The sequence below is a fragment of the Chamaea fasciata genome, unplaced genomic scaffold, assembly GCF_029207755.1.
Source record: "Chamaea fasciata isolate MVZ Bird 193981 ecotype frontalis unplaced genomic scaffold, bChaFas1.0.hap1 SCAF_14, whole genome shotgun sequence".
NCBI classification, from domain to species: Eukaryota; Metazoa; Chordata; class Aves; order Passeriformes; family Sylviidae; genus Chamaea; species Chamaea fasciata.
The window spans coordinates 12303442-12375184 of record NW_027094099.1 but is presented as its reverse complement, the minus strand read 5'-3'; the positions used below and the strand labels follow the sequence as shown (position 1 = coordinate 12375184).

Below are 71743 nucleotides of genomic sequence, written 5' to 3'. Positions count from 1 at the left end.
GCATTACAATTCAATGCATTGTGAATTCCAAAGTCTGTCAAGAGCTGCAGTCAGTGGTGTGTTGGGGACTGCCTGTGAAGAAGGTAATGAATGCTCAAAGTCCTTGTCCCTGTCTCTCTGGTGAGGCAAGGTGAGGTCCTGATGTGACTACAACAAAGGGCATTTGACCATATTAAGTAACAAAACTTAAAGACAAATTCTGGGGTGTAATTAGTACTCTCTTGTGAAAGTGTCTTCACTGCTCCCCATAGGTCAAAAAAGTCCCTTTTTTCCCCAGAGTGACACAAACAGACAAACTAAAGAACCCGGAGCTTGGGACAGCAATTTTTCCTCTCTAATTCTTCTCCTATGCTGAAAATATACAGAAGTGAAAGTAAATTGAAAAGTACAGTTTCTGGGTATGGAAAATCCAGTCCTGTCCTGGTGCTCTCCAGTTGTGTCACCACTGGCCAGCGAACCCAGCTGTTCTGAAGGAAGTGAAGCTGTGGCATCTTCTCCACAGGGATTTTCTCTTTGATGGAAAACTTCCCTTGGACTCCACCTGTCTTTGGGTCAGACCTTCCTGGAGTTCCAAAGGCTCTCGGAGGTTTGGAAAGGAGACAAGAGGAATGAGCCTTTCCCACTTCACAAGTGACAGAAGAATCCTTTGCTGATGGCAGGTTAATGACAAGCAGGACAGCTCAGATTAGAAGCTCACAGATCTCCTCACTGACACAACTCAGGCCAGCAGAGATAGATAATGAACGTTATTTCAAATAACAGCCCTTATTTTACAAGTTAATGCTCGTCTTCATCTCCTTTAAGTTCTTTCTGTGGAAACTATAAATGCTCCATCCTTCCCAGAGCCTTTCCATGCCTGCTGCATGGAGTGTATAATATGCTGATATTTAAGACTTTTTTTCAATTTTATACTTGAAAGGCTGAGTCCTCAACTCTAATCAGCTAATGCCTGATACTTCTGGAGGAGAGGCTGTGCAATGAGCACTGAGGTGAGATAATTTCTGAAAAGTTTTCTGAATGTTTGGGTACTGGACTACTGGCACTGATTGCCCAGAGAGGTTTTTTAGGACATAGATTGAGAAATTTTTGTTGGAGTAGTTTTGCTGGAGTTGCCTCTGCTGTGGGCAGCTGCTAGACTAAGGAACCTCTGAGGAGGTCCAACCTCCTTTCCATCATTCACCTTTACTTTCTTGCCTTGATCATGGTGGTTTAGTGTTTTCTGCTTCCAATTTATGCCAGTTTTTAGAAAAAAATAGCTAATCCCTCAGTGCCTTTGGGACACCCCCTTGCTTCACACATGGTCCTGCAGCCCTTTGGACAGGGCAGGCACATGGATCATCCTTCCCTGTAGGAGAACCTGTCCTCTTCACCACTAAGAGGGAACAGTGTAAACTGAGGGGCTGAAGCAAATCACATGCTTCTCTCTATTTAAACACTGTACAGGAATTCCCATACTATTTTATTAACAGATAAAACCTGAAATTATCGCTTGTCATGGGAAAAGAGGAGGAGGACTGGAACCTGATCTCCCGGGAAACACAAAATGAGAACCTGCACCATGTGAGCTGTTAGGTGGATCCAACAGACTAAGTTTATTTCCTTTTCTATGAATTTCAAGGGATAGATAAATAAGCCCTCTAATGAGATCCCTGCTGAAGGGCAGCTGTTTTCAGATCTTTAAGAGTTACTGATTTTAGCCTTAAGTTGTATTGAAGCTTCTCTTAAAGCAGAGATTGCTGCTTCTGCAAGTGCTACAGAAACTTGCCTCAGGCAGGTGCTCTCTCTTCAGTCCTCAGCAACTGCCATAGCTGGCTGCAGCACCCTCACCTGAAGTGTGAAAGGACAAAATTTGTCTGGCTGCAGAACATCCATCCACAAGAAAGGGAGTTTAATATTCACTGAGTGCCATCCATCAACTCAGAAGTTCCCACTTTCAGATACGAATTGATTTATTTCTTTCATTGCCCAGGACAGGCAGACACTTTTCTCTTTCTAGTCTGCACAGCCCAGAGACAGGGGACACTGACAAGTTAACAAGGTTTATTTATCACCTTCCCTTATTAGATAAGCTTCAGCCAGTTGGGAAGGTGTCCTGGGAATGGAGTGAGGGTGGGAGCCCACCACAACCATGTGCCCTTGACTTGAGACACAGCTGCAGGGATGAGGAAGGCAGAAGCTTCCCATGGACATGCTGGTACAGCAGAAATGTGGAGATTTTTGTATCACCAGCACAAGTGAAAAGGTTTCATTTCCTATTCCATTCCTGCCTATATTCAGGTGAAAGAAGAGGACAAACCCCAAATGTCCACAGCAAAATGGTCAAGGATGAGATCACTTTTTAAGAAGGTCAAGGAAAAGAACCCCAGTAATGACTTGGCCACTGCTGTTGTGCACAAGTGTTGGTTGGAATGGGTTTTTTTCCTCCACAAGCACCTGAGAGGTATTCATTTGCTGCAAATCATTTTCTTCTGAATGCTCAAGATACTTTGAACTGCTGTCAGGAATGCAGCCAATTCCCACCTCCAGCTCCCCCCTGCCCTGTCCTTTCCCTGTGGGCTGTCCTTCCAGCAAATAAATGCAAAGTGAGGGGAAGCTGCTCCTCTTGCTGCCTCTGAAGGTCACAGGCACGAGGGGATTCATGCTGGCCCCCTGGGACAGTCCCCTGGGTGCCAGCAGCATCTCCCGATTTCCGCACCTCCTGACAAAATAACACGTATGTCTGTCAGCACTTCTAGAGGATGATGTTAATATTTGCATGTTCTACCAGACTGATCAAGCATCAAACACTCAGCAGGTGGAAGAAAAATGGGTGCAGACAGAAAAAAATGACTTAGAGACCTGAAAACAGTGAATCTTTTCTTTGACGTTCTTTAGGACAGAGTGAGGCTTGTATTTGTGTCTCTCTGAGCCTGGACTGATATGGATGGGCTTTAAACCAGCAAAATGGAAGAAGCTTTAAACCAGCTTCAGAGCTTGTATGGTCAGCTTGTACATCACTCAGACAGCAGTTCTACTCCTGTTTTGGAGGAGGATGCACATGGTGATGAGAAAACCAAGGGTGTCATAAGTCTCTAGCAGCTTTTACAAAGCAAGGCCATTTAAAGCAGCCTGATGGTTGTTTCACTTTGTACTGGTGGCACATTTGGCCTTTGGCCCATGCCAGAATCAGGAGGAGTCAGAAATGTCTCTCTCTGTCTTTGCCTTCCTACAATAGCTGCACTGGATGCCTCTCTCCTCTTAAATCTGATTTCCTCAGTGCTATTTCTGGGATAAAAGCAGAGGGTCACTGAAGTTACACTGATTACAAAACCAATGTAAAAGCGAGGAAAACAAGGTCTGTTCTTCTGTTAGGCAGAGTGTAATTCTGAGCTGGAGTGAGCACGGTGCCACAAACCTGTCAGCGAGCAGAAATACCTGGGGGAGGGTGTGCTCACTGAGGCGTGAAATGCCTCGGCAGCCACTCCAGGGCTTCCTCTGGCTCCAAGGACAAACAAGCAGCACCTCTGTTAATGTCCTGTGCAGCACTCAGCACGAGGGGCTGCATTTCAGGAGGACAGTTGTGGAGTGAGCCCGTGCTGCTCTCACATCAGCTGTGTTTTTGTCTCTGTGCCTCCAGCACGGTTGTTTTTCCTCCTGCACCCAGCACTGCCTCAGCCCAAGTAAATCTCCGTCTGCAAGAGACATAATTTTGGTTGCTGTAAACTAAGGTTAGATGTTTCACGCTCTAATCAGAACTGGCAACTCCAGTGAGCTTCTTTACTACTTAAAAGCAGAATTGATTGTATAGTAGCAAGGCTGAGATCATGAAGGAGCAATTTCTCTTGCACAAACGCATCTGGGGTAGTTAGATGACCTGCTCTGTGAGCTGTAATTTAAAAACAGTGGGATAGACAGATAAACGTGCCACTAAACCTTAAAAGAATTTCTAGGATCCTCCCCAAGCCCCCCAGCACACATAAAAAGCCCCACTCCTTGTGGAATTCTGGATGTACAGTTCTGGCACTCGGAGCTTTCCCTGTGCAGTCAGCAGATGTTTTTTGTTGTTTGCAGTCTGCATTCATCTGTCTCTACTCCTTTCTGCTCATCTATAATCAAGTTCTGGAGCTACAAATGTGTTACTCGACAACCCACAGCCTTATGTTCATATCATAACCCATTAATCCTGGACATGCTGTGGAGGGGGGGGTTCTATTTCTAGAACAGTGGAGAGAGGGTTAATGGCTGCTGCAAACACAGATCTAACACAAACATCTTGTGTTAAAGCTGGGCAAAATCACATCACTCAAGGCGTTATTGGCAGCAATCAGCTATGGTCATAAGCAACATATTGACCTGCCAGACTGTACAGCAATCCATAACATTTGATTATCCATTTCTTAAAACAACTATGAATTGTTCATTAGCTCTTTATGAAGTATTTATATACTCATGTTTCATATAAAGCATGACTATAATGATAATATACTTGACCTTTAAGTACAATCAATCACAAAAATCAGTAAGAAACAAGTTTTTGGAGGATCCACACCACTTTGGCTGAAAGACCTGAAGATTTGCACCTAGTCCCAGATTCATTTGGATGGGGAACACTTTCTCTGTCTAAACACTGTGTCTTTCTAAGTTGTTCTGTGTTCCCTTCCCTGACAGAGGATGACACTATCAGAGCAAAACAGACTGAACCCCTCGATTTCAGAACCAGAATCAGGATGGGTTGAAGCACTCTCTTCCTCTGGGATGGGGAACCTGGAGAACTCCAGAGAGCTGGGGTGCAGTGGGAGCATCCCCACCTTTCCTGGTACTGAAGGCTGCTCTGATCCAGAAAAACACTTGAGGCTATCCCTAAAGTGAAGAGTTGGATGGAGCTATAGCATTTAGCTGGGACAGAGAGGGCACACAGCTCTGTGAGGGGAGAATTTTGGTTTGAAGAGCATCTAAGCACACAGAGATCCTGAGGATATTTTGATATCAACACATGGAGGGAGGGACTTAGATACCAGTGTAGGACACTTCTTTTCACATCAAGAGGTCAGAGAAACCTTGGAAATTTCAGCAGGACATTCAATTGTGAGGCGCATTTGTTAGAAAGCTCTTTTATCTTTGACTGCAGTAACTTTCTCTCCGGGTCTTAGGACTAATAACAGCAAAGCTAGATTATGCTTTTGAAGATACTTTATACAGCTTCCAAGCTGGGCACTGCACTCCCTCTGATGCATTTACACTCCTTCTTCATCTGCATGTCCTACCTCATCAGGCAGCAATGTGTCACAAGATTACACATCGTGAATTAAGCCTCATAACAAGCTGTTCTGAGAAGTACAGAAGTACAAGAAATATATTTTGGCAAATCATATGAGAGGCAGAGGAGAACAGCAGATGTTTCCAGCAGGCAAATATTTCCAGTTTGGCCATGAGTCTGTACTCTGGACCAGTCTCTAGATAACATCCTCCAGCATCGTGCCAAGGGGAACAATGGCTTTTTTGATCCCCGTGCTGTCCTGGTATCTGAAAACTCTGGAAGAGCTGACTCAGATTCCTTCCAACCTCATCTTCATCCAAAGACACCCAAGAATTTCTTTATTCTCTCTCCCTGGCTCTCCATGGCTATAATCCAACACCTGCATTTGAGCCACTGGCGGCGAAGATCCAAAATATTCAGGAGGGGAATGGAGTAGTGAGAAGGCAAAAGGCAATCTGCCGTGACATGAGGTGGGTAATTCCCTACCCACGCCTGAGCAAACACACAGACACTGTGGCAGGGAGCCTGACAGATGGTTAGAGCAGAGCAGTGGGCTTCTAGTCACCCAGATGTGGCTGCCTCCAATTTCATCTGGAAACAAAGACGTAACGTGGTTATCCCTTCTCTGCTCCTTCACTTAATGGGGCCCGAGGTGAGTGGGTGGAGGTTCACAGGGGGTGCTCTGAAACCAGGCAGGGTCCCCCTGGTTCTGTCTCTAATTCCAAAAAAGCCAGCCCATGTGTCCATCCTGAGTGAGCTGCTGTTTCCAGCCCACCATCCTTTTGGTGCTGGCACCATGAGCCCGCTGCTCAGGGCCAAGGACAGCTCAGGTGCCAAGGACGCAGCTGCTGTGCCTGGGCATGGCACCGCTGCCTGATTGTGGCCTGGCCTGGGCAGTAACAGAGCTTATGTTCCCTTCAGGGATGCCTCTGCTGTCCTTGGATGCTGTCCTGCTGTGAGGGGATGCCACAGCTCCTTTGTCCAAGGGGAAGAGAGCACCTGCCACCAGCCCAGCCTCTGAGCAGGGAGGCAGCACAGGGCATCCCCTGTGCTGGGGAAGAGGCCGGAATTTGTCCCGTTTTCTTCGTAAATCTACACATGTGCAGGCTCAGGCAGCCCCCTGGGGTAGATGCAGACAGCCCTGCAGCACTGCTCTGAGCCATGCTCCGCAGGCAGAAAATACTTTGAATGTTTTCCTTTTGCTCATTTGCTCTTTTGTTTCATCAAGCCATCAAGCAGGCAGCCGACCTATGATGGCGCCTTTCAAATGATTTCCCTCGCCACTTTCACAAACATGAGTTTATCCCTCCTAGAGAGGTGAAACGGGGATAAGTTTAATATAAAAAGAGAGAGGCGAGGTAATCAAACACCTGCTCCCACTAAAACAAAGCCTTTTCCTCTTCACAGGCTGTTGAGCACTGATGAGGGAAGGTGAAGGCGCACAACAGCCCTAACCCAGCACAAGGTCCAGCCTTCAGAGTGGGCAAATCTGGGCTGTAAAAGCAGAAACCTGAACCACACTGTACGCTCTTGTCTCAGCTGCTCTGCCCAGGTCAGAAAATGTTTTGCAAACATTTCCAGTTGAAAACTGCAGGTGCTTTCCCTGATGCCTGTTCCCATTGTCAGAGGGGAAGGCACAAGTGTTAAGTGGATAAATTTAAGAAAAATTGCCTTTGTTATTCTTGCTGGAGAGTCCCTGGGGCTAATTTACCCAGGCACTGAGCCTCCAAATCTCTCACTGGCTTGGCCAGACATATTGCCACCCTTCTTCTCCCCTCCCTTTCTCTCTTGCTACCCATCCATAACTCCCCAACTCTGCTCCAGCTGCAGCTGGGGGAGCCCAGCTTACAGACAAACCCACGGGATGGGCATTTCTCACTTCCCTGAAGGACTTGTCTCACACAGGTTTTCAGACCTGCAGAAGCAGCAAAACTGTGGCTTCGGGCAATTTGGATTTTCTTGGAGAACAATGTTCTGCAGCATGTTTTTTTTCCCCTCTGCTGAGGGGAAAAAAGGACAGGGGCAGAGGCAAAAAAATTTAAAAATAATAATAATAAAAAAATCTGCCATCAAAAGCCGTGAGGATTTCTATACCCCAACTTTGCCACCTTTCATGTAGCAATGGATATTACAGAAGCAGCTAAATAGTCTGGCTGACCCTAATACTTCATCAGGTGCCCTTTGCTTGTCTGGCAAAAGTCAGCAAAGTCCTCACAAGTGTCAGAATATCCTCAGTCATATTTCTGGTTGCCCAAAAATTTGAGATGGTTTCTCATTGCCTCTAACAGCTGATGTGCAGTACTGGGAGGGAGCTGCAAATGATGCCTATCAGCAGGCAATCAGGCATCTCAGATTTCTCTTCCAGCACAATTCTTCATGCAGGATGCTAATTTTCTCTGGCCGGGGCCACGAGTCCCCTGGTCCTTTGGCTATTGCCTTCATCAAGTGTGCAGCTTGAAAGAACTTTCTGCACACCAGACAACTGTTAGGACCCAGTGTCAGGGAAATAAGCCAGTCTGTATCATGTGGAGTCAGTGGCATCAGCCCTACAGAACTCTTTCCCAGAACAGATGCCTAAAAACCCCCATCTGATGCTGACTGCTCTGCAAGGCTCAGGATGCAGAGGTAGATATTTCAGACAAGCAGCCCAAAGCAAATGTGTGCAAGTCTCTGCAGACTGCACTAATGCTTGAGTTGTAACCAGAAGGAAACAGGCTGCCAGAACCTAGCAGGGCCCAGGGATGTTGCTCACAGTGCTGTTTTATGTACTCACCTGCACGGAGAGCACTGTGCACCACCCACTGCACTGCCCTGCTCCAAGCCCATATTTCATTACAGGGTTGCCATTTCCCGGTGTGTAAAAATAGGATGTGCTGGCACAGCTTACCCTGGTGCTAAGAGCACCGTGGAGAGGCAGAGCAATAGCTGCAAGGGAAACGAGGAAAGACAAGAGTTCTCCTGAGAAAAGGGTAATATCCAGCAAATGCTGAACTGACAACCTCTGCTGCTAAAACCAAAGTGCCCTGGCGAAAGCCACCACCACCCACATTCACACAGCAACCAGCAGCCCTGAAGAGGATGGCACATCTCAAATGCACTCAGCAAATAAAGCTTCGGCTGCATGTTGCACTGCAGACAGGATAATCCTGCTGTTTTACCCCTCTGAGAAAAGTTAGGTTAGGATTTGGAAGGCAGCTTTCCATGGGTTTCCACCTTGTTGATTCCAAGGTAAATGGCAGCACACTGGTGCAGGGTTCACGCCTCCCTAGAGGCCAGGATGGTTTGAGTTAACTGAGGGAGGTCTGCAGGGCTGGGTTCTGAATGCACTGTGGGTTGGCTCTGCTGCAGAGTGGTGCAGGATTCAGTGCTGCCCAGGACATCCAGCTTTCACCAGAGGTGTGTCCCACACAAGCTGTGCTCCTGGTGGCCTTTTGTTGACTTTGGGGTTGGTCTAACCAACCTCATGGTGGTGGTGTTCAGGGAGCAGAGACCTTCTGCTCTCTCCGGGTGCCCTGATGGAATAAAATTGTGTGTGGCTGGAGGAAAAGAAAATAAAGAGAAAAATTGATTGGAGGTGATTTTGGAGACTCATTTGCAAGTATTTAATATTTTTTGGATAACTGACAGCTGGCCTTCCATAGGCAGAATTTTGTCTCAATTCTCTTTATTTCCTCAAGTGATATTTACCTCTGCTTTTTAAACAAAATAAAGTCAGACCCAGCCTATCACAGTGCAGACTGATTGACTGCTTTCAGACAGCTCTCCAAGCCTCCTAAACATGTTAAGCCCCCCTCTTCCTGGTGAAGAGGGATACAATTCTGCCAGGAAGTGAAAACAGGAACATTCATAAAAGCTGCTCAGTATTTCTGGGCTGAAATTATCCACAGCAATTTTTTTACAGTTCTGTTTTTAATTTCTAGTAGTGGGCGCAAGAATCACTCTTCCAACTGCATAGATAGCTTTAGTTGCTACCTGACATGGTAACAGGTTTTCTTTCCAATAATATTTTGTCAATAATAAATATCAGCTTTGTACTGAAGAGGATCACATTCATCCTTCAGAGTAAAAGGCTGTGGGGTGTTTTGCATGTAAAGCTGAATCTCATGCACAAATAAAGAATAAAAGGACAGAGTTTAGTTACGATGTTTAAGCTAAGGGAGTAATGAAGTGGAGACGGATTTTTTGGCTGTAAAGAAATATCCGTGGAATATATAAAATTTCCCAAAACTAGTAAGTAGGAGATAATTTTCCTCCCTTTTTCTTCCAGAGTATTCAAATCACTGCAACTGGATAGGAAAGAGAACTTTGAGAGCCCAGTAAGCAACAAACCCCCAAAACCTGGACCTGCTAGGTCTGCTCTAAATGTGATGAACTCATAAACGAGAGATCCAGACATGAAGCACTTTGCTATCAGCCTGGGGAATTCAGTCAGACACAGTCCAGCAAGCTCATCCATAGTTGCTCTGCACTCCCCAGCACTATTCTCATTTCTCATCCAAAACACAGGAGATTGAGGCAGTAACAAAATCTCAGCATCACAAAAGCAAGTTGCCAGGGCTGGTACATGGTCAGTGATTCTCTGGTATAGAGATACTTACTGCTATATAGGCTTTTTTTTTCTACTGCCAAAAGTCCTCAGCAGCTGCACATGCTGGATTTATCAGACTTTATGAGATATGGCACCACAGAAATTGGTCTGAGACCGCCAGACTATTTACTACCACTCTACCAGAATAATTCATATGTTTATTCCCCATCCTGAATACACCCAAAACTAAACCTCCCAGTGAAGTTGCACTGATTTAAAGCTAACCATAAATCTGTTGACCCTCGGTAAACCATGCCTGTGCTTTTTTCTTTCTTTTTTTTTTTCAATATCTGTTTAGTGCTGAGAAAAAGAAAGCAATTTTCCAACCAAATGCCTCAAGCAAGTCTCCAGATCCTTTGCACTATGCCCTCCACTCTTTTTCCTGTTCCTCATTTGTTTTTATCGGAATTTTCTACAGTCTCTCCTGTTCTTCCTGAAATTTTCTCCCTCACAGCCTCTTGCACAGAGAAAGCCAAGGATGGAAACGTGCTGGGTTTACCGTTCCCCCCTAGGCAGGGAGAGCAAACAAAATAAAGTCCCGATGTGTGCTGTATATCAAAGTCTTTCACCACTGCCCTTGATCCAGAGCTCTGCAGGAGGAGGCAACTTGCACTCCTAGCAGATAACTGATGGTTTTATTATTGGGCTGATATTTTCCCCTTTGGCAAATTGGGTTAATTTTTTGGGAGGAGGGAGAGAGAATTTTTCCCTAACCCGATGATGGTTAGATCTTGGAAGCTTCCCTATTTGGGACAGCCTGAGTCATTTTAAAGCTTGTTTTCAGCTACCATTGTTTTCCCATTTAGATTTTATGTAGCTCATTTCCATGAATATGAGCCTTTATCATCCAGTGCTTCTTTGTCCCTTCCTCCCTTCCAGACTCTTAGCCACTATATTCACTTTGAACAAGAAAAGGAATAGGTCTTTGGTAAACAGAGTTCACAGAAATCTCTACATTCATTTTACTGGTTTATTGCAATGGAAAAGAGATGCATTAATATATTCTGATTAGCCTTGAACAGTGGTAGGAGGAGATAAGATAAGCTCTAAACATCTTTCAGGAGTAAACAGCAAAGTGTTAAATTGGTTTAGCAGCTTTTGGATGAGTTTAAATGAGGCGTCTTTATTTTTTTAAATTACATATTTAGAAAAAAAATTAGCCCTTTGGTTCTTTAATGACACATTCACTTATGTCACTTAATGTTGCATGCTCCTTCTTTTACAGCCTTTGCTGTGTGAAGTGCTGGCACCGTTGTGATCCAAAGGAAAGAACTACTTCCTTAGCTATTCTGATGATTAGCTGATTTTAAAAGTGCAGATTTTCTTCATGAAACTCTCAGCTGGATACGGCATCAACAGCAATCTTTTGTGCAGCTCCTCCAGGGTTAGTGATAATAATGAATTCGGGCGGGCCAGACCAAAGCAGTTTTTCTCAAACTGTAGCATTTCTGTATGGAAAATAGGTCTGATTAAAATACTTCATCCCACCCTGCACGTGTTTTCTCCTCAGCTTTGAGCATTCTCTGTAGACAGCAGATAAAAGGATTTTGTCCCTTTTGTCAACACCATGCAGTTATCAGTCTCCACTCTGCAGGAATGTCCCCTACACAGCAGAGCCAGGTGAGCAGCCCTGCACTGCTGGCAAACACGGGGAGGTGTTTGACAACGTCAGAGGAGCAGGTTGGAGGCAGGACTTGTTTTTCATCTTCCCTTGAGAGGATCCTGTGAGCCCGGCTGGGAACAGGGTGGTGGGTGGCAGCTCTGCCACTGACTCCGCTCCTGGCACGGCTGTGATCCCAGGAACTGACACTCTGGGTCCTGCAGTGTGCAATAAAACAAATAAAACCCCAAACCCCCCCGGCTAATTAGGTTAGAAATCTTGTCCCCTGCGTGAAGGAGTATTTGTTCCATGCTGAGAACTGCCAAGGTTACAAAACCCAGATATCCCATAGGGAGTTACACAGTCTGAACAAATTTCTTCTCCATTATATTTTTGACAAGAAAGTATCGGTTTGTATTTTTAAGGAATACTGAGTATACGAGAAAGTAATCCCTTTTTTATTTTTTATTTATTTTGGGGTTAGAGATTTATAAAAAAGCTATTGGATAAATTGGATGAATAACTGTATCATCTCTATTTTCCCCCGTCTTTTTTAAAATGTCACTAAGGAGATGGGAGCTTTTCCCACGCCTTTTAGGATATCATTTCACAGAGATTTTGTACTGTTTCTTAGCTCAGACTTTCCCTTCTGTCATTTTATCATGCTCTCCTTAGCATCACATTTTTGTACACACAAAATAATTCTTTTCTGCCTGCCTGAACACAGTAACCGTAACACAAGTCATTACGCAGTGGAGGTACATATATTTAGTTCATCATCTTTTCTCATAAATCAGTCTTTTCAACCCCAAAATCATTTTAGCTGCTCTTCAAATTGTCTGCAATTCGGTTTTTTCCTGGTAACGAGGTGTCCCAGAACTGAATGCTGTATTGAAGGCAGGCTGCCACCAAAGTAATCGGAACCTGGATGATTTCCATTATCTGCTGTTTGACACAAACCTTCGTGTGAATACAGTGCGAGCAAAAGTCTGTTCTTGCAAACATAATAATGCTGAAAACATACATAATTGTTATGGTCTGTATTTAATGCTGGTGCTCCCAGGCATCTGCATTTCTTGGATTGTCCTATTTTTCAATCCTGAAGGTTTGCTCATTAAGAAAAAAAAAGGGGGGGAGAGATTTGGCCTTTCAATCCCTATTCCAGATGTCATTGTCCAGGTAGTTGAGGACTGAAATATGGAAACTCTCATCAAAACTGTATACTTCTGGTACAGGTACAGCTGTAATTATTTCAGCAGCTTCTGAAATCCTTCCTCAGCTCCAGCTCATGTCAGGTCACTCTGCTCAAGCCAAGCTCTCGGCTTGAAGCATTCCCTGATCCATTTTTATGGCACAACCATCACATAAATACAGCACCACGTTCTCCTTATGGGCATCTGGGGACTCACTAGCCAGTCTAACAGCCCTGTTATTTTGATGTTTCACAGAGCAGTAAGAGCAGAGCAAAAACAAAAACCAAACCCCAAACAAAACAAGAAACCCCCACCAAACACAGGGTTGCTGAAGATGATTTCCTTCATCCACGTGCTGGCACAACAGTGGCCCCTCCCCGTTCATCCTCTCTTCAGTGATGGCAAAGAGCAAAAATCAATAGCAGGAAAGGAGGATCAATACAAACAGAAACGGCAAGTTTTGTTTTAAAAGATTTTGGCAGAGGGGTTTTAAAAAATTATGCCATCTGTGTTTTTTTCTCTCCATCGACAGCATGTGCTGTGGATAATGCCAGTCCCACATCAATAACATCTGCTAATGCCTCTTCCTGAACTGTGCAATCAATCCTGCCCAGCAGGCCCCGGGGCAGCAAAGGGAGCTCACAAACTGTGGCTGCCATCTGCAGCCCTCACCCAAAACCTGGCAGATCTCACCCAAAACCTGGCAGACCTCACCCAAAGCACCCAGCCAGACCCCTGCCCGAGGTGATGGGCAGGACCAGTCGGAGCAGGGTTACCCTGCAATGAGGCCAAACTCCACCATTTGCTTAATTTTGAGCTTGTCAGTCTTGGCGGTAAGCAGCAGTTTCCCACAAGCACCTTCGCACAGGGCAGAGTTGGGCTGTCACTGTCCTCTGGGGATGCAGATGGGCTGTTGTGGTTTGTTCATGAAGTATCTGTGGACCTGTTTTCAGCACTCCCAGGGAAGACAGAGAAGGAATGCAGGGAATACCCTAACACTGTTCAGGGCACACAGCCCTGAAATACCTCATAGCTGGTACTCCCAGAAGAAGTTTTGCCTATTCTTCCTATGTGAAATCTCCACCGAACTGTCAGCCTCACCCATCAGAAAATATCCATTTTCCGGCTGGAACATTTTGTTTGCACTGCTTGGGTCTGTGCTGGCCCCAGGCAGCACCAGAATTGCAGTGCCTGTCACACTGCACAGCAGTCCCTAAACCCAGGCTCTCCAAATACATTTATATAATGTTGCAATTATGGGTGATTCCTTTGAATTTGATAGCAAAAGTCCTTGGGCAGTAGCAGAAAGGAGATGGGACAGGAGCAGATGAATTTCTCCTGGGGCTGGCTGGGTTTGCAGCCTTCAGCATGCAGCCCTGAAAGCATCCATAAGGACTTGCAAAAGTAATGGGGATTAGAATAAGTCAAATTAAAGAAAAAGTGTCCATAGAACACATACTTGATACAAAATCCTAATTTATGGAGGAACTGGCTTCCTGCTAATCTCATTTATACCCTTTCCTGCAGAAACACTGGGCTGAGGTGCTGGGGGAGGATGAAACCATAAAGTCCTCAATTTGAATGGAACATTTCACCCAAATTAAAAGGAATTGCTTTTCCCCAGAGTCTGAATGTGTTTGACAAATAGCATAATTTCATAAAAAAGGTTTTAGTTTTTTTAGACCTGAAAATAGGGAGTTCACTTTGACATCTATTTTTAGCCAGATTGTGAGCATTTATTGCCTTCTCTCCACGTTCAGATAAAACAAATGCTCCCCTCAGAGTTGTTTGCTTTCAATAGCGCAGAGCCAAGCAGTTGTTTTAATTAGACGGTTTTCCATAGACAAGGACAATTCCCTGATACTTTTCCTGCATCAAGACTGAATAGAATGGGAAACTTGCTGCAAAAATTGCTGGGGACTATCCAGGACAACAAATACGGCCCAAAATAAAGGGAAACCTGACCAGTACCCGACCCAGAGCCCAAGCAACACCTGTCTTCATTGGCACTATCATAAATGGAACCCTCTGTCCATCCAGCATGAAATTCAGTGCTCACAATGTCACTGAGTCCCTCTGCCTATCTCTGGCAGCAGCACCACAGCAGTGGTGTCACTGCACAATCACCATTTTGGCACTTGCAGGAATCTGGAAAAATGGAGCAAAAAGGAGAAGGAGAATAACATGGTGAACATGGTTAGATAAAGTTTCATTTGACAAAGAACTGTTGGGGGAAAAGGCTGATGTATTCCAGGCTGTTGTATAGAGTATTACAGAAGCAATCTATTTTTGTTCTGCTATTATGCCATGGAGAATTCATCTCTGCAACAATGGAAGCGATAAAGGAAAAAAATTGGCCCTTTTCCTGTAAATCAACTCCAGTAGTTTAGTGCAGGTTCCTCTCCCTGCAGGTGAATGCAAGCCTGTGTATTCCCAAGGAAATAACTGAAGCCAAGGTGCTCTTGAAGATCAAGAGCAAAACTCAATGACCTGGGACAAGAGAACAAGCCTCGAAAGTAATCACCCTGAGATGACACCTGAACAGCAAAGTAAATCAAACACTCTGAGGTCTGAAAAGTTCAAAAGGCTTTAGGAAAGATAGACTCACTTGCCAACCCACTTCTTGTTTAGTCTTGATTTTCTTTTTCTTTGAGTGCAAAGAAAAATTTCTAGGAAAATTATATAAATTCCATGTCATCATTTAGAACAAAAGAAGGCAGAAATTCTCCATCAGAGAGCACAATTTAACCTCTAGATGCTGGAGGACATGATACCTTTGATGACAACCAAGAGAAGCATGTCTGGTGTGTGCCAAATCAGAGGCACTGCCACACACATTGAGGGGCAGCGCCTTCTGGTTGTGCCTTTCAAGAACGATCTTAAAATAGGAAAAGCAAGTACTTTGCATTGAAACCATTTGTACAGTCAAACCAGAATCCAACCTAGAGCCACAAATTAAAAAAACAGTTCGAAAAATGTAGGCTTTTAACCCTTTTCCCCTCTTTTCTATTCCTGGCATGGTCTCCAGCCATAGACACGGATCCTGTGGTACCAGGCAGTGACTCAGGGTGGCCAAGATGCTTTATCCTGAAAGGTTTGTATAGATGCACCTTGTATTGCCCAGCAGCTGCAAGATGCACACCCTGGACTTCAGAGAGACAAAGAACAGCTCTTCACCAAGAAATGCAAAGACAGGTCCTTTTGTCTCATCCTGAAGATGTTTTTTCTAGCCCTAAGTAGGAGAGGAAGACATCCTGGGAGGTCTGAGCTTCTTATGCCCACTGGAAGAGTCATTCCCAGCAGTGAAGGTCAGCAGCACCTGTGAGCCTGATGCTCTGGGGCTGTAGAGGATTAGATGGTTCCAGGAACCTCTGGGAAGCTTTAACAGCAAAAGCTCCAAAATCACAGGGAGGAAAAAAGAGTGCAGGAAATCAGAAGAAAGAAGACAGAAAATAGAGAGGGTGAAGATTATGAGAATAAAGCAGCACAGGCTCCTCTGTCCCTGCTCTCTCAGGTGGAGTAACAAAGAAGGGACAGGGGATAACCATATGGCAGCCAAGGGTGGTGAAGAGTGAGCTGTGGTCACACCTGTGGCTGTGGGGACCTGCCACGTGTGTGCCCTCGTTTCACTGCACAGAGGGGGAGAAGCAGGGAAAGGAGCACTGAACAGAGCAGGGAGAAGCAGGAAGGAGAGAGCAAAGCTCTGATGCAACAAGCAGGGAGAAAACCCACCCATCCCTGCCTGGCCTTGGCTCTTCCCCAGGCACCAGCAAAGCCTCAGTCACAGCAGGGTTACAGAGATGCATCATGTGGGGAACACCCCCTCTGGAAAAGGATGATGCTGTTTATATGATTTATAGTGAGATAAGGTGGTTTATAATAATGAATAATGAATTCCTCCACATGTTAACTGGAGCACAAACATGACAGCCCTTCAGAGTGCCCAGGGATGGCACAGCCTTGAGTCCTGGAGAGCTGTCTGGGAGCCCTGTGATGATGGTGATGATGGTGATGGGCAAAGCTCAGAAGCAAGTCCCTCATCCTGAGTCTGAAAACAGGAAGAAACCTCCCCAGAGAGTTGCAGCCCTTGGTCCCACATGGGCTGATTGTTCATTGAATGTTGTGGGAATGAAAGGGAAAGGTAACCAAAAAAATGAGGGGTTTTGGAAGAGACATTCTCATGTTCTGGCCCTCTTGCTAACACCCTGGGAGATGGTTTCAGTGAGAGCTGCTGGGGGCTGAGGCTGTTCCTTAAATCTCAGGAGATATTTTCAATTATTCTTCTGAGTTGACTAGGTTGTTGCATACCAATTTGCATTGCAGACATTTACACTTCTGCTCCATACTTTCCAGTTTCTGCTTACACACATTGTATGGAATGAAATCAAGCATTTTCAGCCACACTAATTTTAATCTAATTTCAGACAGGTTGGTAAGGTAAGGTCAGCATTCTGTCAATGACAAATTTAATGAAAATAAAGGTCCAGACACCAAAATGTTATGGAACTGGATAAGGCTTTTTGATTGCTGTCATTACAATTGATAGTTCTATTCAGTCACTTGAAATTTTATTGATTTTTTTTCCTCAAGCACTCCACCTTAAACTTATTTTTCATTTCAAGAAATCAATACTATGGATCCTTTGACACAAGGCATGCAGCATTCTGCCACAATATGTATTTCATGATGGAAGGAGCTGGATTTTTTTTTTTCTTTTCTGCTCGCTTCCTTCATCGTGCAAATAAACTGGGAAGTCTCAGTAACTTATAAAATACAAATCTTAGGGAAACTTCCTGCCCTTGATTCGCTGCACTAGATCACCTGTGCTGCTGTCTGCTGTGGAGATGTTTTTCCTGCAGCCCTGCTGCTGGCGGAAGGCACAGTTATGAATGTGTGATGAGGTTCACCGAACAGCTTTGGTAAGTGGAAATTTTTTCTTCTTCTGTCTGCTTTTTGTCCTGTTTTATTTCTCAGTTCTGTTTTCCTGGGCACAGGTGGAATTTTTTTTCTTTTTTTTTTTTTTCTTTTTTTTTTCTATTTCTTCAAAAGAGTGAAAAAAACAGGTTCTGCATGGACAAAGGCCCTGGGCTGGAAGTTCAGGTTATGTCACTGCTGTGAAGGCAGATAACTCTGGGGTGGTGCACATGATGGGTTAAAAACACGTGGGGTGGTGAAATGTTATCAGGGATCTGTCTGTGTGGGACTGGGGGTGGAGACTGGCCCACTGGGGACACCAGTTTGGTGACTGTAGGGGTGAATCTGCACCCACTGCCTCTCCAAACCCACATTTTGAAGCCCAAATTCAGCACTCCTGGGTGCCTTTCGACACCCAGGAGCATGCACAGGTGACATCATCTCAGCTCAGGTGGCTCAGAGCCAGCCAAGTCTAGGGCTTTGGGCAAAGTGTGAGCAGCAGAAGGTGCTGCCCAGCACCACCAGCCCTGAGGGGCTCTGATGATCACCTTCACTCTTTGCATTTGATGGATGAGGGACAGACATCCAGTTCCCAACTTTCACATCACGTCTCCATGCATTTTTCCTAGTTAATGTATAAATTTCAAGGTCTTATCCATGCTTGAATAATGCCCACTACCTCCCTCTGTTAGGAAATCTCTAGAGAGCAGAAAGAGCAAGGTCATACCCGAAGCAGATGACCCCTGTGGTCAGCTGAGGTCCTTAGAAATGTCCTGTACTGTGGATCCAGCCATCCTTCTGACTGATAAATAATTCAGATCTGGGTGTTTTGAATCCCTGGCTTTTTATGAATATAGAAATTTATTACAAGTACAGAAAGTCTCACCTTTATCAATAATGAAAGTTGTTTACACAAAATGACTTTAGCAAATGATCTGAAATTTAAGTGAAAAAATGGAGTATTTGTCCCTCGTTTTCAGCAAAAAAGGGAAGAGAGTGTTGAGGGACTGATAACAATGTAAGGGCACATAGGAGGGGTGAGTGGACTACATCTTTCTTCTAAGTATCTCTCTGACCTGATGGATTTGTGACTACAGCTCTGTAATTTTGAGGTAAATGAATTCAGAGAGAAGCAGGAGAGGAGGAGGGAAGTCTGCCTTCCACATTCTTATAGGTGCAACAGGTATAAAAAAACAATATCCAGCATCCATCTCTTATTACATCCACCACTAAACCAGAATGTTATTAGCAGTTGTGGCACAACAGAGAACAGGAGGGGAGATAAAGAAAGAAAAGAAATCAGGATTGATGTTCTCTTCCTGTATTTGTTATCTTACAGAACCAGCAGCAGAATACAAATTAACCCAACCCATGCACAAGAGGGTGTGATCCTTCAAGGCTCTTGTTTTATGGATGAAATGAATTCAGTTGTTGGGGGATGAAAGGCTCTATAAGTGTAAAGAAAACCTCACCTTTTGCATATCCTTTTCCTCTGGTCAAGAGCTTTCAGAGAGTGGTGTGAAGGGAAATGCCAACAGTGGCCCTGGATGGTCACAATTTTGCCCTTATCAGGAGAAATGCTCCCATGGACTTCTTCTACTCCTTTCATGGCAACTCCTTCCTTGGAGGAGTTGAAATGGCACTTGGAGATGACAGGGAAATGGCACTCAAGGTATTGTTACTCATTTGGACAAAAAAAAAGAAAAAAAAAAAGAAAAAAGGGAGGAAAATATTTTAAAAGGAAAATGAGCTGACAAGGGAAAAATATGTGAGCAAAAGTGGAAAAAATATGTTCTTCATGTTTCAGCAGAGACTGACAGTCTGTGTTTTTCCAGTTTGCAGTTTTCTACCTGAAAACACAAGTTAATATGTTTTACAGACCAAATCAGCAACTGTTACATTCTGAAGGAGCCTGTATCTCCCTGAGAACATGAAAATACAGCAAGCACCAGGCTGGCAAAGCCATCTCACCTCCTCACCACCATCTCCTGTTCTGCACTGGCAGCACTGCAGAGTTATTTATTTCCCACATTGTACCTTGGAATGCAAGACAGATTTCACAGCTATCTTTAGACTGGACACAGTAGCAAGAGATGAACTGAAAACCTACCCAATATAGTCCTTTATCCCTGCTTCTTGTAGATTAACATGGACACATCAATCTACAACTTTTCAGGCTTGAGCCCTTTGCTGGAATATACTGATCTACAAGGTGGAGTCAAGAAATTGCTTGTTATTACAATATCCCTCACAAGCACACATCTCTTAAATTTCCATCTTAGCAATTATCCTAGAGGCAGTGGGATTCTTGGGGTTCCAAATACATCATATCCAGAAGGTGATTTCTCTGTGAAACCAAACCACATTCAAAACCAAAGGGCACTTTTCAGATTGGTGATGAAATTCTTATTTATGCTGCATCAACCACAGCACTGCTATGGAGAGGCAAGTTCTCTTACCAATGATGCACACACATCAAAACCACCCTCTGTTTCAGAGACAAATGCCTAATCATTTCGATCTATTTTGCCGTCTACAGCAGACACTGCATCAGACTATTTGATAACTATAAATTTTAATATTTCTTTCCTCACTATAGTCAGTCAACTTTTCGTTATCCAGACTCAGGGAGGGAGCTGAATTAACCCAAATAAAGTGAAGCACAGTCGAACAAAACTGATGTAAATCAGACTGTGGAAATAAATGTTTTTTTTTTCTATAATAATCTTAGCAAAAACTGGAGTGACGATGTAGGAAAGGTCAATGAGGGGAATAAAAGTGTTTTATTTTTGGTGTAACAGGGTTCATTTGCAACTGGATAATCTGCCCACACATAATTAAAAGTTGACAGTGTCTGTATTGCAAGCTAGGCAAGAGAGTCAAGGAAAAAGCAAAGTTGATTTTGTTTCAGTCTTTGGAAGGATGCTGCTGCTTGGTCCAAGTGATGGATTAAGATGGAGCTGGGATACAATTTACAGCTCTGTCCCCTGGGCAGATTTTTCAGAGAAAAGAAAGCAGTGATGGAACAGCACAGTCCTGATCGCTTGGCAAAATGTAACGTGCTTCCAAAACACAAGGGGCAGGGCCACAGACAGGGGTTTAAATAAAACCAGCTTGTGAGAGAAAGATCTATAGCCCAGTGGGAGCTGCAGGCAGTGCCCAGCCGGGTGGGGAGGATGGACCAAAGGCAGCAGATTCACTGGGAGGAACAGATTAAAGTGACCATCACACAGCTCCTCTGGTGCTAAGACATAAAGGAGGGGTGCACATATAGGGGAGGCAGATAATGCTGAGAGGAAATTCTGTAGATTCAATAATCACACTTTTCTGTACACTCAATAATCTCCCTTACAGAGATTTGATTTGCTATTACATTATTCTGAATCGTATTAGAGGTCGCACACAGCATAAAGATTGGGCGCCCTCATTCTTTTATGCCTCTAACCCCAGATGGAATGCCAGAAAACAATAAATCTCCTTTTCCTTTTCTTTTCCATTTCCTCTTTACTTAGAGGTAAAGGTGCTTAATAGTAATTTTAAGATTAAGAAAGAAAATGGGTATTTAAAAAAGAAACATATTCCTCTTGGGTCACTCTGAAAAGCTGCTTCATTATTGCCTAGAACCAATGGAGATAAAGCCAGCATGTCATCAAATCCTGAATACAGCATTAGATCTAATTGAATCTTTTGCATCTATTTTTAATGAGCAGCTTGTTTGTTTAATGTGATGGCTACATAATTATGAGTATGAGTTTGTTCTCTACTTGGGACATATTGGTTCTAATGCAATGACATTTAATTACCACCTCTCAAGGAATTATAAGAAACAAGCTGCCAAGATTGAAAATGCAGTGAATTATTCCTTGATCATTGGACTGAAGAGCACACACCTTGTTATCCGTGAGGTGTCCCTGAGGGGGCCAAACCTTTCATCCTAGATTTCTCCATCCACATTTAGCACTGGAGCTCTGTACAGAAGCCAGCTCAACACCAACATATGCAGATGGGTGAGACTTGCCATAAAATGAATCAAACTCCCCATATTAAATGTGCAATAGCTCAGAGCAGTAATACTGAGAGATAGGAATGAGGATGAGATCCAGCTGTTGAGGCACAGACAAAAGCACACATTGGGAATGCACATCTGTTTTCTAAGAAACAGCATCATCTGCTTTCCTTGCACCCATCTGACCCTATTTCTGTTTACCCAAAAGCCCAGAAATGGCTTTAGAAAGCTACCAAGGCTCCTCCTGGGAGCTGTCTGTCCTGATTTCTGTCCCCCAGGCCTGAAATTCGACCTGCTGTCCCTGCCACTTGTCACTGCCCAGCATCTCCTCTGCTCTGCTCCAGCAGTTGGTTGTTACCGAGGGAGGTGACAGGAGTGGAATTATTGCTGGTAATAACATCCACAACAAATCTGGCCTTCCTGCCATGCTTTGTCTTAACCAAACCTGTGCCCTATGAAGGGATCAATCACTTGTAAATTCCCCCAGTGCCCAAAAGAGGAGTGGCTCCCAAGGCCCATGTGCCTGGTTGGTTTTGCCTCTTAGTGCCCCAATCACAGGCATCCATTCCACAATAATTAATAGAACTCCTTAAAGATGAAATAACAAATCATTACCCTCCATCCAACCCCACCTCAGAGGGAACAGCCTACATCCCTTAACCTGTTCTTTTTAACTCCTGTCAGTATTTCCATTTCCACTAAAAACGGCTTTTCCCCTATTTCCAGCGATCGGCTGCATTGCTGTGCCTTTGCCCTTCCAGCCAGCCCCGAGCTGCCAGGGCTCCACTCAGCAGGGCTGAGCACAGGTCATTTCTCAGCCATCCAATTTGCCATTCTCTCTCTTTATGCCATTACTCTTCCCTTCGTGTAAGCCTCCCTCACACACGACCCCATCAATAACGTGAGCTGAGCACAGAGCTTCACTCCAAAAAAACACTGCCAGTGCTCATCCAGCCCTGGCTTAAACAGAACAACTGTTTGGGGGCTGGTGGCCATTAGGGAACCCTTTTAAAATGCCTGGTGTCCTTAACAATGTGTCCTGCCTGCTCTATTCCTGGACTGCTGCAGTGGCACAAGTTAATTGGAGAGCAATCAGGGAATATCATAACTCCGCTGACATGAGTAACTGCAGAATTGCCATTATTTCCAGCAGAGTTACAGTGCAGTCCCCACAAATAACTGTACAATTAGATAAACCCTGCTGCTGTTCTTCAAATGTTTTCTAGATAACAGGAGCCATTGTTGTGAGGGATTTCATGGGTATACATTAACAAAATTAAAGATTCAGAGTTAGGGCAAAGTCAGAAACTTCATTGACACTATCAAATAAGACCTTGCTACATTCTTCACATAAGATGAAGCCCAGGTAACTCCTGCCACATTTGTTTCCCACTTTAAGAAGGATTTAGCCAATGAAACACCACTGGATGGACACAGCTTCAGCTTTCTATAGACTGTGCAAAAATGGTAACCCAAGGGAGATCCAGAGCAGCAGTTCTGCTGGAAAAGTGGTCCAGGAGATCACCCGCTGCTAGGAAAAATCTGTATGGGCTAAGGATGCAAATGTCTCGAGGAAAAGAGAGCTGACAAAAGCCACTTTTAGCATTACCACGATTTGTTACAGCTTAGAACACCACTGCAAGAGATTTTTTTAATTTTTGATTTTTTGAAGTTGCACATTTTGTCCTTCCAACTGGAAGAAAGGCAGAGAACAGGAGGAGGAGAAGGGACAGCACAGATTAAAACACCAGCTTGGGCTGGCAGCAAAATATCACACTCAAATGCCTGAATAACCCTCAGTGAAGCAAAAATTAGACAAATGAACAATAAAACTGATTGTTCCATCTTGTCCTCAACGGATGGCCAAGTAATGAAAACTCATTAAAGATATATGGTAAAGTTAGTTTAAAATGGATTTAATGAAAGTAAAAGAGGATGAGTACTCATTCTGGGCTACTGATTTATATTTTCTGTATTTTAGTCCTCATAACCAAGTTCTGTCTCATTAGCCATTAGGAGTTTAATACAGGGTTACACGTTCAGTCAAAATCCAAGCAGCTTTTAAGACTTAGAAGGAGCAAAATGCTGCATTTTGAAAGATTAGCCAAGGGCGTCCTTGGCTGGGTCCTTGCATATTAAAATGTGAAGTTCAAACCTGGGTTTTTCTTGTGGGATGGGGGGATGGGGAATAATTCAAACCATCATGTCTTTTTTTTTTTTCTTCCATTGAACTTGGTATAATGTAAAATTATACCAAACTTGCAACAAAAGGAAGAAAGGTTTACAAAGAATTATCTAGAAAATGAGTGGCTCTTGTGAAGATGAAACATGCTCCAAAATTAGCTGAGGGTTTGGGTTTTTTCTAAATTCTATATTCTTTGTCTTTCATCTGCTTGCAGATTTTAGAAAGAATGAGCTAATTTTTCCCACTTTGTCTCCTCAATAGTTTTCCATGGTATAAATAATACATCACAATAACAATATTTGGAAGAAGTGGGATCTGTCTTGGTGTCAGAGCCATGGTGGAGGCAGACACACTGTGGATGAGGGTTAAGCACCATGGTGAAACCCTCATGTTAAACAGTGAGGGCCACGAACAAGCAAACCCATCCTCTGCTTGGTGTGCTGGAGGAACATCTACAGAGGGATTGCTTAGGGGTGAGTGACCTTTTAAATCGGCAAAAATAAGCAAAAGTCCTTTATGAAGCAGGAGGATACAAACCACAGCCCCAGGCTGCCCACACTGCTCTGCCCGTGACTCAGCACTGAAACTGAGCCCGTCCTAGCCCCGAGCAGGGAGCGCAGCTCCTCTGACTCATTCCCGAAACAATGGCAAGGCTGCCAAAATGCCAGCGGGCTCTTGTGACAAAGGTGCCACACGCCAGGGCTCGGGCTGAGCCCAACCCACCCACTCGCTGTGTAGGAAAGGGCAGCAACTTCGGGAGGCCACGCCTGACCCGGGCTAGACACGGACCTGGGAGTGAGAGAGAGCACTGGCATCTCTGCAGGTGCACGGCTGAGATGGGCCTGCCACAAGGGCCAGCCAGGGGTTAGTTAGCTCATAGTAATAAGCTAATAATGAATAGAAAATGGCTAATTAGCCAGTAAGTAATTTAGAACGCTGAAGCCGCTGTCAGCTCCCTGGCTGCAATGGGAGTATGGATACAGATCTCTGCAGTTTGTCAGCAGTGTCCTTGATCTTTTTAGCTGTGTAAATAAGTGCATAAATAAACTACACAATGTGCTTTCCTTCAGAAACGAATGGGAATTTTCCACACACAGACAAGGAGCAACCCTGTACTCAAGGTTTCTTCCCATGCATGTCCCCAGGACTCCAGTGCAACACAAGACTCTGCTGCAGCCTCCCCTGGCATCTCTGAATCTCTGCTGCCATAAAGCAGCTGCTGGTGCTAAGTGACTTTCTGCACCAGTGGCCCTCTCATGAGCAACACTGATTTTTCTTTCCTTAGCAACTGAAGACGCAGGGTGGGACTTCAGTCAATTGATTTTGATGGGGATTGCATCCGCTGGCACGGGGAGGAATTGGATGTGCCACGAGTGCCTCAGTCCCGGAATGAACTATTGCACCAACAGCAAGGATGTAAAGGGAGCACATCCCAGGCTGTCACAGGCAGCAGTAACAGTCCAGCACCTGCAGGAATTGACTGTGATACACTAAATCCATCCACACCCTGGAGTGAAACCGTCCACTCCCAACCTCTCCCAAGGCAAAGAAGCAATTCCTTTCTTCATGAAACTCAGCTGGGCTTTATTTTCTCATGGGTTGCACGATAAGTTTGGAGTCCCTGACCAAAATGAAGGAATGCTACCTTGGCAGAGTGCTTTTAGATGTAGATTCCTCTGATGCCCGCTCACTGTTCTGAACTGTTATTCTGATGCATCAGTATTTGTAAGCCACAAGCTGCTTTTGCTGGGTGCTTTTGCTTTTTCCATCCTGGCTTGAACTCTCAGGCATCATTCTTGTTCCCAGAAAACAGCCCCACCATCACATTCCAGCCAGTGAAAGTGGCCGCTGTCCTGTGACAGTCTTCTGTGCTGTGAAGGGGCTGCCTGGGCACAGCCACATCCCAGCTGATCAACAGATGGGGAGAACTTGACCATGAGCCCTGTACTGCTCTGCATTTGCTTTCTGGATACTTCTAACCCTAAAAACAGTGTCTGCAACCAGGAGGCTTTCAAATATCACAAACAGGGCAGCCAGTTGTGTTTTCTCTTCTCCATCCACTACCAGCACTGTGGGTTTTCTTCTCTGGTGCAGGAGGAGCAAATACATTACTCACCACAGCAAATGCCAGACAGACAAACATATGCACTCCTCAAGCCCTGGTGAGTAGGGCACATCTCTCCCCAGAGAATAATCTCCCTGCGATCAACACATAATACTGAAAGACAAATGAGAATGAAAAGGCCTCTCAAATTTAATAGCCTCCATGAATTACACTGCCTTTCGTCTACATGGACTGTCACTCTTTTCATTAAAGAGTCACTGTCATCAGTAATCCATTTTAAGATTTATAGATGTGGAGATTTATAGACTTGCTGTTCTTATCTGCCTTTTCTCCCCCATGCATCTCCAAGGGCCCCCAAAAGGTGGGATTCTATCCAAAGCCTCTCTCCTGCATCTGAAAATATAAACCTGTGATGGGATGGAGGGCTTTTGAATTGGATGCCAACAAAACTAATAATGCTGATAAGGATAACAAGGATGATAACTATGAGGAGGAGAGGAGCAATGACAAGGACAGGAAAGAATAAGACATAGGCAGGAGAAATAAGAGGTGGATAATCCAGATTTTTATATATTTCCCAATTCTCACTCTATAATTCTATAATTGCAAAAGGGAAAGAGAGAAAGACAGAAAGAAAGAAATTAGGCTGGTTTGATTCTGGTCATTTTTTTACTTAAGAGGGAAAAAAAAAAAGCTTGCATCCTTGAAGTAAATGTATTCAGGTCCCATTTTTGCATCCAGGACGGCCACTTTACAATGCTCACAATAAAGAATATGCTCAGGTGGGAGTATGCTGACATTACAAAGTCTCTTCAAACAGCCAGAGGAACTTTAGTACAAATGAGCCTCAAGCTACCTGCTTTGCATATTTTTATCTGATTCTAGTGCAGTGGCACAGTTTGTTCTGATAGTAGTTGAATACCCAAATGTGGATTAATACCTCCAACACAAAAGCATTCGAGTATGCTCATGCTGCTTGAAACCAGTCTGTTTGCATGTGCAACTCCATCCTGGATAAAAATGCAAATACTTCGTGACTTAGAAATCAAAGTACCACTCAAAAGCTTCTCACTCATTCTGGGTCTGGTTTTGGGACATGTGTGTGAGAAACAGATCTAGTTATCCTGACTCTATTATTCCTCACATATTATTCTGACAGTAGAAGTGTTTGAAGCAACACTGAAGAAGAAGCATTAGACTAAATTCCTCTATTTTTAAGGTAACCTTAAAAATCTCTGTTCTATGTATTTCTTCATGTCTTCGTACCTGCTTGTCTGTAAGAACAACTAGTATAAATCTTTTCTGAGTTTTGTTACTGTGTGAAAGAAAGCTGTAATGCTTGGTGAGCTACCAAAGAAAATGCTCTGGTACAAATGGCTACGGTGTAAATCAGTGGAGGTCTGCAGGGAACACTATCCATGTACATCAAAAACAAGGCTCTCTTCCCAAATGCAAATTTACTTAAAGAGCAGTGAACTGTGGGGACTGAATGTGTAAAATATTCTAATTAGCTTCCTCTTAATCATAGCCATTACCACAGGCTATCACCATATTGGAAGCTGTGTCTGTGCTGATCCTTTACACCATGCATATGTGTCAGCTGCCAAAGTAATTATCAGCACAAATTTCACTTTCTGTTTGTATTTTCCAGTTCCAGACAGAGAGAAACTAGTGGTGGATTAATTTTGCTGTGCTCTTGGGGATAGGCTGTGCTAGGATTCATTTTACATTGATCCTTCTCAAGCTCTTCAGCAGACAGAGCTATAACCCCTGAAGTCAAGATCTGCTTTCCTGTGCTCCGAAGTGTTACACAGGAAGGAAGCCACGAAGCCAAAGCTGTTAAGAGTCTCCTCCTTGAACAAATAGTTGCCTTAATAAGTGCTCTGGGCTCATTGCCTTTAATAATGTTTTTCAGTGTTGCCTCAAACACTACCTGCTGTCAGAGTAATACTTAGAATAATGGAGTGAGGATAAGTAGATCTGTGTCTCACACACACAGCCCAAAACCAGACTCAAAATGAGTTACAAGATTTTGAGTATTATTTTGTTGTTTTGTTTTGGTGGTTTTTTTTGTTTTGTTTTGTTGTTGGGTTTTTTTTGGTCTGCATATGATTAATATGCTTGTATTTGTCTCCCAACAGCATTATTCTCTTGCAAAACAGTTCCTATACTGGGTCTTCTTTGTACACCACCTCTTGCATGGCACAACAGCTATTTGAGAAATAAAATTCATCAGGGCAGAAGGGTAAATGAGGGGATTTTAGTGTGCTTACACTGCTCTTGACCCATCTTCCAGGTGACATCAGAGGTCACTTCATGGAGCAACAGCATTGTGGATATCTTGAAAAGCAGAAAGGTGCTCAGCTGCAGGCAAATTTTTCCTCTCTGGGAAGTGCTTTACTGTGTTTGAAGCACCAAAGGGATGTTTGTGCTGTTTCATGGGCTGAGAAAATGGGAAAATTGTGTAGAACTTGGTCACCTTTCCAACTGTCCTCCTGCCCTGGGAGGCTGTCCATGGTGGCTGCCTCCTCTTCATCCTCCTCTGCCTGAAGACAGCAGTTTGAAAGTGCATAACCTGGCACTTGGCACCTTCCCAAACCCACAGAAATGCTCATTTGGCAAATGGCCTCTCTCCTTCCCCACCACCCTTGGTTCAAATGCCCTAAATCTCCAGGCAGGGCCAGTTGCACTTGAAACCAGAAGGTGAGTGATGACCCTAGGAGGCAGCACCTCCATGCCCACATGAGAGCTCGAAGAAGATGATGTTGATCAGCTATTAAATACACCCACAATCAAAGCAGAAGATTGAAAATGCCATTTTGCAGCCTCCTGGCAGCAGTCACCATCTTGACAGGGAGCAACACAGCATCAGACGGGGGCAGAGTCCAAACCTCTTTGTTTACACACACAGCCCACCTACTGTAGCTAGTGACTTAGAGATCAGAGAAAGGACTTGACAGTTTAATATTTAAACAACTTATTTCATGTCTAGGCAATCATGTTAATGATGTATGTGTTACAACAATAATCAAGAGGGGTAGAAGCTTGCTTGCAATTAGCCTCTTCTCCTGTCACACTCTACAGCATCTCAGGCCCATGGCTTCTAATTTTAGTCAAATGTTTGCTTTAAAATCCAACTTACATTTTGTAGAAAAAAAAAAAAAAAACAAACAAAAAAACCCCAAAAAACCCACAAACATTTGTGTTACCATGGCTCTGTATAAAAAGTCTTCAGATTGACAGGAGGTGAGTCTGTGACAGCCTCCAGTGAAGAGCTGCTCCCTTCCCTCCTCCTTGCCCATTCACCCTTTCTGCTCCTCTTCTCCCTCCTCCATGTTGCCCAGACAGCTGCAGCCTTCTCCCTGCTGTCCTCAGGGAGAAACATTTCATTTCTGGGTGCCACAATAAGCAAGACAGCTGCTGTGCCCCTTATGGCTTCTGTCCATGCACCATAGAGTGTCCTATAAATGTTGAAGGAGGACACTTATTCCAAAAATTTGTATGCCTGTCAGGGAAAATAGAGGCAAAGCCAGAAAGTTATACATCCAGACTGGATTTGAAGTATTCAAGTGGTGAGAAAATAGCTTGGCTGGTCCTGCTGCTGCTCCCCAGCCCTTATGCAAAACCAGATTTAAGCCTATTGCACTATAATCCCCTCCTCTTACCTCTTTATTCTTCCTCTTGAATAATCTGCATTGTGCTGGGACTAATCCCAGCCAGAGGCCTGTTGTGCTGGAGATTGTGTTTACAAAGCCAAGACCAGTGTCACACAGAGCTTTAAACCTCACTTTAATTTTGGCTCAAATTATTCAAAACAAAGTGTTCACAGCACTGTTCAATAAGCCGGGGAATTCCATCAGGAATTTGTCTTATGTTGAGAAATGGTGATAGACTTTTTTTCTTCCTTTAAATAAAAGTAAAAGAACCTCATCACCAAGAACAGCTCCTGCCAACAGTAACCTGGCTCGTTTTTAAGCCAGCAAAGAGTCTTTGACTGATAGCCCTGTGTGTACCAAATCTCAGCGGGGCTGTGGTGGAGCCCTGAGCAACAACTTCCACAGCAACACAGCGCCTGTGCCTCTTCAACATCTTTATTAATGATGTGCAGCCCAGCCCCTGCTGCTCGCCGGCGCTTCCCACCAGATTTATGGCCAACTTCCAGGCCTTTCCCAGGGCTCTTAATTTATGATAACAACGGTGTTCATACGCGAGTGTCCCGTGTTAGAGACACGGCAGCGTTACAGCACGGGAGGTCTGTCAAAGTCCTACCAACCAGCCCAGGCAGGAGCAGCCTCAGGGAAGCAAGTGTCTACCAGCTAACAAGCTGCCAAGTGGCTTTTCCAGTCTTTGTAAAGTGGAGGTTGCTTTTTTTCAGCCTTTGCAGAGCAGTTATCAGGGCTGCAAAGGGGCAGTTTGCACCTGGTCACTGACTCCTGCAAGGTGTCCCCAGGAGGGCGGCCGCAAAGCTGCTGAAGTCTGAGCTAAGCCCTTTCATCTCCCACCAAGTCATTGCAGTCCAGTTCTTAGAGGGTAATCTCCTTTTCCCTTTTTTCAGCATGACTTGATTGTATCTAAACCTCTCCCAAATTCCCACCTCAGCTCCAGATTTCTGTTAAATTTACCTATTTTTTCTTGCCAGTTTTCCACTTTTGACTGTAGTAAAGGGCTGGTAGGTTCCAATGGTGGTGTTCCCAGGGGACCACGTGTTTTTCCTGCATCAGGAATTATGAAAGTGGTGATGTGATGGGTTCAAAGCTTCCTTGGGCACAGTAATCAGAAAATTATCAATAGTTTTCTAGTTCTTGGGGAAGGAGAGGGGTCAGCAGAATGGCTGCCTTGGATTTGCCTTGCCTTTTTAGGAGTCTGGCTGACAGAGTCCCTTGGGAGGCAGCTCCTGAAGGGCAGAGGAGGCCAGGAAGGCTGGATATCCTTCAAGAAAGAAACCCTAAAGGTGCAGAACAGACCTCCGCCATGTGCCAAAAGATGAGCCAGTGGGGAAGACTGGCCTGGCTGAACTACAAGGATGTTGTGACGTTATAGAGGGAGAAAATTAGAGGGGCCAAAGCCCAACTGGAGCTTAACCCGGCTACTGCTGTGGAAGGTGCTATAAAATGTTTCTATAAATACATTACAAATAAAAGGAGGGCTAAGGAGAGTGTCCATCCTTTATTGGATGTGAGAAACTTGGTGACAGAGGATGAGGAAAAAGCTGAGGTACTTAATACCTTCTTTATCTTGGTGTCTAATAATGAGATCAGTTGCTCAGCAGGTACCCAGCTCCCTGAGCTGGGATAAGGAGCAGAATGAAGTCCCCATAATTCAAGGGGAAATGACCAGTGACCTGCTCCACCACTTGGACACTCATATACTGTGGAGGGAATGGTGAATCTAAACTATTTAATAGGAAATGATCTTTTCCAGTACTTTTTTTTAGCCATCTTAATAGAACTTTTTTGTTAGTAATATTTTATTAAATTTGACAAGGTGATAAAAAATGCTATAGAAAGGTATTCAGCTTTATTACAGCCTACAGTACTTTTCCATAAAGGTTAATATGGACTCACCACTCCTAATAATTAAATGGCAGTGCTTCTTCTCAGAGTATTCGAACCTTACAGTCCTGCCCTTTCAAGAAGAATCCTTTGGTTTACATTCTGTCCTACTCCACTATTCTTCTGCAGTTTTCCCTATCAAAAGGCTACATTTGCAGAAATTTAGGGATATCTTCTCTTTCCTCCCAAAGTACTACTGGATACACTAGAGTAAAATACAAAATAAAATCTACCGATCAAGACAATTCAAAAGCTGACAACATATTTTGTTCCCTAACTATATATCCAAATCATCTCCAAGTATTGTAGTCTTCTCTTGGAGCTGATAAGCCATTTAAAATGCATTATACTGGTGACAGACAAGCTGGCATTTGCTACAAGCATTTTTATGATTCAGTAGTTTGCAGAGAGACTAGGAAAACTAAGTAGCAGATTTACAGTATAACAAAATAAAAGCAGAGATCTCATCTGCCTGATGAACGACTAAAGCAGCTTTAATCTCCAGATTTGCAGATAGTTTGCCTGGAGGTGGAGAACTTACTGCTTAGGATGTGATAATGGTACCCCCAGGCTACAATCACATGGCAGCTGCTGAAGACTGTACACATGCAGGGGGTAGAGAGGTCCCTAACTCTGGGGCACTTTCCATCTAAGCAAGACATGTAAGTGCAATAAATTTGAAAGAAAAAGGAGACCCATGGTGAAGAGAAGTGCCCACATATGTATATGGGCCCCAGCAGCCGTGCCTGGCTGGCTGCTCTGTGCAGCCCTTGGCTCTGTGGTGAAGGTGCCACAGCAGACGTGGGGCTTTTCAGAAAGAAACAGACTCAAGGGCAACTGCAGCTCAAAGGCCATTACATACATAGAATCTGGCATCAACAGGCAGGCAGATAGAGTATTCCTGGCTGCCTTATGCCTTAGCAAACAGATATTAGATAATGCCTTCTTCTTGGCCAAGCAATGAGTCAGTGGTTGAGATGAAGGGGGAGCTTTCTTGACTTCCATGCTCCACATCTGACCAGAGATCACGGCAGCTGTCTACATCCACACATTTGAAAAGTGCCTGTCCCTCAGCACCAATGGACACACTCAGCCCACCTTCCACTAAGGGTTAACCAGCCTGTTTTGACTTAAAATGTCCTAGATGGTAAGAGAGTGATGGAAAATTCAGACTGTCCCAGAATCCTCTTACTCTGCCTCTCCATCACCTCTAATCTCTCATCTCCCTCTGTTAGGGCTTAAAATCATGGACTCATAGAATGGTTTAGGTTGGAAAAGACCTGTGAGATCATCAAGTCCAACCAGTTTCCTCTGTACCCTACGGAAAAGCCCACAGAAGTCAGTTCCCTTCCCACAAAAGAAATGGCCATGAGGCACTGTCAGATCTGGGCTCATACTAGGCCCTCTGAGGCCAATGGGAATACTGGACAAAACCAGCAATCGCATTTTCTGTGCACAGGCTTTTTGGTGCTTTCCGTGTGATTTTTAAACCATGAGTAATGTCAGCTTTCACAGATTTGTCCTATATTTGAACCTTGCTCACAGTCACCCACTTGCTCAGCTGTAAACATGATTTTAACAAAGCCATTTCAACATCTTAGTTAATTTGGTTCTGAGTCCTTTCTCTTCCAGAGTGTGTAATTAAACTAAAAGAGCCTGGAAAAACCCCTTACAGTAAATAATTTACAAGTTCCTCCCTGGGGACATTTTTTAATTATAACTCCACTGGTCAGATCTTACTGAATAGTCTGAGATAGCATTCCCCGCTGAGATCCTGAAATATAATTAACTTATTCCTTTGGTAATGGTGTTTTTCCTCAGCCTATCTATTTCTTATGCAGGGCAGGCAGATTTGTTTATAAACAAAGTGGAGATTGATAGACGCTTTGTCATGAGAATGGCAATAATGGCAATCGCTGCACCAGACGGGGGCACGTCCATTTGAGGAAAGATGATACTGTTTTGAAGCAATTTTTATAAATCCTACCCTGACAATCCAGCATGGAGAGATACAAGAGAGCAACCAGACAGCCCCGATTCCTCTCTGTCTTGGCAGCCTGCCTCGCTCCCCGAGTGCCACTTCATGCATAGCAAACGTAAATAATCCTGACGCGCTTCCCACCCCCCTAACCTTTGTGCTTCAGGAACACTGCTATATACCATCAAACTGACAGTGATTTCATGTTCTGTGGCAAAGAGAAAAACCCTGAGCGACAGCAGCAAGGCTGGGGATGCCAAATGAAAACTGTCACATTTATTTAGCTCCGTAGTTCTCAAGACAATATACATAAATATCGTTTTACTATCCCCACCAGCTAAATGTTAAGAGCTATCTGCATCAGCCAGGGTCCTGCAGCTCCCCTGTAGGAGAGCAGCCTGTAATGATCAACTCCTGACTCAGGAGAGGCTGGCAAGGAACAAAGCACCAGCTCCTCTTGTTCCCGATGATACAGTACATTAAATAGTCTCCTCATCCTTTTCCCACTGCAGCTGCAGCCAAAAGGGCAGTTTGGAGTAGAAGTGGAAGAGAATGGCTGCACGAGGTACTGAAAAGTGACCTGAGACATAAGAAGTCTGGGGACACTCATTGCCTCAAGTCGTGAAAACCTTCAAAGTTTGTTGCTTGCTTTTTCTACACCAATTAGTTCCAGTAACTCCAGTGAGCCCACAAGGACAAAGCTTGGTGCCTATCTAAGGCTGTGCTGGATGAGGGCCTGTATTTTACATCCAAATTCTTGTCTTTCATTTCCCCCCCTCCTACTGTGAACTCTCACACAACAAAACCAAGTCCTTGTCTCTCAGCCCTTTGTTTCTGTACAGCTGCTAGTGCTGGCTCTGAAGCCTCTTCTCCATATGCTGGCCTTTCTGTACACAGTTGTTCACCTGGTATCATCTGTAGTGAAATACCTACAAGCCAAGCAGCCCGTAATCTAGTGAATAAATCAAAGTTCAGACAGCAAGACCAAAAGCTAAGCCAAAGGGCTGCACAGTGTTGGACCTAATATATGCATTTAAAACATGTATCAGATGCAGGTTCCAGGTTTCTGCTGTGACAAGCACTGGCTTCAGCGTGGCTTTGTTGATGTTGGTGGCAGGCTGGTGCCATATGGCACAGTGCTGAGCCTAGTGTGGTAGGTGAACTCAAGCAGCTTAGCAAACCCAGGAACAGGCCTGCCACACACAGAACCTGCCCTATTGTTTCATTTTATTGCTCTTCATATGCTAACAGAAGTTCAGAAATGAAGAAGGGATCAAGATACTGACATGACAGAGATTGTAAAGAAAAATAAAAAGATCTGCTTTTTTCATCATTTTTATTCCCCAAAGGTATGGAATGGTAGGATTCTGTCCCCCTCGTGGGAGGCAGCACAGCTGGCAGTACCAGAGCTGAGAGGACCTGGGGGACACTCCAATGACTGCACCAGAGCCAATGCTGCCACCTCAATTTCTGCTTGCAGCACCCTTTGTGCACCCATGGACACACCTTTCATTTGCAGGGGTGACACGGTGTGAATAAGGCAGGGATGGAAGGCCAGCTCTGGCCACCACTGCTTTACTCAGCAGCCCATATTGCAAAGTGCTACCAGCTGCCCTGCCCAGGCTGCAGCTTCCCTGCACACACGGGTGGGATGCCTAGCAGGCCAACACCAGGGGGATCTTCAGCCCGGCCAGATGGACCTTGGTTAACACAGGATGGAGAAGCACCAGGGAGCACAGGCCAGCGGGAGCTCAGCTGCTAAGCTTATGTTCACCCCAGAGCCAGAGGGTTTAAACAGTTCCTGCATTAGTAGAATGGAAAGAGCACTGAATCCAAGCACTCAGAGAAGAAAAGGTTCACAGGTACTGCAGGCATGGTTCTGTTCACAAAACTGGTTGTTGTTGAGGAAGCCTTAAGGTCATTCCACCCTGGAGCTGGTCCTTGAGAATTTATGGATTTTTAAATGATGACACAGAGTAGTTTGGTGAAAATAAATGCACTGATTTATTGATTGAGGGAAGAGTTAAACGTGCATAGAAAAGATGAAGTTGCATTGAAGAAGGAACACAAAATTCTGACCGTTTGATTGATCCTGACTGGAAATACTGTGGCTTTATACTACAAGGACAGTGTGCAGAGGAAACTCACTATCTTCTTCTGGATTTCCATGACTGTCTGGAGAAGCAGAGAACAACCAGCCTTCCACACAAAAATTTATTCCATCCTTAAAATCTGCTCTCTGCAATTCTCAGCATCTCTCATTTTTTAACACAGCACCACACAGTATTTTGGGACATTATGAATGGCTTATATACAAAACTAGAGAACTTAAAGTAATTTTGAATATTATTTTACCAAAAAAGAGCTGGCTCAAGATAGAGAACTCCTTGACCACATTTTAGACCATATTACAGTCTTGTACTCAGATAAAGGAAAGAACACACCATTCTGAACATCAACCTTTTTTTTATTAACAGGTACTCCCTTTATTTTAAGACAACTGCAAGGAGCCAAGTAAACAGTGAAAAATTACTGCATACACTAAAATTAATAAGGCTTTTTTCCCATCACAATTTTTTCCCAGCTTACTCTGTCTCCAACAATTTCTTGTTTTGCTCATGAATGAACACAATATTTAAGTACTAAGAACTTTTACCATTACCAGTATCTAATTCCAGAATGGATCAAGAACTGTCATTACTAGACAGCTCACTTTTAAACCAGAATAATAAAACTGTTTAAGTATCAAGAAGCTTGAACATCAAAAATCTTATGAGAAGAAATGGTCCTCGCTGTAATAAACAGTCACTCATTCTTGTTTGTATTGATTCTAAAATAAGAATTCACACTAGACATTTGCTAATTAAGAGCAAATCAACATAATCTTCACTACTATTACCACAGTTACACTGTCTTTGAAGGTTTTTGTCCCCAAACATAAATTGTGTATTTTATTGGTCCCAAAGTCATATATGACAATTAGAAAAAAACATGATTGATGGATATGACACCTTTGGTTGCTTGCTCTGGTGGTGGGTTGGTATCAAAACACTTTCAGCAGTCTTCATAAAGGATTTCATCTATTGGAACATCACTTTCTGTCACAGGCACTGATTCACAAATCTGTTCTCTAAAAGCCAAAGCAATCGTGTAAGGCTTTCCACGGGGATGTTTCATACATCTTTCAAGATAGGTATCATAATATCCTTTCCCTCTTCCCAATCTGTTGCCTTTTCTGTCAAACCCAAGGCCTGGCATGAAGATAAGGTCAAGACCTCCTGCAGAAAAATGAAATAAGCATTAGTGGATGCCCTGTGGATTTCCTGATGGCTTGACTACAACCATGTAACTTCAGACATTTGCAAGAATGCAAGCTTTGTGTTTTGTAATATGCTTCCCTTTCTTTGATCAGATGAAAAATATTTTGAATACTAAACCTGTAAATTTACATTTTCATCTTATCAACTGCATACTAGTTCAGCTGAAAAATAATTAGATCTTGAAAAGCCGGATGGGAAAAAAATCCCCTACATTTTAACAGGGTTTTTTTTATCATTTTAACTCCACACTTCCAAATACAAATGATTATGACTAAATCCAGACAGAGACTGAACTCAGAGAAATTAAATGCAGCAGGAATCAGAAAATCAAATGAACTTCAACATCAGACACAAAAATGGAAAAGAAAAAAATAATGAAAGAAGGCGTGTAAGAGAGAGGGGAGACATCCTCTTGACACCACTGTAAGATGCCATGAACCTTCTCTTGATTTTCCAAACCCAAAAAGCCTTGAATACAACATATTCTGAAAGTGGTAATTTGCCCTCTCATATCAAGATGAAGATTTGAAGGCTTGTCCCTTTGTGATGTCAGGTTCCTTTTGTCCCAAAGGATTTTCCTTCTCAGCCTCCAGCAATTTTCACTGTTCTGGCAGCACACACAGGCTTTCTGCTTCCCTGCCCTAAATATCCCTCCTTTCAGGATTCTTGTGAGATTGCACTTGATTGGAACTCAAAACCAGTTAAAAAACTGAAAGAAGATGCATAAGTTGCTAATCACCTGGACTGGCTGGTGAAACTCCAAGAGAAGACCCCGCTAACCAGCTCCAGATAAAAAGGCAACATTTCTTGCTTTGCTCATGCTCTGTGTGGGGATGTGGATGGGCTCCATGCCAGGGAGCCAGCTCCAATTTACACATGGCTGCACACTTGTTTCAGGAGCTGATTCACATCACTGAAACGCCTGCCACTAGGAGTGCCCACCAGGCGGGAGGCTGCTGCACTTCACTTCTGCAAGGCTGGTATCTACAGTGTGAGCAGTCCTGCACGGACATCCTCTAAACAAATGAGCTGGCCTGGCCTGGTGCTGACTCCTGAACCCAGGAACATCCCACTTACTCCTTTCACAATGCAAAAAAGTCTTTTATTTCTTGCTGCTGCAGCAGACAGACACTTAAGGAAAGAAGGGCAGGGAGTGGAAAGGCAGCACAGACTAAAAGACAGCTGACACGAGTCTGGAAAAAAAGCAAATAGAGAGTCTCAGTCCACTGCTTCTGCCTTCTTAAGGCACAGTGCTTAGCCCCGAGCAGCTTTTCTGTGACCAGACTCTGCTCCTTCACCAGAGCTTGGACCTGGTCAGGTATTTTTCTGCTTTTTCCATGTCCACACCTACTCCTTCCTGCCATTTTAGGCTGAGCTGCTTTTACTACATCTGAGGGATGATGCCCACCATTGAAGGACATGTGTGGGAGCATGTACTTGGAAAAGCCAGAGCAAAGCAGAGTTTTTCAGTTTAGGGGGAATCCCATCTGAGATCACATATCAACTCCAAACTCTGCCTGGAAGAGCACGTTAACAGTTCACATAAGACCAACTCATTTGCACACACTTCCCAGCTCCTGGAGATCTCCTTCCACTCTTAATTGTTCAGAGAAGAGTCACTGACATGAACACTCATCCATTATGATCTGATGTCTTAATTAGAACATTGATATGAAATATGCAAGGCAACAAGTGCAAAATGCTTAGAGAACGTCAATCTTGCAAATCCAGCATTGCACAGTCAAGAAGCACAGATTTTCTAAGGAGGTCAGGGGAGTAAGGAGAGAGAATTAGCCAAAGGACAGACCACAGAATAATACTGGTTGGATTAAAAAGGAGTCGGGGTGTTTTACCACACTGCAGTCAACTTTTGACTCACAAGACAGTGAAATGAGTGAAATAACAAATGGCAAATAAAGAGAAAAAGAGGCCCAAAGGCAGAAGTGTGGTCTCCCTGAGAAGAGATGGCATTTTCAGGGTACCACCACGGACATCATATTGGACATACCATGTCACATCCCCTCAGTTTGCTCTCATCAATTGTCAGACCTATGGACTAGAACCTAGAAGCCAGCCCCACTGTTAGCAAGGTCAGGAATAGATTCTGCAGCTCAAATCCTCTCCAAGTTACCCCTACTTATCCTCTCCACATCCTGCATCACATCAGCCTCGTGCAGGTATTCAGGTGGCCCAGAAACCAGTAAGTACCAATCAGTCACGATGCTCAGAACTAAACACACTCTGCCTCACAGTCTGTTTCAGCCGTTTTCACTCCAGGTGCCTCTCAAGACAAAAAGCAGGAAACATTTGCAGTCTGCTGCTGGCAGGAAGAATGCACACAGGGGGCAAATCTGCAGAGCAAAAAGGTGCCATTTCTCCTTACATTTGTGTTAGAGACACGAAGAAGACAAGTCAGGAGAAACACTAAGGGAAGAGGGAAATAGCAAAAACAGTGAAGGGAAGAAATATATTTTCTGTGGAGTTTAACTGATAGCAGCAGGTACCTCAAGTGAATTTAGATGTATTACAGCACCGTTTTCCTCTGGGTTCTCTGGAGAAACAGGGATTCTTTTAACAAGTTGGCTCCACTGTAATCATGGGAGTTTTATGCTAAAGAACTCAAACAAGCTTATGCAAATCTCAGTATGAAAAATTATGCTGTAAATACTGTAATAGTTACCCTTGTATTTTTCTTCTATGAAGCACAGCAATACCGACTGCCTTGCTCTAACTCATATGTTCTCTGATATCCACGCAACTCACACTGCACAAAAGTTAAGTAAATGTCTTTCAAGACTTTCAGTAGAAAAAATGACACAACTAAACCTGCAAGAAGCCCCAAGGGCAGCTCGAGCAGCTCAAGTCCCAAATCCTGTATCAGCATCTAGAATGGATGGCAGAGAGCTGCATGGAGTAAACGTCTCCCTGACATGTAACTTGGGGAGCAACAAAACCTCTTGTGGTGTCTGTGGCAGTGTGGGGGAAGAGGTGTCACAGGAAGAGAGGTGACACACAGATGAGACCAAGATTACAGGCACTTAAGATTACTATCAGCACTGAGGGTACATCAACAGGATGACAGCTGAGGATAAGAACATGCCCCTTGTGGCACGGGGTCCTTATGCTCCCCAGCTCTCCCAGCCCTGCAGGACTACTGTCTGCCACCCAGGACTGTGGCTTGCTCTGTCCTCACATCCTACTGCCCTTGCTCTTACGGCCCACCGTGTGAAATGGCATCCTTGTCCCTCAGAAGACAGAGCAGGTACTTGAAAATCAAACACCACATCAGGTGTTTTAGTGCCTCATAAAACACGTTAAGGGAAGTCTCACGTTCGACACCTGCCCATCTCCTTGTAAAGTCCACTGTCTCCAATGTGTCTGTAGACATTACCTGGTGGTTCTTGGATCCCCAAGGGCCCTCTTGTGGTCACATGCCAGCAGCCCAGGAAAGCACGCCCACAGCGAAGAAAGTTTTATCACAGGTAAGCTGTGCTTCTCCTGGAAAACTCGCATGCGGTCTGCAAAATGCTGACGGCTGAAAACTGAAAACACTGTCTCATGCAACAGCATTTTGCTCCAGTTTCTACGCAGAGAATATCCATGGTTCTTGCACACTTTAAGCTACTGAGTGTCCCAGTAAGGTAAGTAATTATGATGACAGTCACCTAATACTTAATGTATCTATGGCATAAGCCCTTGTGGTGCACTTCCTTCCACTGTGTAGCACCATGTGTGAAATAATATACCCAGAGTTATCTATCAGTGTGGGCATACAGCCACGCTGACACGGCCACACAGGTTTCATTTATACTGCTAAATTCAGCACAGCCAGAAAACCAATTGATTTACATGATCACAGGTGGTCAATACCTTAACTGTCAGCACAGTGTCTGGCACTGCTGGACCAGGTGACACCCATGACTGCTCCAGGGGACAAGATTGCCATGTGCAGTAAAGACGGAAGGGTACAGGTCTGGCTCCTCCAGACAAAAGAGGAGAGGCCAAGTTCTGTGTAGTGTGGACAGGACTTCTCTCTGCACTTAGCCCTGTGTTATTTGGCAGAGTAGATGAAGTCACAGCTTCTGAACCTGTCCTGTGGGTGTACAGACACACTCTGTTTGCACTGACTCCCTTACAATGATGTAGACACACCTTATGTCACAGAGAAGCGAAATTACTGGCCCAAGGACTCAAGAAATGTGTGGCAAAACTATACTCAAGAGGTGGGCAAGCTGCACATGCCCTGACTTAGGCAGCAGACCAAAGCATTAGCATCCCCTCTCAGTGTTTTAAATAAGAATACACGGTTTCGTTTCCTCTAGGCAGCTGCAGTGAACCTCAGTTTGGCAGTGCATTTCTCATTACCTTTCATGATGGTATCAGGTTTGATTTGTTCCCCAGGGAAGGATTTTCTCCTTGCACATCACTACCTCTCTTCTCCTTAATCTGATGCTCCTATTTGAAATGCCAGCCGGCATTTTCAGAAGTGTTCTTGACAATGGTTAATTATAGAAGGGTCCATCAAACTGCACAGATACAGGTCATGTAAAGACTGCTGGGGACTTGTTCTGCCCTCAGAAGGAGCAGCCAGCACGGCCTCTCTCCTCCCAGGTTCAAAGGGGCTCCACCAGCCCGTTGTCACCCGCTGTGTGGGGTCACTCATCTCCCCCTGCACAGCTTGACAGTACTAATGGAAGCTGAAACCGAAATACTCTCTCAACTCAGCTTTTCATCCCTTGCTGCCACTTGCTTTGTGGGCACAGCAAAGCGCCTGGGACCGGTCAAAGTGGGAGCTAGGACTCTTTTGATCTTCTCCTCAAAAGCACTGACAGAGGACAGGGCAGAGGCTGAGCTGCAGCAACTCCTGTGTGCCTGTGAAGAATGGCAACATGCTCACACAAACCATGCTCACAGCACAGATGCCGCCTGAGCCTACAAGAGGTCAACAGTGATCAGCTCCATGTCACTGCTGCCGCTCCTCACAGCAGCAGCTGTGCAGTTTGAGCTTCCCCTGAAGCACAAAAGCTTGTGCACTGTTTACTCCATCACCACAAGGATGGCTGGATCCTCACGGTCTGGTACCTCAGGCAAGGATGAGTTTTCCAGTGGTTGGTTTTGTTCCACGCACACCTTGCTCGTGCTTTGCTCGGATGGAAATGATTATATAAGGTGCAGGAGCAGAAGAACCAGGCCAAGAACAGTTTTCTGTTTAAAGGAAAGGAGTGCTCATGTTGCTATGTACACCATAAACAATGTCAGATCTGTGCAAAACCTTTGCTGAGCTCACAAGCAATTCAAAGCTGTTGATTACAAGGAATGAAAACTTACTTTGGTCCTTTTCTGACCTAGCAAAGACCACAATGGATTAAAAGGCAAACCCTGTTTCAGGAAAACCTTACTTTTCAGAATGAAAAGAGTGCAGTAACCATCTGCTGTCTATGTATCTGCTACCCTAGCAGAGAGGAAAAAATAACTCAATCACTTGATCCTAATATCTAAGTATCAGTCTTGGTGACATGCATGGTATGAGCCAATGAATTGGAATAACTCAAAAATTTCTAATTTGTGACAGAGGCATCACTGCAACTTTAATTACTGTCAGCATTAGCATAGTTAGGCCTTTTGGGTAGGTGGTTGCTTTCAACACATACTCTGTAGGGCACAGATCACCATCTTGTTCTGTATTTACACAGCACTTAACACTGTGGTCTGAGTTAATCACCGGATCTCGGGGGAAAACAACTCCACAAAATATTTCACCTATACTGCAGCAAGACAAGTCTCTTCCCCTTTATGGTTTCTCCTAGAACACCCAGGGTGCCCCAGCACCACTCCTGAGGTTACCAACACTTACCGTTTCCTTCCAGATAAAAAGGTTTCTGCCCTTTGGAAAAAACCTGCCCTGGGTTTCGAGCACAGCATCTCTGCTCTTACTTGGTATAAGACCAGAAAGGGAAATGCCAGATCTGTTCACTACAGACCTGATCCAGATCTTGACAAGGTGCATGGTTCCCAAAAGGCTGGGATGGCTTCCAGAGGAAACAAGCTCTTTTCCCCACAAACCCCTGGAGAAAACAGACACTGTAATATACCCAAGGAGACAAAAACATTATCCTTTGCTACAACTCATAAACATTTGAGAAAAAGGCATTCATCCAAACCCAATGAGGTGCACATCCAGTAACACAGAGCATTGCAGACATAAACAGCAACATTGCTTGCCTTGACCCCAGCCACTCTGCTAAAATGCAAATACAATCCCTTAAAAAGAAAGGAAACTTCTAACTGATAATTCTTACTTGCTTACATGATACTTGTCAGAAGCTCAGTGTGACTTCTCATCTCCGTGGAAACCCAAGTTACAACATGAAGGACCACATCCTCAGTTGCTCTAAATTGACATTGCCCCATTGACTCCTCTCTGCACCCACCTTGGGAACTACATAAGAAAACTACCCATATTGCTGACATGAGTTTGAGAAGAATGAATTCTTTTCTCTTGTAGATATGTGCTGTTGGTTGTTCATAAAAAGCTCTCCTTGAGTGCTCACTCTGTAGCCTCCTTAAGATCCCAAACAGATACCTAACAGGACTAAAAGTTGTGCTTCAAACTAGAGTGAGAAAACAACTCCTTCTAAACTGCAGTCAGCAGCTTTTCCTCCAGGTGTTTCCCCTGCGAGAACACCTTTAATTGTGCACTACCACATCACTTCATCAGGACATACTGTTTTCCACCTATTCACAGACATCTGTTGTCACAGAATCACAGAATACTCTAAGGGACCCACAGGGATTATTGAGTCCAACTCTTAAACGAGCAGCCCACACAGGGACTGAATGCACAACCTTGGCATCACAGCCACCATGCTCTGACCAACTGAGCTCATCTCAGGGTGCTGCTTCACAAGGAGCCAGAGAGATACTCACTTTAACCCAGCATAGGAATCAAATGTCAAAGTATCACATCCAAATGTCACAGGCTCCATCCACAGCCTTCTGCTATGGGACACACCATTAGGTCCTCAAAGCCTCCTTCAGGGGCAACTGCTTTATTTTCATTCTCATGTATGGGAGTTGCAGGCACTAGGAAGGTTTTGTCTCCTTTTGTCCTCTAAAGAATATTTTGCACACCCATGATCCACCTTTTACAGCCACACAGATGCCAAGCAGACTCTCTCCTCTGCAATCCCAGCTGCTGGCATGACAGAGACAGCTTCTGTTATTACTTCAATAAAATATTTTGCAGAAAATAGAACCATCAGCAGAATCTACAAACAAGCACTGAGCAACTCAGCGTTTATCTGTCTGCTCATCCATGTCAGTGCCTTGTGTCAGCATGAAACATTGGTCTTCACAGTTCACACTTGCCCTGCTGAACCACAGCATAATAAACTATTTATCCGCCTCCCTGAGAAGCTACATGATAGCCATCAGTCATAAAGGTTTAAAACAACTGAGTGGCAGCCACTCGCCCGTTATTAAACCTCTAAAACACATAATAAAGCTGCTTGATCAGCTCCTCTGCTACTGAGCTGTGCTTGAGTAAATACCTCTGATTTTGAATTAGTTTAAACCAAAATTTAGTGCCAATGCATCTGAAAAGCTAAGTGCACTGCACAAGATCACCTGGAGTTTGTCAGCCGTGCTCAAACAAACCTATCCTGCTCCACAGATAAATATCCTTTCATGTTTCACCAGAGAACCTACTGTAAAAGGCTCAGACTTGTATTTCTGGCTGGTTTCACAATGTGTGAGGCTATAACCATCACATTCATTTCCCCTGAGGTTTAACTTACAGTAAGATGGGGACTAGAGTCTCATTTTCAGAGTCCCATCTAAAAGAAAATTTGAAAAGCATTTTTCTATTTCACTATTATTCATTGAGCCTGTGTAAGCCCTGTAAATAAAACATGATCACTCGATGCCACCAACAAAATGTCTGGTTTTGCAAATTCAGAGTAAAGGAAAAAATAGCTTAGGACTTTTCCGTTATCAGTCTGTGAAAAATGACTTAATCTGTTTCTGATATTCACATATGTGAGCTCTGATTGAGAAAACATGGGCAATCAAAAATGTTTGGTTCCAAGGCTTGCACCTGGATTCCCCCATGATTTTAAACTACTAAAATACTCTGAAACCAGATGTACCAAGGAGCAATTCCAAAGAGAGGAGAAACGGCATTAGAGCCACTTTACAGCACATCAACATATCTTGTTAAATCAGCAAATGCTGACTGCAAATCTGCTCCTTTAGAGAAACTCACAAGGCATTGATGCTCGAACTGTTTATGTGGGGATACTGCTGAAACCTAAAATGCAAGGATCTTTGTGTATCTTCGTGTGTCTTTATGGGAATTTCTTTATGGTCTTATCAGCTACACTTTCATGGTGTTTGCCTGAGCATTCATTTAAATACTCCCACTGGATACACGTGCATGACTTCACTCTTGGTCCTCTTTTGCATACTTCTGTCTGGGTATTTTTAAGTCAAAGTAAGGCAGAGGTGAATCATCTGGGGTTTTTTCAATACTTTATGCATCACTATCAATATTTCCAATACCCTTTGATTCACTCAGCAGATAGCCCTTCATAAAATACACAGAATTACTCATGAAAGATAAACAGGTAGGACAACAACTTCCATGCATAAACCTGGCTCCTGTAAGGAGTGACACCACTTGATGGGAATATCAGGCTGCTTACAGGCAGGGTTTATTGTACATGCAGAGTCAGCTGGTTGGGAGGTGATGGCACCTTCGCAGTTGCTGCAAATGTGTTAACACCACAACAGCTGAGAAATCCTGCTTCTTCCAGCACAAGATTTTATCTTTTTAAGTTTGCGCAGTTTAAAAAATCCAGTTCTCCCTGGAATCCTATCCCTCCCTCACTTCAATCTCTTATGTTATGGGAAATTAGGCTGGAGCATTTGTTCGCCTGTCTGTGTGAGTGCAATGCCTGGATGAGATTTTAATTGTAGGAAAACAGCCGAAATGACACCAGTGCTCCATGGCAAATGTATGGAATGCTGACACCTGCCGGCAAAAGGCTACATGTCACTCCTGGACAGGAATCTGCCCTTATCTACATCCCAAAACTCATTCCCATCTCTCATGCACAACAGCCAGCCCAAGCAGGGACTGAGTTCAGCATGACACCAAACATGAAGATCCAGAGTTATCCTTACGCCATGAAACAGCAGCATGAGTCTCCTGCTCCCTGAAAGCCAGCAGCTCTGGGCCAGTCCAAGGAGTTTCCCACCATCCAGGGGAAAAACTGTGTATTTTGAATCTCAGCAAAACCAGCAGGGATTAACTGTGCCAGAAAAACAAATCTTTTGAAGCTGAAAAAGTGCTGACCTGATTTAATAGCCCACTAAGCTGGCAGAACACCAATCCCAGGAAAAAGAAAGGAAAAAAAAAAGTCACAAATTTCTGCCAGATTCATGAGCTGAATCTGCTCAGCAGCAAGTACAGAGATGGTACCTGGGATGAGGGGAGCACAGAGCTGGGCACAAGGAAAAGGCAGCAGGACTGTCCCTGCTGGCACCAGGCAGCTGCAAGGAGGGCTCAGATGTCTCACCAAACCACATCTCCACACAGGTGAGCAGCAAGGAAAAGCTTCCTCTCCTGTTCCCCAGATCGTGTGCACAAAGGCACGGAGATGAGCTTGGTGCTGGGTCTTCCCTTCCGAAACATGACAATAAAGGGAGACAAAGATGTCTGTTTGGATTAATTACTCAGCCAGAGATACTTGCACATTGGCATTTCCCTTGCATGAGTTGTACAGACTCCTGCCACACTCCAGAAATGAATTTCACCTCTTATCTGCCTTTCAAAGGCTCCTGTCTCTAGGAAACTGTATGAAAAATCTGACAATGCTACTGTTCACACTCGCTGGAGCAAAATTAGCCCTCTTTGAAATAAAACCCTCGAGAGTCACTTGCAGTGACTTCAAGGCCCTTGCCCATTTTGCTTTCACTTCTCTCCAAACTTTAATTGATTACAGCACAAGTAATTTTTTCAGTGGTTTTGATGAGTTTTCTGCAAGAAGGCAAATGTGGATGCGACACTTAAGATGATTACAAGGAAAAACACTCCTTTAGAGCCTTAATGAACTTTATGAAAGCAAAAAAGCTGGAGTGTTCCAGAGCTCTCAGCCTTTCAGGTTCACTGCAGGACACCCTGGCATGGGTGGTATTAAAATTAAACCACATGGTGCTTGTGGTTTAGTCTGCATGAGGGAAATTCAGGACATAAGGACACCAAAGGGCATTACAAAGCAACCCCACATAAACACACGAATTTTGCATTTCAGAGCATTTTTTTCAAAAGCCTTTAAAAATAAAAAGCCACTGTAATTGTGTCATAGTTGTTTCTGAACAGAAGCACTAGGAGAAACTCAGCTATAGGTTTGTGCCTTCATTTAGCAAATTAAGTGCTGACTGTTGAGCTGTTTCAGAAGAGTTCTGGAAGCTGGTGCAGACCTCAAGGGAAGGGCTGAGATCAGCTCCACGGGAGAGTAACCCCCCTGTTGGGATGGTCACACTTCTTTCAGCTGTAGGTTGGGATGCAGAAAAACCCTGAGAGAAACTTGCTATCACCTGAAATGTTTTCTCGCCAAAAAAGCTTTTCCTAGCTCTACCTGCTAAGGAACAAGCTAGATGGAATAATATAAAATTATTTTATAGATCTTTACAAGTTGAACGGGCCCTTTTGTAATGATGTGTCATTGTGGAACACTGGTGTGGAAACCAATAAGAGATCTGTCCAGTGAGCTGATTTGAAGAGCAGTGCTATGGTATATACAGAAAGAATTAACATCTCCAGTGCCACTACATGTATTTCAAAGTATTTCTTTACCTGGTCATAAAATTTTCTCCCAGGCATCTTTTTTTTCCAGAAAAACATCAGAGAGATTGCAAAGGCTGAAAGAGCAATGCCTGGAATTCCTACAGAAAAGCTTCTCTACAAGAAAAATAAAACAGCCAATGTTTGATAGAAAAGAATATAATAGATATAGTATAGGTGTAACTAAACAATGAATAGTAAAAAGAATGTAACTCAAACATCCTTAATTACTTCTCATCATGGAAAAATGAAGTATCCCTTGAACTGAAAGCAGCAAATTTAAAATGAAAACAAGGAACACAATATTTCACACGTCGCAGGAGTACAATATAATATTAACATAATAAGGAACATAATATTTCACATCACAACTAACTAACCAGTACAACTCACAGCTGTCGGAAGGCAGCAGAGCCAAGGGCTTAATACAAATAAAATTAGATGCTTAGAGGAATGCTCCAAATGCCTGCTGGAAAAAGAAACCAGAACCTGTTTGTGAGGCAATAATCTGGGGACTGCAGCTGCAGAGGTAGGAAGATCCTTCAGTTATTGCTACACAGCTACAAGTTGTGAGATTTCCTGGCTCTTGTAAAACATGTGATGCTGTATTGCATGTCCAGATCCTGCATTGTGAGGGAAGGATCCTCTCTCCACAGCAAGATTCATGATCAGAATGTTAATGCCTCATTTGCACTGAATTTTGTTCTTCTTTTGCATATCAAAAATACTATGGATCATTGTCTCCAAACAGAAGTTCATTCCAAACTTTAAATCATTTCATTAAAAAATAAATTACATTAGCAGCTAAGCCTCGATTTTCAATTTTGTATTGTGCCATGCTCTCAGGTTTTCTTTTTATGACCACTGCAAAAAGATTTTAAATTATAATCTATCCCTTGACATATTTCGTACTGCAAGTTTTAATCAAGTTTCCCAGAGGAAAAGAAATCTAATAGTACCTTCAATCACTTTACAACCTTGTTTGGGGTATTTATTTTTGGGTTTTTTTTTTCCTAAGCAGAAACATTTAACATCTCTGCTTTTCACGTACCCATATTTCATTTATTCCAGACACATTCCTATCTGCATATAGCTCATTTAAATATTCCCGGTTACCTCTGAGCATTATTTACTACATATCTTTTTTCAGAATGATTAGCATCATTTTGTATGGTCCCATTATGCCTTCATGGACAGCTGTACAACATCTAATGCAGCTGAAGTAGGATATTAGACCTTCCTTATGCTTCAAGCCACAGCAGTTTCTACTCACAAGTGTTTTTTATTTCTGAACTCTAATGTGCCTCATCTTTCAAAATCCTCTAACTTCTGGTGCATTATTTTAGGAGGTGGGGGAGGAACCCATTACCCTTTTTTAAAATCCTATTTTATTTTGCAGTTCTAAGTCAAACCTATTCCTCTTAAGACTGTGCTGCCATCAATTCAGTCACACTTCTGAAGAACTGTGCTAAAATTTGGAATAACTAAGAATACTGATGGCATCACAAGGCCATCAGTCCTGGCAGCAAATGCAGAATCTTTGAATGCATGAATAAATAGCAGGAATTTAAAGACAGGTGAAAAAGCATTTCTGCAGACAAAAATGCTTCTGCAGGGCAAATCCCAATGGCAAAGTTGCAAACAGAGTTAATGGTCACTCAGGAATAATTTCAAATAGTTTCAAACTCGAGGTTTGGAACTGTAGCCTAGAGGTAGCCAACAGTTTCCTTGCAAGAGAATCATGTTCCCTGGCATAAACAACCCTCATAAACCAAATACCAGCACATAGGTTAGCTGTCCCTGTCTGTTTCTGCTACCAGCAGGTTGTTGTAATTTATGCTACAGAAAGTCTCACAGTGTTCTGGAAGTTAAAAGGGCAGAAAGATAAAATTACCTTAACCTTAAAAGCCAACATTCAAAAGGTTATGTGAAAACAAAGCTGCAAGAAGTTGCTGCTAGACACATGTTAGTATTTCCTGATTTCATTTCGAATTTGGATCTTTTACTCATAGTAATTTTTTTTTTACCATTACTGAAAGCAGGGATTATCTAGTTAATATTTCACTAATTATCTGAAGTTACAACACAAATGCTGTGATCAGTAGGCCACGGAAGTTTTCAGAGCTGAAAATGCCAGAAGTCTCCAAGCTAAGTTACAAAATACAACTCAAGGTCTTAATACATTCATTTCTTAAAGCAAAAATGCATTATGCTGTAGCTGAGCAGCAGCAGATTATTCAGCATTCCCCATTACATAAAAGATGCTATATTGTCAAATGCTGACATTTTTCAGCTTGGGTACTTATGCCAAACTGAGGTGGGGGCAGGGGGGTGATGTTTGTTTTATTCCTGCAAAATGGTTCACTAGTTTCCAAGATTAAAGCTAGTAAAAAAAAGGAGAGAAGCTCTGTTGCTCCGTGCCTTGTGGCAAGAGCTTGAAATTTGGCTTGTAGTACCCTCACTGGTGATGATGTTGCTTTAGCCCTGTTCAAAGCCATTTGAGCCAGGCTCATGCAATGCTGCAAATGCTTGTAAAGCTGCCACTGGCACAGGCTTAGGAGGGATGTGTCAGGGTGAGTTCTGGGGCTCTCTGAAGGTGCCCCCCTCCCTGTACCACTGCTGGAGTCACATCTGCATGGGTGGCCCCGTGACTCTCTCTAGGAACCTGTGCCACAGGGGACATTCCCTCCATCCCGGCTCCTCATTCCCTCCTCCCACACACATGGCACTGATCCGGCCACATGGTGAGCTGGATCCACTCATCTGGGTTCAAAATATCCCAACAGAAACAGGAGAGGGGAAAGGAGGGAAAGAATCTTCACCCAGAGCAGCAGGTTGATCCAGCTCATCAGAGAGAGGCAGGAATAGGAAGAAAACACAAGGAGGGAAAATTCCTTAAGCCAGTATTGGTGCAGAGCTGGAGCACACGGAGCTGCAGGCTCAGCTCCTCCTGCCAGACCCATCTCAGCTGTGAGGACTCTGGAGGACTTTCATTTCACTGGCTGCTCCTATTCCTGCAGCCTGGGGCAAGACTGGGAACTGAAACATGGAAGGAAATGATGACTGAAGTTTCACCGAGACTTTTTTTGGCATGACACCCAATTTCACAACCCCTCACCATCAGCTTCCTACCAACCCTGTGGTGGTTCTGTCTGAGAAGAGACTTCTACTGGTGCTGGGTTGCCCCTAACCAAGACTGGTTTCCCAGTATAAGTCCCAAGGTGGTTGCAGGGCCATATGTGCTGGCACAGGGGAGGAGGGGTGGGGACCAGGAGGAGGAGAAATGGCAGCAGCTCATTTAATCAGGCACTGCCCAAAAGAAACAATCACAAAACTATGTGGTTTTGTACTATTTAGTAAAAAAAGTACTATTAAACAGTGAAGTTTTTTCTAAGCCAAGGAGAAAGAGAAAGAAGCCAGCACAGTGGGGAAGGAAATGAGTAAACTGGGATGGAGAATCTTGTATGAATGGAAGCAGACAAGTTAAACAAGACAAAACACATGATCTCCTCCCTTTTGACAGGGACAAGCTATTTGTGCTGGCCCAGCTGCCCCTGAAATGACAGGCTGGGACTGAGAGCAGGAGGATGTGGGGAATAGAGTGAGAAAGGCCAGAGAAGGACACCTGAGGAGGGAGTTTCAGAGAAGCCAGGCAAAGAGCAGAAAGATGGAAAGGGACATTATGGTGGTAGAGAAATTAAAGCTGGAATAGGAGGTCTAGTCAAAGGCTGAGACAAATCTGGGAAATTATTGTTTTGGAGGGAACAGAGAAGAAAATTTAATGTTGGAAAAACAAGAAGAAGAGTCTGTATTCACTGGGGGCAGCTCCTCTTCACAACAGAATCCTGAGCCTCTGCTGCTTCTCCACCAGCAAATACCACTTAATACCACTGAACGGAGTAGTGATGAAGAGCCCATACAGAAATGCAGATCTCCATCTCTATCCCAAGGTTTGAATAATGCACAGTAAAGAGGCCTGCAGCTCTAACCTGAGCAGGGAGTGAGCTAACAACTGAGCAGATACTCGTTAGTAGCAAACGTTAACAGCAAGCAGTGTTCATCCTCTGCCTCTCTGAAAGAACCCAGACCATTTCACCTGGGTTCTTCCTTCAGGGAGCTCACACCTGAGGGACAAGGACCATGTAATAATGTACTGTGACACCAGGGCAGAATTGACAGAGATTAAGTAGCTGAATTAAGTCTGTATGCATAATCCCATTTCTTGCATTTCTTAGAAAAGCACGTCCCAATCCATTAGAGTAAGCAGATTCAGAGCCGTAATTTCTAGTAACACTTCATTTTTTGGCCAAGAAAAATATTTTGGCCAAACCCCCTCTGTCCATCATGCAGGTGAAAGTTAGAAGCGCTGTTTATAATTTATTGCACACCTTCAGCTACCTGTCAGTCGTTCAGTTATAAACAGTTAAGCATATTTGCTCAGGTCCAAGCCTTCCAGCTGAGATCCCTGGCCACGTGCCTCCCTTCAAAGAAGTCTCCAAGAATTTTACCATATGGAAACACTCAACCTAGTATTTTTTTTTTTCTTTTTTTGTTTTCTTTTGTTTTTGTGTCCCAGTAAGAATAATCTCATTTTCAGAAGAATAACTTGGCTGTACCCTCATAATTCTCAGAGCAGGTCTAAGTAATAATGAATAACATTACAAATGAGGAAACCCATGTCCAGCTTGGTGAATCACAACACCTCCCTAAACCACACTGAAAATGAAGCTGCTGGTGAAGTGTTTTTTAAACTTCTGTAGGAGTAGTGATAAAAAGCAAACAGGGCGTACATTTTTATCTGATTTATTCCTTCCAAAGTTGTGCAAGGTTTCTACACTTCTGTAAACAAATACTGCAACCTGCCTGGACTTTCATCAGCAGCATTACCTTGGGCAAAACACAATATGAGTGCACATTTATAGCTCTGATGGGCAAGGATAAAAATGGGAATTGGTACCTGTTAGGAAAATGTATCACTGGCTTGCTCAGAAGTTGTCTAAGTCTTTTCAACATATATAGCTGGAAATGAACCAGGTCATGCACCTACACACACCACTACTCCAAAATATCTGAACTTCTTCCACCTTTGCTCTTTCTGTTATTGTGTCCATTCTGCCTAAAGAAAGCAACTTTTCACATGCCAATGAGTCACCCACATATGATAGAGAAGATCAGACTTTCTCCTACCACAAAAGCAGTGATCTCTGTTTATGCCAACACGGTGTGATGTGAGTACTGCCAAGATGAAAAGAGGTAAACCCTAGTCCAACAGAAAAAAGGACCATCTCCAAATGGAGTGGCTCGTGTCTGTTCAACAGTGCCCATGAGTGCTACCAAAGACTGGGAAACTCTATGCAGAAGTCATACCCTTAGTCTTATATTTGAGCTATTCTTAACAGTAACCATGCCTGAAGTTTTAAGGACAGTGTGAATTTAAGCTTTTTGCCATGCAAAATGAATGCACTCAGAAATGACGTGGTTTATTTATGTACCCACAGGCTACTTCTTGGAAATTGCATAGTAATTTATGCCAGCCATGGGAACATTACTAATGTAACACCATGTTATCTCCTTAGAACAATGTAAATGCCTCAGATCACCGAAGTATTTGATAACATCTCTGAGATAAACGTGCCATCCATGCAGCAGCAAGGCAATTTGCATTCTTGCAAATGTATCAAAGTTCAAAAAATATAATAGGTGACAAAAAATATAGCAAGAGGACTATAAAGACATATTGAGATGAAGTGTGTTTCTGTAAAGGACGGATTACGAATGTGTGTCTGATGCTGCAACAGTGGAAAAAACCCGAAACTTATTCTCTAATTTACAAAAACTGTTCTAGGATAAAAGACCAAGGTCTGACTTCCAATCCAAATGGAAATATTCCAAAATTACTGTACAAACAGTACAAACAGACTAATATTGAGTTTCAGGCAGAATGAGTCTGACACAGACATACATCAGTTCTTACAACTGGTCTCTTGGCACCTCTCTGTAGAGCACAGCAGCTCTTCTGGCATTGCTCTCTGTCCACAGCCTGGTGCAGAGAAGGAAGCAGCAGCTCCAGAACTAGCCAAAGTGTGCTCCTGCCTTCCCCATCTTCACTGTCTGGCATCCAGGTACATCTCAGAGCACTCTATACCTGGAAGCCCTTGCTCCCATCATACCTCAAATTGTTTATGTTTACCCTGTGATATCTGCAACAGACTTGTTAAATTCAATTAACAGCAGCTCATCAGTAGTACAAAAGCTTGTCCAGAGTGCCTGATCTAAGCTCAGTCAATAGAACTCTGGATTTTGTTCTAGGTTACCTTCGAAAGTCCCTAAATCCCACCAATATACACAATTTTTGACAAACATTAGAAAAATTATGAACAGTGCTAAATATTAAATGTAAAGAAGATGATTGTGTGAAGCAGTGAAATCTCTTGCTAGCTCAAATGTAGACACAGAAAGGATTCTGAATGAGGGAAGAAGTAATGACTGAAAATAAAAGAGATAAAAACATGGTTAAGCATTCTGGGAAAGTACTTTGGCATCCCAAAGCAAATACTAGCCCAAGTTCAATCAAACAGAGTCATAGAAATGTTATGTTCCTTTATCAAGCACTAAAAAGCTGGCAAGTGGGTGAGAAGTGGAAGCTGTCTGCATGGTGAATTTCAACCTGGAGAAAACCTTCCCAGACTGAGGTTTCAAGCACAAGCTCAACATGAGTTTTCCATTAATAAGATTAAACATTCTGCCGATGTTTTGGGAAGATATTAAAGTGTTTAGGAAAAGAATGCAAATAATGAATGCAAAGATGCAAAAAGTAAACTTGTTTACAAGTAGGAGTTGGGGAATTTTAGGTTAAGACAGAGGTTATTTGGGGATCAAAATGCAAATACACAAGTTTGATCTTAATGAACTTGTACCTTCTCAGCCCTATGAAGAATCCAGTGTTTGAGACAGCATTATAAAATCAAAATAAAAATATGAGAGAACAATGCTGGAAAAGACTGCAATATTCATGCAGGCCTGTAAGAAAGTCCTTTTATTTTCAGTCTAAGGCCTCAGTCCAGAGAGCTGTTCTACAAGGGCAGGCTCCGTATCAGCACTGTGATTCATCCATGCAACACAATTCGCAGGATCAAAGATTTCAGAAAATTCTCAGTCTGTGTGTATCAGCTGAGAAGCTCCCAACCTTTCAGGCAGCATAAACCAAAGTTCTCAGAGTCCATCCTAAACCTGAATCCCCATGACTTTTAGTGGTAGTATAAGCTACCCCAGACTAGCCCCTCTCTCCTTTGCAAGCCTCTACATTATGCTGGCTGGGACTGTGCTGAGGATGTTCATCGAACAGACCAGGAAGATGATTTATGTGGAGGGTTGAGTTTTCCTTCAGCTGGATCAGTGCAGTCTTGTTCCTGCCCTGCTGGCATGTCACAGGGTAGAGAAAAACAGGCAAGAGAAAGGAGCATCTCTCTACAGGGTATAAAACCAAGGTGTAACATTTCATTTCATTCTCCCTATCAGAGTATTTCCTACCAGCCTCTAGGCTGTTCCTGCTCAACAATCCCATGATGCAGCAAGAAAATACTCACCACCAGCAAGAGCCTCCTCTCTTGCAGTGTCATCATCACTGGGCTGAAGAATATTCCAGGATGTCAAAGCAAGAGAAGATATGTCTTCAGCTGATGATAACTTCAGCATGTCCATGTGATTGCTCTGAGGTTTGTAACGGGGGATGAAACACTCTTTGCCTTGCTTAAAAATGTCCTTAATGATTTCTTCTGTCTGGACTTCATCTGGCATGCTCAGGAAGATTGCAATTCTTTTGGATTCTTGGTACTTGGGATGGGCAATCACCTACATGGGAAATGGAAACAATCGGTTTAGGAAAGTTTTTGGAAAGATCAACTTACTTTAATTCAACACAAAACTGGAGCACAATATTCATTGAAAAGGACAGAGATACAAACTTCGGTGCATCATAAACAGAATAAACTGACTTTGTTGCCTATTCCAACATTTCTACCATCAGCAAAATCAAAATAGGCAACTTTTGCATCTAGTGAACTAAACACTGCAACCAACACAGGTTTGGGCCAGCAAAAAACAATTTTGCTGACAATCTTCCAATCCCCTGAAGATCTGTGCCATACAGGGCAGACATCCTCAAATGCCCAAAATCACTGCAGAAAGACATAGCAGGCCAGAACTGCCAGTTTATGCAAGCCAGGAGGGTTTAGCATTCCTTTTCTCCCATCCTTTTTACAGGCTGCACCTCTCACCGGGGCCGAGGCAGAACGGGAAGCGCCTCAACAATAACTCAAAGGAAAATCAGCACCAGAGCAGACGACTGAAGAGCACAAAGTCTTCCAAGACCAGGCCCCTCTTTCTTTTGTTCACCTGAATGTCTTCCCTCCAGCAAGATGAGTTATAGGACTTCAAACATCTCCTGCTTCTAACAGGTGATCTTATTACTGCACATTTTTCAGAGCTTGAAGGAAAGATGGCCTTGCCATTTTTTGCTTTTCATGAGACTCTGTGCTGGGCTTATAAAAGGCTAAATATAGGAGGGAAAATAAAAAATGCTTATATGGTGAAAAAGTGTTAGCAGACTCATACCTCACCTGTCTCTGCCCATTCCAGACTGAATTCCACATTAAAATTTGAAAGGAAGCTTTTAAAAGCTCGTCTTCTCATTCTCTAGCAGCTTATATATTTTGTCACTTACATCTGTACAAAAGTAATATAAATGTGTCCCTACTCATTTAAATGTGATTTACTCTTACTCTACACACTTTTAAAAATCTGTCAAAAATATTAGACAATTGAGAAACTCTCTAGTATCTACAGAACAGAGATCACCAAATCTCCTGCTCAGTGTTTGTATAACTGCAGGGTAACTCACTCTTCTGAGCTTTAGCCTTTGCCCTGGCCTTGTTTTGAGATACAAACACCCATATCTGAGTCAAGATATGGTTCCCACTACATTTTTTATTTTCTTTCCATTACAGCAGTTAAAAACCCAGGTGAAATATTCAGAAGATGGATATAATTTTGTAAGGAAAAAAAAATAAACACTCCAGACTAAATGATGGTGTACATGTTGCTTGGCCACAGAAACATCTAAACAATTCAAACCCATATTTTATTTCCTTTTCTATCTGCCTAACCCTACATGTGGATTTTTCCACAGGATTAAGCTCTTAACAGAACAGGATTTCCATGGTAGCTTTTGCTGCAAAAAGCAGACTATGTAGTCAAACTGCTGACTCCAGAAAATGGCTGTGGCTCATGTTGAGGGCCTCCAGAGCCAAAACTTCTCATGGCTTTGCTGAAGAGAGAAACTGAGACACTGAGACACTTTGAGATAAGGGCTGCGTGCTGTGAGCACCACACAGGTCCCATCTGCTCTGAGGTATCCAGTAACACGTTAATTAGACTGTATAGGAACAACGATGACGTTGAAGATGTAAACCCACATGTGAGCAGGAAGACACAATTTCAGATGTTCTCAGAATTGTGTAGATGCTCCTGCTATGACTCGGAGCAGTTTCTGAGAAGAGTAAAAAAATTTCCACACTTAACAACTATTATCTGCCCTTTGTTCACCAGCTGATGGCAATCCTTGCAGAACCAGAGCATGCAAACAGCATGATTTTAATCATGAACATAAGCATTAAAAAAGAATAATCATCCAGAAGCTAATTAAATACTGGTGGCTTGGTCGGCCTGTGAAGCTATTTCATTTTGAATTTAAAGACTATTTTGAAATGAGATTTTACTACTAAAAATACTACTCTGGTGTTATAACCTGCTCACTTTTATTAGCTACGAGCACTGATGTATGTTGCAAAGCTACATTTTTGGCCTTATATCATTCCAAGTATCTTCTCAGCCTTTTCCAAAATTTCTCCATGCCTGCTGCATTACCCACCCCCCATGAGGAAACTGACTCTACCTTCTGCCACTTGCACAGAGCCACTCTGTTTCAAGCAAGCTCAGGATTTTCAGTTTTTGTCAGATTATTAAAATGGCAAGATAACATCAATTTATGTCATATTTCCTGATGCCTTCTTTAAAGCAAAACAAAGGCTGTATCTTTTTGTGTGCTCACTAGAAGAAATGAGTGCTCTGTTGCTGCATTTATCAGCAGCAACTAGACAAAGGCTGAGGGCTTCTAAAAATTCATGGGCTCCTACATGGGCTAGGTGCTTAAAAGCTGGCTGAGGACTCTGAATTTTTGAAGAGGATGCATGCCAGTATTTGCTAAAAATTGACAGGTTTAAATCTAGGATATATAATTACTAAAATGCATTACCATGAGAGTAGGACACTACATGAGCATATGGTTTTAAAAAGCATTCCCAATGAAAAAAAGGTTATGTAAGTTCCAGTTAAAACTTCCTACAACCTAAAGTTTCTGTGCTGCCACATCCCACTCATGAAGTGGCTACACATTAGTAGTAAATGAAGTCTATAAAATGATTTGAGATCCTCTGGCAGGAAAATAACCACATAAATGTAGATCATCTAGAAGTACCCGCTGGTGCTGCAAAAAAAATGAGGACTGTGGTCTATTACATGCAGTGACTGCAAAATAAAATTTTATCACGTTTATTAAAATGATAAAATACATCTATATAACAACTGTGTAATCCAAACACAAACAGGACATTTCAAAACTACAAACCCATATCACTCCGTGCTAGGATACCAGTTAGACAAACCCTGCTTGATTTCTTTTAGCGTGTAAAAATTATATTAGAAATAAAACCGTGTGGAAGAAACACCGCTGGAAGATACAGAAGGGAGATGACAGCGCGTAAAACAAGAGGCCAGATCAGGCAGCAGCTGGGTTTTGTATGTACGGCCAGAGCCAGGCTGGCGTGAAATGTCTGAGATAAACACCCGCCACCACCGCCGAGGTGCCCTGCTTGGGGTGTGCGGCAGCGTGCCCCCAGTGTCCCCAAAATCCACGGGGGAAGAAGGGTGACCACCAGCCCCCGGAGCACTGCCCCCAGCACCCTGGGGTGAAGGGTGATGACCACGCCGCTCCAGGGGCGATGTGTGCCCACCGCTCCAGGGTGAAGCGTCCCCAGCACCCCCGCTTCATCCGGTGCTGCCGGCAGTTCCTGTCACACCGGCGCCACCAGCCCCGGTCCCCGGCACTGCCGAGGAAGGGACGAGGGAAGGCTCCGAGGCGGAGCTCCCGCCGCGCTCGGCGGAAGGGCCCGAGTCACGCTTTCGGTCTCACCGGCGGGGCCTGGAAAGTCCCGGCCGCGCTTCTCGGCCAGCCGTGCCCGGCTCTGGGCCGTGCCCGGGTGTCCGCACCCACCTTGCGCCCCAGCAGGCGGGACTGGCGCTGCTTCTCGGCCGCGCCGAGCGCCCGCAGGCGCTGCCGGAGCTCCCCCCGCAGCTCCCGCTTGGCCGCCCTCAGCGCCGCCGCCATCGCGCCGCCGTCCCCGGCGCGCTCCATGCGCCCGGCGCGCCGGGCGGGCCCGCGGCCGGGCCGGGCAGGGCCAGGGGGCGGCCCGGGAACGCCCGATCGCTGCTCCGAGCCCCGGTGGCACCGGCCGCACGGTGCTGGAGGGACCCTGCCAACACCAGCCTTTTTTTTTTTTTTTTTTTTTTTTTTTTTCTTCCTCCTGGCGCAGATCGCAAAGAATTTCCCCTTCTCTAATTTTTGCTGTAGGAAGGGAAAGTACATTTCGGCGGGATGTTTTAGCACCGTCTGCCGTGCAGTTTCATAGCCCTGTGGCATCCGGCGGTGCCGTGGGCGCTGCGGGAGCTTGTGAAGGACAGCCCTGTGCCTGTGGCTAATGTGGCCATCGGTGTCCAGCCCAGGGAAGATGTGCTGCCCACGTCCCAAGGCAGACTTTTGGGTCCAACACACCTTCAACTGCCCAGGGAGGTGGTGGAGTCACCATCCCTGGCATGTTCAAGAAATGACTGGGATGGCGTTCAGTGCCATGGTCCAGTTGACAAGGTGGTGGCCAGTCAAAGGTTGGACTCAATGGCCTCAGAGGTTTTTTTCCAGCCTAACTGACTATGTGATTCTAAGAGCAGAAAGAGACATTTCTATAGGAGAACAGCTGTTTTCATAAATCTCTTCTGTGTGGCTTTTGATGACATCTCAGTTTAGCCGCTGTGTGCATTGATGAAGTCATCAGCATCAGCTGTCTCACTGGGCAGCTCTTTGACCTCACCTTTTCTCTAAAGCAGCACTTTGTTCTCCCCTGGCAGATCCAAGGATCCCTTAAAAAGCAGTGCCCCTGGACCTGGGCACTACTCAGTGTCATGGATGGATAACTTTGTGACAGTTACATCTACACTATTTTATAAAATTTTGCTAGTAGCCCTGCTGTTTTCAGGTGTTTTGCTATGCTTAGAATTGGAGTGGTACATCTTATCGCTGCTTTTCTTGCTCTGCACTGAAAAGAGGAGGTTTTGTCCTGGTGAAGTTAACCTGGAGCCTGTTGGACCATTAATGATCCAGGCTTCTTTTGTTTAAACCCTGCCCTTACCACAAAAGCAACTTCTAAAATTATTGTATCACCTACATTTTGAAAAGACACAGTCACCCTTTGTATTTAACTAAAAAAATTGTACTTCTGAGTGTAAAATAGGTTACTAGATCAGTGTAAAAGGAAGTGGATGCTGTATTAATAGATTAGTGTTAGCCACTGTAATACGTGCTTGCAGCAGTGCTCAAAAAGGAACTGAGTAAGAATTACTGTTCTTACTATGAAGACTTAGACTGCTAAAAAACATGTATGGGTCATCACATGTCTTAAAATGTCATTTCTGACAGGTGCTGCCATAGGTGTTCTGGAGGTGGACATTTTCCTTTAGCTGCCCCTTGCTCTCTGAACGCTGCCATCTTTTCTTCAACAGCAACAAAGTTTACCTCACAAATCCTGCCTGCATGCTAAATACTTGTTTTCACTGGGGAGGGAGAGGGAGAAATACGTGTTCTAACAAACATTAACATCTGTTTATGTTCTATAGTTAAACCCACCATGTTAGACCATGGAATCACAGAACAACCCAGGCTGCAAGGGACATTGAATACTCATATGGTCCAACCTTTCCTGGAAAAGGGAGCGTAGATTAAACTCTATCTCGTGCCCTATTCAGTTGCATCCTGAAAACTGCCAGGGAAGGGGACTCTACTGCATCCCTGGGCAGGTTGTTCCAGTAAACAATTGTTCTTACTGAAAAAAAAAAAAAAGTCTTATGTTGAGTTGAAAGATGGAGAGCCTGTTACCAGAAGAGGCTGATTTGTTCTCTCATTGTCTCAAGGATGGATTTTCTAGAGGATCTGTCTCAGAGAACAGTGGTGTTGTGTTCAGTTTGGTTCACCTCCCCACACGTCTAAAAAAAGAAGGGTGTTTAGACCCAGCCTTAGTTCCCTAATGGAAAGTCACTACAGCTGAAGAAAATGCTTCTAGATTGAATTCTTGAAGAACTACTGTTTAGCCTTTGAAAGCAAATGTAATTTGAGTAAAAATGTGAATTTACCTGGATTGTAAAAGCCTGGAAGTCTCTTGCATTGCTCTCTGAATTTGTTGAGTTTTATGATGTATCCCAAAACACTAATTGCTGTCATCAGAGCTGATCTAGTTCATTTATTTTGCCACAAGATATCTGTTTCTTATACAAGCTACCAGATAGTTCCTGAAAAGTATTACAGAAAATGAAAGTCTTGACAGCTATGGACATCAGGTCAAACCCATAAACTACTTGGATTTTCCAGCAGCATTGTGATAACTCTCCTAAGATTATCTTACTCAGGCAGATCCATTCCCATGCTCTGTTTTTTCTGGAAAAAATGAGACCAATCTTAAGGCTTTAGAATACATATTTTAATGTATTTTCTTAAAATATTAGTGTATTTACACAAATTTCTCATTTAAAAATATTTTGTTCTTGTCTATTTTTAAACATCTAGTTTAAAAAACGTTCAGCCAGATGACTACATCACACAAATATGAAAGAACATTCATTGTAGATGTGAGCGATTAAAAAAATACAGCACAGAAACACATACCATTGCTATAACAGTAAGTGAGTGCACATTTTTAAATTGCTGGCTTCCACAAACAGTTCTTCCCACAGAAATTGCTTAGTCTGTGTCAGTAACTTCTACCCACTTCTATATTGGAGTTCCCATTTTTTTTTCCCACAAAAATCCCCCCCCTTTTTCTTATACAGAGGTTGCAATAAAATGCATTACAGTACTATTTCATTTACAAAACAAATGACATAAAAACTTGTTTCTTAACCCATTGGATTGTATTTCACTAAAACAATGTTCTTTCATGGAGATGCAAGAGAGATTCCAAGAGCTGTCTGGATGTGGAAAATGATCTCAAAGCAATCCTGCCTGGAAAGGTGGGCTTTAATTGCTGCATGATGTTGTGCAGATTCCCCTTTGGAAGGATCATCTTCAGATTTGGTAATTAGGATAGCATGTTAAACATTGTATTTAGTCAAAATAAATACAAATAAATTAAAAAAATTATGGAAGGACATTCTCTTGTTGATATTGCTTGGAAGAAGGCTGAGAAGTGAAGCTTGTGGCAATATCTAGATGACATATGAATGGCAGATCCTTTTGCCTCAGTAGTACTCTCTGAACAAGGAAACAACAGCTATCAACAGGGCTGTAATTTTGGAGAAAGACAGTAGTGATCTTCTTTCAAACTTTGTTAGGAAGCCATTTTCCTGTGGAAAAGAACACACAGAGTTAGGGACAGCTTGAAAATAGCATGCAGGGAAGCCACACCACTCTCTGTGTCAGATTAACAGTGCTGCAGCGCTGTGCAGTGAGGGACAGCTTTTCAGAGCTCTACCTCCAAAAGATGAATAGGGCTTTAAAAATAGTAGCTGAAAATAGCTGCACCTTGCTGAATGTTTGTTTTATCTCCGAGTCAAGACTATGCCCTCCCTGTGTAAATAGAAAACAAACATGAACTCTATCATCTGAGCCCAGATCTTCCAGGAAGGTACAAGTACTGCGTTTCTGATGTAGTAATACACTCAGAAATATCTTCCTTTAAGCTTCCTTATTCTACTATGATGAGCCAGCTATTATGACAGAATGTTGCCAGGAGTTGATACTTCTCTGAAATAAAATTGACTCTATTTGAAAGAGATGGAAAGAGAAGCCTTTATAATAAATCTGATGCATCAAGGGGCCATGAGTCACTATCACCTTTTTGTGCTGCTACAGAGAAAGATTATAAAAAGCAGAAAGAAAAAAAAAAAAAAAGGAAAAGCAAGACACTAGAAAATAAGTCAGGGGGGAAAAAACTAGTAGGAAATATGAGAGAAGTGGGATGAGAGGGGGTGGAAAGAGAAAGTAACATTTACATATAAGTAAAGGGAAAAAGTACCAAGGAAATAACTGGTGTCATTGATTTTCAGATTCCCCTAACTGAAAAAAAAAAAAAAAAAGTATTGGTGTGATGAAACTTTGCAGAACAAAAAGATATTTCGCTTCACTGGCTAAGTGGGAATTTCAGCAGCTTGGCAAAACAGTCCAGTTAGTAACAGGTATTTTTCTCAGCACTGACCATTCATAGATGGAAGTTCTAGGACTATCTCAGTCCAAACAGAAAGGATTTCATGCCAGTTGTATTCACCTGTACATTTGTTGTAAATAAAACTGATTTGGGGGATTAAATAATGGTTTTGTTGAAATCCACAGCAAAAGTGCTGACTTCATTTGTGAGGATCTCACCTGTGTATTCTTTCCTTACCTTGACCTTAAGTATTTTTGGACCACCTCCTATATGAAGTAAAAATTGCTGCACTGACCTTAGGATGCCACTTAATTTTAGATTCAATAATAGAAATTTCAGGGTATGTGTGGTTTAAACTACTTTGAGTGGGAGGCTAAGGTCATTCTCAACCTGAATTACTGTGCGATCCTATTATTCAAAATTTGGAAGAATTAAAAGAAAGTTGTCTTTCATCACTGTTCTGTTTAAAGCAGAAGCAAAGAACTCACTGTTAAGTCTCAATGGGACCTTCCAGACACCAAATATTAAACCACCAAATGAAACTCTGAATAAAATGGTCTTGATGGTGTCTATTGCAATAATTAATGAAACCTCCTAATCCGGACTTTGGCAGAAAATAAGAAACTCACCCAGCCACCATTGGCATCAATCCATTCAGATTTGTTGTTTATGATGTACTCTGTGATGAAATAAGAGATCTCCTCCTTCTCCTCTGCAGTCAGCTGAACCCCGTGCTCTTGAAGCTTCTTGGTGAGAAGACCTCCAAATGTAAATATGGTCATGATTCGTCCCCAGTTAGTATTTCCATCAGAAAACTTTTCATCCATGACTCCCTTGAAAATTCTCTTGGCAACAGCTACAGAGGTGATATCAATCCTGTCCAGGAGTGGCCTGAGAGCCTCCTCGGTTTGGTCTTGCAGGGAAGATGCGATGGTTCGCAGGACATGAGCAACCCTGGTCTGGGCTGGTCCGAGGTGGGATTCCTGGAGCACATATTGCAGATAATCCTGAGCTAAGTAGTAAACGTAATAGAACTCAGCAGTTTCCATCCAATACACAATTCAGAGAGCAGTTCACTGCTCTTGATCAGGGTTGGCAATGAGCAGGCACAGGACATGCACACAGTTTTGTTTCGTCTGGTTCTGATGGAATCTTTCTGGTTTTTACCACAGAATTTCCTGTAAAAGGTAGTGACTTAATGGTATGGGTTGGGGAATATGTCATAGAGGAAATGAAACAAAAAGTCTCCTTTTGTGTCTTGAGTGATTTATTTCTCCAAGTAGTGCTATTCTGCAACTAAAATCAGCCAGATTTTACCACATTCTTTAGAAGCATTTTCTAGGGACTTTTTCTACATAGCGCTAGCAAAGGTTTGGCATTTGGCTTGCAAAATTCCAAGAATGGTGTGTGCTAGCAAAGGTTAGGCATTTGGCTTGAAAAAACATGCCCAAGAAGTGCATGCTGCTGGAGATGCAGCCCCCCAGTGCCCCCAGTTCACTCTCCTCACTGCCAGTGTTAAGGCTGCAATCTGTATTGCAGGTTTATGGATTATTTCTGTTCACAGCTTTGTGAAGAAGCTGGTAGACATTCCCAACAGGATGGAAGAATGGATGAACTTTCTTCAGCACTCAGGGAGTTTTGCTGAAATGCAAAAAGTGAGAGCACAACAGTGGTACAATTATAGATGGACAAAGGGGAAATTCAGCTTTATAGCATTATCCCTGTTCCAGACTTTCCCACACTCTCTCTGAGTGCTCTTCAAGGTCCTTCTTTGAAGATTTGAATGGGAAGCTTCAAAGATTTCTTTCCCCCATGGGGAGTTGTGCTGTAAAAGACATTTTAAGTATGAAAGACAATGCTAATGCAGGCAGCATGTCAGAACATGGGATAGAAAATACAGGGCCAGTGATGTGTGATACCACCTGAATCTTTTAGGACAGGTAACAAAGAAGTATCATGATACCTACAACTGCTCTTAGATTCAAATCTTCTGTCAAGCTGTTATTTTGGGGAGAAGAAGAAGGGGTATCTAGCCAGCTTTTTCCTTACAAACATCTTCTCCTGAGGCAATCTGATCTTGCTAAAGGGCTGGGATGTGTCTGTAGAGAACTTCACCCCATTGCAAAGGCTTCAAAGAGCAGCGAGCAGTTTGATGTCTGGAGACACCTCTCTTTCTCCACCTTTCTTTATCCCTCTACTTTTTACCCCCCTCTCTTTCACTGCTCTTCCTCCTTTGAAAGCAAAAGGTACTCCAAGCACCCTGCACCAACAGCTCTTCTTTGTCCCAGGAGTGGCTGTGCGCCTGTTTCCAGTCCTGGGCACTCCCTGATGCTCAGACTTAGGGAAGAGGAGCAAAGCTGTTGTCTCAGATGTCAGGACCGCACTGGCACCTAATTACAGTGGGGAAAGCCTGTCTGGACTGTGAAACAGCTCTGGTGTCAGCACACTGCTCACCCTAGCCAGCCTCCCCAAATACGTGTGCTGCTGCTCTGACATCACAGTTTTTGCAGAAACCCATTGAGTAGACCAGGGTAGTTTCCACTTCCTGCTCAGGTTTTTCTGTATGTGGTGAGTCTGGCCGAGAGTGACGCAGTTATCTTCCATTGTAGCAGGGCTTGAAACCTCGAGCTGGAACCAGCTCAGCATCCAGCACTTCAGGGTTATTTCCTTCCCTTTCTCTTGGAAGCAAAGAGAGAGGGGGCTTAGTGTAGTGTTCACCTTTGGGAGAGGATGTGTTTCAGAGGGCAGTGTGAGCTGGAAACTGGTGTGGGAAGCTGGATCTCTCTTCTTTGATACACCAAAACACAAATGTTCTTATCAAAGCTCATTTTGGAAGTTCAGAGGTGTTTCCTAAGCAGTACCTGCAGCTGTTTCTTTGCCAGAGCAGCCAGGCTGACTTTGCCTTTGTTATGTTCAGTGATTTTAGCAAAATGCTATCATTTTATGAGGAATGCAAATGGGGAAAAAAACCCCCCACAAAACAAACAAACAAAAACAATCAACAACAACAACAACAACAACAAAACCCGAAAAGGATGTAACAGTCCCTAACTCTTTCCAACTGGACAGGAATTTCTGGTCCAGAGGGAAGTCATTGCTCACCCAGCCAGCTCCCCTCCTGTCAGATGCTTGCTGTAAACAGGGCTGAGAGGTACTAGAGCACACATCATAAGAATCCTCTTCCTATATAGCACAGTCTGAAATTACAGCTTGCTCCTGAATTTCTTAGTAATTGATTAATGAAAAGTTTTTTTGTATTCGCTGAGAATATAATAGGTGAATATGAGAACAGTGAACCATACTTAAGGAGACCAGTTTTGTTTTCTTCACCATTGACAGTAGCAGAGCACAGGCAGATATAGATATTTCTTCATTTAGGATTCTGAGGAGGGTGATGAAATAAGACTATGAATATGTCACCATTATTGAAAGAAATCAATGTAATACATTGGCAATTTCAGTGCAGATGCTGCTACTTACAGTCTCTTGGTTTCTTAAAGGGCTGTGAGGTGAAACTGAGGGCTCAGCTCCTGGAATGGGTTGCCAGCTCTGAGCAGACATCTCTAACAGTCAGCTGTGTCACCAGTGACCAGAGCTCAGGATGGAGCTGTTGAAAATGCCCCAGGGTCTCTCTCCTTCAGTGTTTTCAATAGTGTGCAGTGCAGGGTGCAGTTCCAAGTGTTGGATGTTCAGCAGCAGTGACAGTTGATGGATCTATACACACAAGTGATAATGGTCAACTCTGAGCACTCTAAGAAGTCAGCTTTGGGATCTCTTGCATCATGCCACTTTAATGCTTTGATTATCATTTCCTGCATTAGGCAGTGTCTTGCTTGCTTCTAGGAGACTTTATTCTCATTTTGCAGTTTTAAGTGAATACCTCTGAATTAATGAAACTCCATTTGTTTCCTACCTGCTTTGTCTCCCAGTGCTGCATAGACTGCATTCTCATACACTGCACGGATTCTTCCTTGTTTTCCGCTTTGCTGGATATACTTTAACTGTTAATTGTTAATAAAAGGCTTGAAACAGAAACCACCTTGATAGGGGAGCTCAAACCCTCCCAACTGGCAATTGGAAGGGGTTTCAGATACTTTGATTTAAATCTGTGCCCTGTGGATTTGAATCCACATCCTACTCTAACCTGAAAAGGCTTATTTTTGCAGAACAGATGGGGACTGAGTTGACAGATCCTCATAAAACTTGTGAGAGACGATGTTATCATGTTCGAGACAAAACCAAGCCAAATAACAAAAGCTTTGCTGAGCTATCCGTGCTGCGTCTGCCTTGCCAGAGTTTTCCAGTTCCAGGTCATTGTCGTAACTGTGATATTTTTTTTGTCTGGAAGAATAGTCCAAGGCTTTAAGAAAATGATTGAAGATATTTTTTCCCCTCCTTTTCTTCTCTTTTTGAGGTCTGCAATGGGGTGATTTTTTTTTTCCAATTCTTTTTGGGGTGATTTTTTGGTTTTAGTTGTTTTGTTGTTGTTTTTGTTTGTTTTTTTTTTTTTTTTTTTTTTTTTTTTTTTTTGTTTGGTTTGGGTTTTTTTTGTTGTGGGTTGGGGTTTTTTGTTTTGTTTTGTTGGGGGTTTTTTTTGGGTTTTTTTTTTTTTTTTGTGGTGATATTGAATTTCACTGCGAAAGATCAGCTCGCAGTTCACTTGTAGCTTTGCAGCTGCCCTGTACAGCCCTGGTACGAGGCTCGGGGAGGAGGTGTGATGGGTTTTCTGTGCGGTGGATGTCGGCGCGGCTGGCGGAGCGGCGCTGGCCCCGCTTGCCCAGTGGAGTGCTGACATCTAGTCGCAGCCGGCCGCGCTGCAGCGCCGGGGGAGCTGCGCCGCACAGCCGCGATTTTGGGGCTCTCTGTGCACCACAGACCTAATGAGCTAGGTTAATAACTGATACTGGGTTTCCCCAAGCCCTGGGCTGCAGCCAAAGAGCGAGGGAGGGATTTTTCCTCTGGGCTCTGGGACCCCTCGGCAGTGCTGTGTCCATCTCCCCCGGTGCAGGGCATGGACCTGTTGGATAAGATCCAGAGGAGGCCACTAGGTTGATTAGATGGATGGATCATCTGTCCTATGAGCAAAGGCTGGGAGAATTGGGATTGCTCAGTCTGGAAAAGAGAAGGCTTCAGGCTGACCTAATTCCAGCCTTGCAGAGCCTGAGGGATGCCTACAGGAAAGATGGACACTGTTTACAGGGGCACAGATGACAGGACAAGGGGGAATGGGTTCAAACTGAAAGACGATAGGTGTAGATTAGATGTTAGGGAAAAAATCGTTACTGTGAGAGTGGTGAGGCACTGGAACAAGTTGTCCAGAGAAGTTGTGGCTGCTCCATCCCTGGAAGTGTTCAAGGCCAGGTTGGATGGGACTCTGAGCCGCTTGGTCTCGCAGAAGGTGCCCTTGCCAACATCAGGGGGGCTGGGACTAGGTGATCTTTAAGGTCCTTTCCAGCTCAGACCATTCAGATTCTCTGATTCTATGAATTCTGCCAGCCAGGAAGCACCAAAGCCTCCTGTCCAAAGTATGGAAAGGTCATCTCCATTAATTTTGGGAGCAGTGAACTTTAAAACATTTAAGACCATCTCCTAATGTTTCTAGGATGGAGACAAAATATCAGGATCCTGGATCTCAGATTCTGTGGCAATTGAAAGAGAGACTTTGACCCAGTTTACATTCTGTGTGTCATACATGTACTGAAGGCAAGCTCCAGAAAGGATGGGAGGATAGAGCTGGTTTTGCATCCTCTGGGCCAGCTGAGGCATTCTGGGCTAATTGGAAAGCCAGAGTGGTCCCCAGCATAAACTAAAGCAAGTAACTACTCCAGCTCATTGTTGAGCTGTGGTGCCATCTAGAATGACTGAGGGCTGAGCAATATGGCATAAGCTCTCTCCTGCTCCCAAAATACCACACAGGAAAGGCTGAGAGGATGGCTCAAATGCAGATGCACACCACGGTTCTCCATTGCTCAAACATGAGAAGGTGATCTTTCAACTCCCCTTATGACTTCTCTGTAGCACTCCAGAGACCCGTGGGAACTGTAGGAATGGTCAGCTCTGGCTGTGTTGTTCAGGATTCAGCTGCTGCCTTGTCACTTCCCCTGGTGAAATGAACTCATCTCAAGTAAGAGCCTGTTTTCTTCTGAGTCCCCAGGTCTGTCATCACCATGAGTCAAGGAGCAGCCAGACATACTTCTGCACTGTGCATGTGTCACGTGTCATCATGTGCATGTGTGCAGACACATGCTCTACATTCTCATAAGCCTTTCCAAATGTTTATCTCGGATTAGGAGAGTTTGAACACATAGTCATCATTGTAAGCAGTGAGCCACAGAAATGTAAAGGTCCCTAAGCTTCCCAGACAATGGAGCATGAGCAAATCTTGGTAAAAGCTTAGCAAGTTCTTGAAGATGCCAGCAGAAACACTGGATTCAGCTTCATGGTTGAAAATACTTGCTCCCAGAAGGGGAAAAAATGAAAATCTGTTTTTGAGTATTCATGAAATAAGAAGTCAAGAGCTCATGCCTCAAAATGATAACCAAAACTTTGCACGTCCCCCTTGCACCCATGAATCAAGAGTGTCACAAGTCAAAGGTGGTGTTGAGTGTTGGTTCATTCTCCTGGGGCACGTGAACATGTGCACAGTCATTTGTGGTTGATCAGCAGCTTTTGTTCACATCTGTGTCTTTCAGCAACATAATGCTGCCAGAAGAGACAGGCATTCAACACCTAAACCTATTTTAGACACTGGTGATACTCAGAATGTGGTGAGACAGCATTTCAGTGACATATCTGAGCCTTGGTTAGCATACAGAGAGTCCCACTGAATCACAATTCCAAAATGTGAACAAGATTTAGGTAAAGAGTTTCCACTGAGCATGGATTAGATATAGGTGCCTAGTTCCTTCAGGTGTCTTTGGAAAAAGAAAAAAAAAAAAGGCAGTTATTAATTAAAGCTACTAATAGTTTAAAGTTAGGCATGCTTTTAAATTCTTTGCTGTTTGATTTTCCAAGAGAAGCTTATGTATCTCATAGTTTTAAAATAAATCACTTTAAAATTCAAGCTCACCTTCCCAATTACTAGTTACCTGGGTGCCTTGGAGCTTTGCAGTCCTCTACATCAGCCCTCCCAGGAGCGTGCTTGCTTCAGTGCTTCTCTATCTTTTAAATCAGCCCTGCATCTGCTCCTGCACTTTGCCATTATTTAAATTAAGGCTGCATCTGCTTCTGGTACTGCTGGTAACCCTGGGTCAAGTGCTGGTGATCCACAGATTAAATATCTTTACTTTAGAAGGGAATGTATTCTCTTAATAAATCATTTTACCCCCTTTTTTCATATCCCCTCTGTCGATGACCCTGTAAAAGAGGGTTGCAGCAACACTGGTATTTCTACTATAAATTCCTCTTCATGGAGGTTCATAACTCATCTTTAGTTAGTTTTACACGCACGGTTCCAGTCTGGGGGCACATTTGTTTTTATTCCCCTTTCAAATTGTTTTGAAATATTTAAAGTTATAAAATAGGCAAAATTACAAATGTACAGTGCATAGATATTTTCCTCTTTTATAATCAGTCCAGATCTTTGGATGGAAATTATGATTAGGAATTATGATTTCATATGCTCAAAATAAATATTGATATTAAAACACATTTCTGAACCCTAATTCAGTAATTTTACTACAGTTTTATTACCTTTTCAAATGTGTATTTGCATGAAAATGTCATGATGCTGGTGCCTACTGCTTGCAGCCTTGTTTTTTTAATAAAAAATTTTAAAAACTCTTAATGCAGAGGAAAAAGACAGACTACATTGCTGTTTTGCTGGACTTTTCTGAAGTCTGAAGTCAGTTGTTATGAAGGTCATTCTGTCCACCTCCAGCCTAAGAAACTGAGCTCCATGTGGTAGAATAAAATCTCCTTCGTTACTCAACTGCAAAGAAGAGCTTGTGAACTTAATATCCCAAATGCCCCTTCTGGAGGGTTCTTCTGCCCTAACTGCATTTCTCATTTTCCTGATTTGCACCATTGCAGCAGACACTCAGCTGTTGGCACTCTGCAGTATTTTCAAATGATTATGTGTAAATTGCTGCAAATTATAGCAAGAAATTAGCTGTAACTCCCTTGGCATATTTTTATCCTTGTGTTTATTATGACTTTCTAATCCTCCAAAAAGCATGCTGAGATGGCATTTCTGTGCTCCTAGGAGAAGGCTGTGAGCAGAAATAGCAAACTAATCTGTCTCCCCAGGTATTTATACCACATTCATTGCTGTGCTGTCTGAGCATGTAACACTGTCCCCTCGATCTTTTTAAGTGAAATGATGTCCTGTTAAGTAAGTGTGAAGGAGGTTGATGCTACCGTGACTAGTTATCCAAACCTGCTGCCATTCTTTAACCAAAGCAGAATAAAAAGAGATTTGCTTTTGAGCTCATTTTTTATTGATGAATCTCTGTGCTTTGAATTACATCTGTCCATCTTCATTGCCATGGCTGTGTACAGAGCCTGGGGTCATCGAGGGAATTAAGCCTGTAAGCATCTTAGCAGTGATACTGATCTCAGGGCCTGCTCAGCCCTAAAATGCTCTGTCGTATAAGAAAGCTGAATTTTTTTAGACCCTTCCAAATAACCTCAACTTTTGCCAGCTGTTATGGTCAATAAAGCAACACCGAAATGCCCCAGCTGGGAGTAGGGGTTGTTCTGTGGTGGGAATTCACCCATCCAAGCCTGGAGGATTGTCCT

General features: G+C 43.5%; 2 protein-coding genes across 2 annotated transcripts; both read right to left on the bottom strand.

The window, feature by feature from the left end:
• Positions 1–35297: 35297 nt before the first annotated feature.
• Positions 35298–58991, bottom strand: MTHFS (methenyltetrahydrofolate synthetase). Its single transcript, XM_066196537.1, has 3 exons — positions 58813–58991; positions 55070–55334; positions 35298–36595 (listed from the first exon to the last, which is right to left on the bottom strand). The coding sequence occupies exons 1-3, from the start codon at positions 58951–58953 to the stop codon at positions 36372–36374; spliced, it is 630 nt and encodes a 209-aa protein (XP_066052634.1). The 5' UTR covers positions 58954–58991; the 3' UTR covers positions 35298–36371.
• Positions 58992–61347: 2356 nt separating this feature from the next.
• On the bottom strand, positions 61348–64129 carry BCL2A1 (BCL2 related protein A1). The gene is made up of 2 exons (XM_066196263.1): positions 63634–64129; positions 61348–62204 (listed from the first exon to the last, which is right to left on the bottom strand). The coding sequence occupies exons 1-2, from the start codon at positions 64051–64053 to the stop codon at positions 62100–62102; spliced, it is 525 nt and encodes a 174-aa protein (XP_066052360.1). The 5' UTR covers positions 64054–64129; the 3' UTR covers positions 61348–62099.
• Between the last annotated feature and the right edge of the window lie 7614 nt (positions 64130–71743).

What these genes read in the sequence shown, in the direction of transcription:
- MTHFS (XM_066196537.1), bottom strand. Translation starts at nt 58,953, where the DNA reads ATGGAGCGCGCCGGGGACGGCGGCGCGATGGCGGCGGCGCTGAGGGCG. An exon ending in CCCGCCTGCTGGGGCGCAAG is followed by an intron (nt 55,335 to 58,812) that starts GTGGGTGCGGAC and finishes TTTCCCATGTAG; the next exon opens with GTGATTGCCCATCCCAAGTA. An exon ending in AGAGGAGGCTCTTGCTGGTG is followed by an intron (nt 36,596 to 55,069) that starts GTGAGTATTTTC and finishes ATTTTTCTGCAG; the next exon opens with GAGGTCTTGACCTTATCTTC.
- BCL2A1 (XM_066196263.1), bottom strand. Translation starts at nt 64,053, where the DNA reads ATGGAAACTGCTGAGTTCTATTACGTTTACTACTTAGCTCAGGATTAT. An exon ending in TTGATGCCAATGGTGGCTGG is followed by an intron (nt 62,205 to 63,633) that starts GTGAGTTTCTTA and finishes TCTTTTCCACAG; the next exon opens with GAAAATGGCTTCCTAACAAA.